General features: G+C 43.6%; 5 protein-coding genes across 8 annotated transcripts; 4 read left to right on the top strand and 1 right to left on the bottom strand.

Moving 5' to 3' along the window:
• The first annotated feature begins 1387 nt into the window (after positions 1-1387).
• Positions 1388-13700, top strand: LOC125550569 (Vps51/Vps67 family (components of vesicular transport) protein). The gene is made up of 20 exons (XM_048713591.2): positions 1388-1734; positions 2463-2602; positions 2725-2779; positions 2855-2962; positions 3918-4016; positions 4095-4172; positions 5037-5114; positions 7119-7193; positions 7412-7512; positions 8322-8389; positions 9025-9098; positions 9894-9960; positions 10135-10247; positions 10419-10685; positions 10780-10896; positions 11554-11625; positions 11725-11775; positions 12080-12307; positions 12969-13145; positions 13401-13700. The coding sequence occupies exons 1-20, from the start codon at positions 1522-1524 to the stop codon at positions 13515-13517; spliced, it is 2298 nt and encodes a 765-aa protein (XP_048569548.1). The 5' UTR covers positions 1388-1521; the 3' UTR covers positions 13518-13700.
• Positions 13701-14590: 890 nt separating this feature from the next.
• Positions 14591-17967, bottom strand: LOC125550570 (BAT2 domain protein). The gene is made up of 9 exons (XM_048713592.2): positions 17761-17967; positions 17473-17652; positions 17267-17364; positions 16564-16654; positions 16273-16476; positions 15925-16181; positions 15430-15520; positions 15149-15359; positions 14591-15066 (listed from the first exon to the last, which is right to left on the bottom strand). Exons 1-9 carry the CDS (start codon positions 17884-17886, stop codon positions 14855-14857), a joined length of 1470 nt encoding a protein of 489 aa, XP_048569549.2. The 5' UTR covers positions 17887-17967; the 3' UTR covers positions 14591-14854.
• A 142-nt stretch (positions 17968-18109) lies between these two features.
• On the top strand, positions 18110-21610 carry LOC125550571 (Transducin/WD40 repeat-like superfamily protein). Of its 2 annotated transcripts, XM_048713593.2 has the most exons (13): positions 18110-18513; positions 18595-18656; positions 18756-18836; positions 18929-19002; positions 19088-19170; positions 19318-19421; positions 20059-20198; positions 20269-20316; positions 20420-20472; positions 20660-20744; positions 20828-20894; positions 20996-21106; positions 21203-21610. In XM_048713593.2, exons 1-13 carry the CDS (start codon positions 18194-18196, stop codon positions 21253-21255), a joined length of 1281 nt encoding a protein of 426 aa, XP_048569550.1. In that variant the 5' UTR covers positions 18110-18193; the 3' UTR covers positions 21256-21610. The 2 variants fall into 2 exon arrangements, with proteins under 2 accessions (XP_048569550.1, XP_087373855.1); XM_087517729.1 differs by having other exon boundaries at positions 18110-18656.
• A 15740-nt stretch (positions 21611-37350) lies between these two features.
• LOC125550565 (uncharacterized) lies at positions 37351-55877 on the top strand. Of its 2 annotated transcripts, none has more exons than XM_048713588.2 (17): positions 37351-37640; positions 37727-42560; positions 42638-42826; positions 42933-43047; positions 43787-44846; positions 45939-46386; positions 46553-46606; positions 46701-49533; positions 49731-49844; positions 49933-50063; positions 50392-50484; positions 50786-51058; positions 51196-51742; positions 52618-52693; positions 52791-52934; positions 55177-55269; positions 55366-55877. In XM_048713588.2, the coding sequence occupies exons 1-15, from the start codon at positions 37414-37416 to the stop codon at positions 52888-52890; spliced, it is 11094 nt and encodes a 3697-aa protein (XP_048569545.2). In that variant the 5' UTR covers positions 37351-37413; the 3' UTR covers positions 52891-52934; positions 55177-55269; positions 55366-55877. The 2 variants fall into 2 exon arrangements, with proteins under 2 accessions (XP_048569545.2, XP_048569546.2); XM_048713589.2 differs by having other exon boundaries at positions 52791-52921.
• A 1172-nt stretch (positions 55878-57049) lies between these two features.
• Positions 57050-61766, top strand: LOC125550567 (serine hydroxymethyltransferase 1, mitochondrial). 2 transcript variants are annotated; one of them, XM_048713590.2, is made up of 16 exons: positions 57050-57306; positions 57462-57500; positions 57585-57671; positions 57764-57885; positions 58008-58084; positions 58628-58752; positions 59013-59105; positions 59346-59438; positions 59526-59723; positions 59855-59959; positions 60061-60126; positions 60446-60523; positions 60707-60818; positions 60906-61016; positions 61149-61321; positions 61559-61766. In XM_048713590.2, the coding sequence occupies exons 1-15, from the start codon at positions 57229-57231 to the stop codon at positions 61295-61297; spliced, it is 1533 nt and encodes a 510-aa protein (XP_048569547.1). In that variant the 5' UTR covers positions 57050-57228; the 3' UTR covers positions 61298-61321; positions 61559-61766. The 2 variants fall into 2 exon arrangements, with proteins under 2 accessions (XP_048569547.1, XP_087373856.1); XM_087517730.1 differs by having other exon boundaries at positions 57131-57306; positions 57462-57671.
• Positions 61767-70169: the final 8403 nt, after the last annotated feature.

Raw genomic sequence — 70169 nt, forward strand, 5'->3', positions numbered from 1 at the left:
TCACCGCCATAGAAGCTGAGAAATTGGAGAAGAAGAATGAAGCCAAGGCCATATGAGTCCCATATGTAAGAAAGTTATGAAGACTCGGATATGGCGACTCCGGATTTGCTCGTCGACAGTCCAATCTCCAAAACATTAGAGCGTGCTTCATATGCAAGATAGTTGCGAATATGATGACTCCACCGGAGTTGTCCTTGGACGTGGGTTTAGAAATAGAAGGACCAATTGTCAAACAAAAAGAATGGAATCTGGGATGGTGCTTTGAGATTGAAATTAAGGGTGTGTTTGGTTTATGCCCAAGGTTGCCCCACCAAAGCATTGGCTAGACAAAAATTTGGTTAAGGTTTTGGTTGCCCATGATTTGGCCAACGTTGGGAAGAAAAATGACCTAAAGTTGGCAAGATTTCACTGGCATGCCAAAAAGTTGGCAACCATTCAAACAAAGAACAATCTTTGGGTCATGACCAAAATTTTAATAGGGCACACTTTGGCCATAATGCAAACACACCCTAACACGCATTACAAATTGGAGTGTGTCCTACCTGGTGAAACATACGACTTTGGTCATATAAGAATTTCCCACATACACAGGGCCTTGTGTGTGGAATCGTCTCTTCTTGGAATATCAAAGTCATCTCTCCCCATCTTAAATTTCGTCTTCATATTTTTTTTCTGATCTATATGGCATGGCTGATAAATGAGTCAAAGAGACCTTTTTCACAGGCGTTTTCTCTCCTTTCCCAAACGACTAGCATGCTTTCCCCTCCAAGCTTTGTTGGCGAGCCTGTGAATTCGTCTTCCATATGCATGTCACTTCGATAGCCGCTGGCAGGAAGGGGCATCTCGGTGCCTTCGCTCCGGCTAGTTATTTAGGTTAGTATTTTTATCTTCGCAGGTGCAACACTCGGGCGGATGGTGCTTCTTCTTCTTCGAGTTTGTTTTCTAGGCTCCGACCCTCTTTGAGTTCGTCCATCTGGACGTACCGTATAGGTTCATGTCGTACCATTGGGGCAGCGAGGTTTGGGTTTCTAATTGTATGTGAACGATGGCGAGATTAGGTGTCGGTTGCTTCAAATCTATTCAAGCTTTCAATAACAACGACCGCGGCTCTTCGTTAGGGTTACACGCCCGAAGATTTTCTGACAGTCGTCGGCAAGGTCAAGCCGGCTCCAGTAGGAGAGTGTCGACAACGACTCGTTCCGACGGCGGTAATGATCATTCAATGATCTAGAGACCTTGATGTACTAATAAATTTTATATGTGTGATTGATGTGCTTTGTCTTTTGATGATCCTTACAATGGATCTTTAGTTTTTGAGAAGACATGGCCGATCCAAATTTGCAATTGAGACCCTAACGGTTTCATTTGCTCAGCTCGTGCACTGCAGGGCCAGGGCCATGGCCGTAAAATTATAGACGAGCAAAACTTCCCAAAAGAACCCCTCGTCTTTCCCCTCTCCGATCCACTCCTACAACCTCCGATCTCCCCGGCGTCCAAGCTCCTCTCCAACCTCGGCGCGAAATGACCACCACCGTCGGCGCCGCGCCGACGGCAATGGACGAGAAGGCCCGGCGCACGCGCGATCTCCTGGCCAGTTTCTACAACACCGACCCCGCGGCCGCCGGCGCGGTTGCCGCGTCCCCGGCGCGGCCCTCCCCCACCGCGGCCACCGCGTCGCCGCTCGAGTCCATCAACTCCACCTCCTTCAACCCTGATGTCTACATGGACGTCCTGGTTCGCCCACATGCTCCCTGCTCCCTCTATACGTGGTCTCCCAGATCCAGCTCTCCGTGTCTCGGTCGGATCTTATGGCTGGGCATGCTTTGGATAGACTAGCAACTAATGTCATTACCTGTAATAATTTCTAATTGATAGCCTCTGGTCACAATTTACCTGATCGATGCACATTGCAGCATTGCGTTGCCTGGCTATAATTTAAAGTATGGGCTCCTTAAACAGAGTTCTGTTTTCATAATTATTTTGTTGAATGATGCATGTGGATGTAAAATGTGTCTCCCTTTCACTGTAAAACCTCAGTTGAAGTTATGTAGAAGCTTAATCTGGAGCATGGTATCTAGGTACATGTGATGGTGTTCAGCACTACTATCATTTTCTGCCCTGTAGCTTAGATTGACCGCCATTCTGATCAGTGGAGTTCCTGTACGAGTTACAATGAACTATATTTGAACTGGTGAACAGTATCCCATTTCCGTATCAGTACCGCATAACTTGCAATATTCAGTTGAATTGCTCGAGTTATCTACACTATTTCCTTGCGGTGTTGGCTTGCTGTGAATAGTTTTATACGAAAGGCGAAATGGTTTTGTTTTTTCCGAGACAAACTTTGTCTGTTATGGCTAGTGGTTATTGATTATTAAGACAGCGCAGTAGGACACATGGAACCAGAGTTTAGCTTGGCAGTTCGAAATTTCAGAGAACTCTGACTTCCTTGTGTTCTGTAGGTGCAACAATCAAATCTGGAAGCCCTTCTACAGAGGCATGTGAAGATGGCTGCCGAGATCAAGAACCTGGACACAGACTTACAGATGCTAGTATATGAGAATTATAACAAATTTATAAGTGCAACTGACACTATAAAAAGGTGATGGTATTTCCTTCACTGTGATAGCTCTCTGCTCTTCCTTCTATTAGTGAGTTTGAGACACTAGTGCTATTACGTGCTATAGTGGTAATGTTCTTTATGTACCTATGTTTCTCCTGCAGGATGAAGACTAACATTGCTGGTATGGAGACAAACATGGAACAACTACTTTCAAAGGTTTGCCGTTTGCATCGATGTTGTTGATGTACTTCTTGGGACATAGTTGAACCAATCTGCCTTTATTTTTGCCAGATAACATCAGTGCAGTCAAGAAGTGACACAGTGAACACATCTCTGTTCAACAAAAGAGAAAACATAGAGAAATTACACCGAACACGCAATCTCCTCCGGAAAGTTCAAGTAAATCCTGTTCTATTTTTGCTATTCTTCTCAAGAACTAATAATATATGCAGAACCGTTTGTGTTGTTGTCCTTGACAAACAATGATTTATACATACAAGTTAGGCTATGTGGATCCCAGCAATTGCAATTTGTTAAAGCTAGTGATCTTCCATTGTTTTCCGTATTTAGTCTTAACCTGGCCCATGTTATAGTGGTCCAATGGACCTATGTATGTTGTGGATTTTGTCCTATGTCTAGAATTGAATGTGACAGTTGGCATAAAACCCAGGGTACTGTATAGTTATTTTAAGTTTTAACTTCTGTGTGAAGCAAGTACAACATAACACATAAGTTGTTGTGCATGTTGTAGTTTTTTTTTGAGGGGAGTGCATGTTGTAGCTTATTTCATTTGGAAGTTGGGTTATGATCATTACATTACTTGTATATCTGTGTGGTTGTGTCTCTTATTTCATAAAAAATGGACCATCCACAACTTTTCCGAAATCAAGTTACTTTATATTACATAGAAACTATGTTGTGCTTGACCACCATGAGTTTTTGTCTTAGTTGAAGACATGCTATGTACTACCTCCGTCCTGGTTTATTGGCCCCCTTCGTGTTTTGTGCCAATTTTTGACCATAAATTTAACTAACAAAATGTTAATGCATGTCGCTAAAAATTATATCATTGGATTCGTATTTGAATATAGTTTCTGATGATATTATTTTTGCTATGTAAAAAATATATTTTATTGGTTCAAATCATGGTCAAAATATGACCCGAATTATGAGGGGACTAATAAACCAGGACGGAGGTAGATGCTTGTTCAGGACTGCTCTTTCACATATTTGCTCCATGTGCTCTTTAATATTCTATTCAGAGTATTAGCACTACCCGTGAGTTCTGAGTGCTGAAGATATGCAGATGCCAGCAAACTTAAGATGATGCCAATTTTCAATATTTTGTTTGCAGTTCATATACGATCTGCCAACTCGGCTCAACAAATGCATCAAGGCAGGAGCATATGTGGACGCTGTTAGATTTTTTACTGGAGCAAAACCTATTTTTGAGGTTCAGTTCAGCTATTTCCCCATCTTAGAAACTTTCCTGACACATTTTTAGCATTATCTATATAATTTTTCTTTATAGGCCTATGGTGATACATCCTTTCAAGACTGTAAAAAAGCATCTGAGGAGGCAATGGATTTGGTTATACAACAGCTTCAGGTAATTGTCTACATTTTGGCTCAGATTTGAGATTTGTATGGAAGAGCTTAATGTTAATCCTCTATTCCTAATTAGTTGGAACCCACAATCTATTTTTCCTTTACATGCAGCCATGCCACATCAGCAAGTTATGCATGTCTGCCATGTCATCAGCCCCACTAGCAAGCATTAATAGCTATAATTTTGTGTTCTTGCAATGAGCACATCATCAACGTTGATGTAGCCATTGGATCTGCTATCTTGATCTATCAACATCCGTGTGATCTAGGCATAGAAAGAGCCTCTCTACCATATAGCACGCATTAGTGCAGTCTCAGTGGGTTTTATAATCTTTTATCTTAAGCTTTTTATTTTTATTTGTTTTGCTAAAATTTCCCACATGCTTTGAATCTTAATGAATGGATTTACATTCTATACGTTATTGAGTAATCTTTAATTCCGTGGTAATGCGTGGGGTATCATCTAGTTTGACAGCAATGATGTAAGATTTCAGTCTTCAGGGGTGTTTTCCCCTTGCTACAAGGCTAGTGCAGTCTCAGTGGGTTTTATAATCTTTTATCTTAAGCTTTTTATTTTTATTTGTTTTGCTAAAATTTCCCACATGCTTTGAATCTTAATGAATGGATTTACATTCTATACGTTATTGAGTAATCTTTAATTCCGTGGTAATGCGTGGGGTATCATCTAGTTTGACAGCAATGATGTAAGATTTCAGTCTTCAGGGGTGTTTTCCCCTTGCTACAAGGCATATAATGAGGCATATAATGTGATTCCTTCTATTGCTTTGTTAAATAATTGTGTTATCCTAATCGTATCATCATGTTTACTGATGTTACTCTTTACTTATTTTAAATAAATTTGCAGGCAAAGTTGTATACAGATTCTGAACCTATTGAAGCAAGAGCAGAAGCTGTGGTGCTTCTTAAGCAACTTAATTTTCCTGTATGTATTTTTGCTATCTCTTCATTATTTACATGCCAATTTTGTTCCAATAAGGATGGCAATGGATATTTGCGGGTAGCTGGGCAGGGTTTGGATATTTTTTGCCCCCATAGGCAGCACCCGAACCCGAACCAACTAGTCTTCGGTAGGGCATGGGCATAATTCTATACATGTGGGTATGCCCGAACCAGACCCAGTAGTCTGACTTGTTGGGCAATATTCTCTGATCCCTACCATACTATCGTTTTCTCCATAGTAAATTTTTTATCTAAAAAACAAAGAAAAATTCACCATCGTAACTTACTCCGCTGACTTTTCAAGTTGTGCTATGTCATTTTGTGAGAATCTTTGATGTTGTGCTATGCCATTTCATGTGCAACTTAGATTGAGAACGGATGCATTGTACACTTGTGCTTATTTGATATTGTCGGAAGTGCTGATCTGAAAATTGGTAAGCGTTTTTGTTGTTTCCTGAGGTATCGCGTATACATGTTGAGAGGAGAAGACCCAATGGATATCCATACCCGATTGTTATCCATCCCATTGGGGTTTCACACGGGCATGATTTTCTGTATGTGGTTTTTTTTTGGGCAGACAGAGTGTTAAGGAGTATTAGTATTAGGTCTAAGAGTCTTATTAGGCTATGTTTGCTTTCCTTGTACCCCAAGTCTTGTGTAATATATATATATATGCCCTTTGGGTCTTGCAATACAATCAAGTTGCATCCATAACATGGTATTAGAGCCTAGGTTTAGATCTCCTTCGGGCGCCACAACTCGTCCCCTCTCCTGATCGGATTTTTTTCCGGTCTGTCTCGATCCAATCTTGCATTGGCCGTTGCTGCTCCTTTCTCCGGCCGGCTGCTGCTGCCTCCCCCTCCCCCCCCCCCCCCCCCCCTCCCTTTCGGCTACCGCTTCTCTGCCTGCGCCGAGCCAGATTGAGTGGCCACAACCTCCCGCCCGCCGCGTTGATCAGCTCAGCGTGTGCCTCTCCAGATCGAGCAGCTCACCTGCCTTTCCACCTATGCGCCAGAACCTTCCCGTGTGTGTGCCATGTCCAGCCCGCCGCGTTGACGAGCTTAACACAGAGAATGCCTTCATGGGTTTGGGTATGGATTTGATATTGGTTCAACCCGAGCCGAACCCGACCCATTGCCATCCTTTCCAAGTAGTTCTCGGTTTGGTCTTTTTATTAACAAAAACTTAATAACTTTGCTCTTCTTTCCAACTCTCCTCACCTGTCCACACTCCTGACTTGAAGGATGAGTACTGGATGGTGAGAGAAGCATCTGCAAATTGCATAAAATACAGACACATGTATCATAGCCACTGGTCACTACTCTTTTCGCAATTGACACACAATTTGTTCCTAACAGTGTGTGCTCTCGTAATTATCACTATTTGACCGTCAGGCACTAACTGGCTAGTGGTCATAATGTCTAGTGCTTTTACAGTTTGCACACATAAGAATCCTATCAGATAGCCTGGTGGAATTTCCAAACTTAATGATTGTTGAATCGGAAGCTTCCGGGCTTCCTTCTTGTATCTCTAGGCAGCGGATGTGATTTATTTGGAGCACAGGTAAAGCAATCTGTTAGTCAAAGTCCAATTTAGTATGACGACTGAGCCATTTCATAAAACATTTCTCTGATGCAAATAATGTTGGCTTGTCATGTTAAACAACTATCATTTTCTCTGTCCATCACTTTCAATCACTCAAACGAGGCATTGCAAATACATTGAATCACTGTTTATAGAACATCCTGGAACTATGTGTATGATATGGGCATGTGGCTTCACAGTGAATTACTGAAAATAATATGGTACAGCCTCACGATCTTTTTATGCAAATAATATTCGTGACTAGTCGTGTTATTATGATGTGCATATTGAAGTCAGAGTTTGTGCTCATATTGCGCTGATAAATAGTTATCACACTGTTTGCATATGTTGTCATTTGCTCTGTAAATCTTTTCATATTATTTTATGCTGTATCTGTGAACAGGTCGACAACCTTAAGTCAAACCTACTTGAGAAGCTTGAAGATTGCCTTTTAAATTTGCAGACCGAGCCCACACAGGTATATATCAGAAATATTAGAACAAATAAACAACTTGCATTTTATTTTGGGTGGAAATTCTGTAATCCACCTAGCTTGTGTTGCCTATGTTGTGATTTCGACATGCATTAAATCATCTAATATAGTACCCTACAGATCTAGTCTATTTGCAGCACTTTACTTCCGTTTTTGTTAACTCCTATATATATCATAATGCTATTTTGTATGTTCTGTCGCAGGCTTCAGTTGGTGATATTTCAAAGACATTCCGTGCTTATCTCATAATATTTCCTGATTCAGAAAGTCGTCTCATTGAACTTGCACATGCTTTGTTCACAAAGTAAGCATCACATACTTTATGCAATTTTACAAGTGGACCATTAGCTGTTTTTAAATCATGAATGACTACGTCCTGTCCATGGTACTTGCCATTATGGAACCAAGAATACTGACCAAGGCAATTACCATTGTAAAAAAATGAAGTCGTACACTAAATCCTGTGTGCTAAAACAAGTAATTTGCCTTTGAACAGTTGAACCTGAAGTAGTGTGTCATAACATATTATATCTCCAGTTCTCAATGCACTTTTAGCATGTGTTTTTTTGTGTGCTGATTGATGCGCAAAGCCTCTGTTTCTCTGAATGTTGCAGTGAATTTGTGTTCATTTTTCTTGGAAGATGTCTTCCTTTGCTACCAAATCCAACAATTGGCTTGAACATTCTACTTGAGTCACTTAACTTTATTTTTTGCTTAAGTATTCTCTAAGCTCACACATTCAGAAACAAAATTGATATCTCAAAGTACTATGGCACATCGCCAAACTAAAATCATGCAACCGACAGAACTTTGAAGGTTTTCTTTTACTACCAATTACAACACAGAAGGAAATGCAAGTGGAATATTTTCCTATCTCTTGGGCATCATGTTACCTGTACATATGTTCGATTAGTAGTGTGCTAATACATATTTTATGCGGCGGAACTTGGACACAAAAATTGCTTCAATCTGAGGCAGCCTCAGATGAACTGAAACTAGTCTTTCTATTAAGCTCCCCTTTTGGCTTTTGCTTCTTGTTTATTTTAAATATATACTATTAGAAGTTCAACCCATATGTTTGTCTTATTTCTATTTGTGCTATTTTGCATGAAGCCGTTATGAAACAGTCAGAGGGGCTCTGAAGGAAAGAATTCCATCAACAGATCTGCTGGCAATGCTACGTAAGAGCTTTATCTATGATACAGTGCTATCGTAAATGTGTTTCCATTATATCAAGAATAATAGTGTAAAGCTCTACATGTTCCTTTTTTTGACATGAAAATGCCGTGTTCCATTTAGATCTTTTAGTCATTAGTCATGATACGAACTTACAAAGGACATTTTGACAAATACCTTGGTGATTTGCCTTATGAATGATGATGCTAATTGCTAAGTAAGTTTTATCCAATCATTTTATAATGTTTTACTTTGTTTCCGTGTTATGCTGTACTATGTATAATGGAAGAACTACTATGCTGTTACTATAATGGAAGGATTGTTATGCTGTACTATGTATAATGGAGGAATGACTGCAAAGCAGTGGTCTTCAAATTCAGGATGAACTTTGGTTGAGTTTTGAAGAAACTAACTATTAAATTTGAATTGGTATCAACTCAGTTCAGTAGTGGATATTTAACTCCTACCTTGAGAAAATTCTTATCTTGAGAGTGTTGGCGGTGCTTTTACCATTAATAGCCATGCATGTTAAGTTTTTTTAACCTTCAATGTCCATGTATCTTAATACGATTTTACTGTGGGTTTTGAAAGACCATTGTATTTCTCTTGACTTAATCCTTCTATGATACGATGATCGCAGGAGGTTTATGGGAGGATGCAACTGCCATCGACGAAGTTATATCAGAGGCTGCACTGCCAGCTTTTTCATTGGAGGTTTAGTCTTCACCCTGCAACAGTCGCATTCATGTTTCAAATTATAATATGCTCCACCTTTTAAGACGCAAATGATATATTTTTCTCTGTTTTTATAAATCCGATACTAACAGATTTCATATTGTGTCACCCAGTTGATTTGTTTTGCCTAGAATCAAGTAGAAACTACATTCCAAATATGCATAATTTTCTCCATGCGTTAGCGTTATGTGATCCTTTCTGGTCGTTTCTTACTTTAGAATATTGGTTGAAACAATAGTGCCTTTTCCGCTTACCACAAAGCGATTAAAGTATTGGAACGAGGGACACTGTTGGTGGAGGAAAGCATATTAGCTGCTAATTCCGTCCCATTTTTGAAGGCAAGACGGCATGGGAGTGCACCTTACAATTGATAGCCCTAATTATCCACATTTAGTTATGATGGACTGGAAAACAGAAGCTTGCCCAGTATACGCTGGTTTCCTTTCTCAGTTGTATTGTTGTCGGTAGTGTTGAGTACTATTTGAGCACTGGTTGCTAGGGGTGAACTTATGAGATATCTTATCTTGACAACCCATGTGAATTCACAAAAGAACCAATTTCTTTTTGTAAGATATAAGCTAAATTTCTCAAGTTTTTTTATTTAGATCTGCTAATTTCCTTTCCTCCCTCATATGTTCTTATTCAGGGATATAATGAATGTTATTCAATCCCCTTCTGTAGTTGCTTATTTGGGACATCCATGTCTAAAGAGCTGTGTATTTTTCTCGATGCTGATTTAATATGTAATAAGCAACAATTTCTTTGCTGTGTCAGACTACTCGAGACATTATTAAGCAACACATAGCAACTGCCTTTCTTCATCTTCAAACTGAAATATCAGGTTGCTCCCCTCCCACTCAGTTTGCTTTCATTTGCAGTTTTTGCACAGAACTGATTGTACCTCTCGATTATGGATTTCATTTGACAGTAACTTAATTTTTATTTATCTTGTAATAGTACAAGTATATTTGGAAATAAGAAAGTAAACTTACATCTATTGGGCATGGCTGAGCAGATGTACTGGTCACACATTCAACATCAAATGAGAAGTTAGAAGAGTCACAGCTGCAAACTGCCATGGAAAAAAGCAAAATTAAAGTATCCCAAGGGTGCATAGATCTCCTGCAGGTAAATATCTGGAAGCCCTAAAAATCATGTGACCATTCATTTCCATTGTTACTATGTTGAATAATGTAAAATAGTTCTGCCCAAGTACTGGATTGCTCATGCTTGTGTTAGAGAAACCTTATACAGTTGTAGTATATTTCAATGGTCTCATTTTGACTATGTTGCTTTTAGGAATTCCGTCATCTTATAGATGGGAATACAGAGTTGCTAGTAAAGCTGAAAGATTTGATTATTGATTGGGTACAAGAAGGTTTTCAAGATTTCTTTCAGAAACTTGATGGGCATTTTCATCTGCTTTCTGGGAGAAGCACGGGTTTCTCTCAAGAGTCAAGTACTGTGGATTTTGTGCAAATTGACAAGGTTCCAACAGTGTTGGTACTCATGCTTGCGCAGCTTTGTGTTTTCATAGAACAGACAACGATTCCTAAAGTTACAGAGGTATATTTCTTCACTTGCTGACAGCCTTTCTTACATTTGAGAAACTGGACAGGTGAATGTGTGCTGAATGATTCTGAACTTTGTTATTTTCTAGGATCTGGCTGATTCTTTCTCTGGAGGGGGAGCACGTAGCTCTGAATATGGACCACCTTTTGTACCTGGGGAGATATGTCGTCTATATCGTTCATCTGGGGAGAAATTCTTACAACATGTAGGCACAGACATTTTCTGTACCTTTCTTTCCCTTCCATTCTATTAATTTGAATTCCTAGTTGATATTTTTTCTGTATGGTGGTATGCTCCCTGTGTGCCATACAGTGAAACTGTTCATATTGAAAAGAAAGAAGGTTTATATGACTTGGTCGGCTAGGGCTTTCTACTATTCTTCTGGATCATTACGGCATAGTAGCATGCACTATTATAACTGACAATCATGTAATGGGTGTACACAAATCTATTCTGAATTTTCCGAGAACTTTTTGACCTTTTTTTGCAGCTCTGAGAGTAATGTAACTGCATGCAGATTGTTGAGCATGCCAAGTTAGGTCCAAAAATAGCATCACGAGAATTAGGTGCTAAAGGAACTTAGAATAACCGTGTGTCATGAAAAGCTGTCAGTCATAATATTGTTATTGGTCTAGAATGTTGAACTAATAAACATCTTCAGTAATAATGACATACTCAATCCGTTCCATATTAAGTGTCGCTGATTTAATACAAGTTGTACTAAATCATGTGGTGAACATGTGGTGAACTGTCGCTTTTGCCGAGAGATAGTTGGGAACATTTTTTTAATTCAAGTTTTCACTTTGGAAGTACATTTTCTTATCATCTGGCTGTAGCTGAATATTGTTTTTTCTGGAATCAGTACATAAATATAAAGACTCAGAAGATTTCCAAACTTCTTAATAAGCGATTTTCGACACCGGTCTGGCTAAAGGTTAGCTATCCTATCCAACATGAACTATTTTTCGTTCATTGATCATTCTGCTATTTCTAGTTTGCTCACGTTTGTGTTCTGTATATTCAACCAAAACAGCACAAGGAACCACGGGAAGTTAACATGTTTGTTGATCTACTTCTCCTAGAGGTTTGTTCAGTTTCTTATCCTATTATATACTCCCTCCGTCCCGAATTACTCGTCTTAGATTTGTCTAGATACGGATGTATCTAGACATGTTTTGGTGTTGGATGCATCCGTGTCTAAGATGAGTAATTTGGGACGGAGGTAATATTGAACAATAGGATACCATGCGACTCTACTTCATCTTAAAACTGATGCTTACATTTCACTCACTACTGCATATTACTGCCATCTGCTTTTCAAGAACATGAAGCTCATGCTGGAAGGGTTTCTCTTACTAATACAGTAATAAATGTTTCTTACCCTGCAGTTCAATGGCGTAGTATCTGAAGTCAAGCAGATCTTACCTGGTTTAATCCGGCGACATCGGCATTCTGATAGCACTGGCAGCACCACTTCCTCTAGAAGCAATCCGATGCGAGAAGACATGTTGAACCGATCAAACACAAACCGGAGTAGAAGTCAATTTCTAGAAAATCATCTAGCAAAATTATTCGAACAGAAAATGGAAATATTCACCAAACTTGAATACACACAGGTGGAGATCTGCTTCACTTTCCTCTCATATAACTTTTGAAACTGCCTGTTTCCCTTTTTGTTTTACAAAATGCGTAATACCCTTAGGATGTTTTTCATCCCTTGTTGATTAAAAGTCTTTCCCCTTGCTAGTATAAACATATTGAGTGGAAACCATCGATCTTTTAATCTATCCAGTATTTGGATTGGGGATACATAATGCAACTGTCAACCAGAGTTAGGGCAGAAGTTAGTGACTGCTCCTTCTAGTCACATGAGCTTGTCACAGTAGGAGTGTAATGGTCAGTTTCTAGCAATGGGCCAGCGGTTATCTTTTTGACTACCTAGAATGGTCACAAGAAAAAATGAGCACATAGTGCGGCATAAATTGATGGACAAATTTTCACTTTAGAACACAAAAATACATCAAGAATATTTCAAAAGAATATAATAATTGTTTTTTAGAAAGCCACCGCAGTCCAAATGCAGCACAAGTCAGAGTGTGTCTTCTGAAAGAGGTCATGCGTCTTACTGATTGAATTTACTGGGCTTGTTGCAGCAGTAATTTTATAGTTCAAATTTAGGATTAACTTGCTAGGTGATCATGTAGAATTTCCTTTTATTTACATCTACACCATATATCCATTCTGACAGTAATTTCTTGTGTGACAAATAAATTTCAGGAATCTGTAATTTCTACCGTCCTCAAGCTTTGCCTGAAAAGTTTGCAAGAATTTGTCCGGCTTCAGACCTTCAACAGAAGTGGATTTCAGCAGATTCAGTTGGATATGGAATTTCTAAAGAGCTCCCTCAAGGAGTTTATTGATGATGAAGCAGCCATAAGCTTTTTACTTAAAGAGGTTAGACATTACCTAACATTGAAATTTGAATCACAACCCAAAAAGATTTAGTAGTTTTATTGAGTTTTCCCATACTATGCCTGCTTGTATCTAGGGGTCTTTACATAAACACTAAGCGCAAGCATTTGCATACATCACATGTCAATAAGAGTTGGGATCTTTTGTGTGAAAGGGAACTGTTGCATATTTAGTTTTCTCTTGAGAACCTGTCTCTGGAAGATGTTTGAACATTGTTTATTTCCCCCTCCTTTTCAGGTGAACAATGCTGCACACGAGAGATGTCTTGACCCGATACCTCTTGAGGCCCCAATATTAGATAAACTCATAAATGCAAAACTGGCAAAAATCAAAGAGCAAAGCGCGAATATGTAGTAGCTACCCACACATTGTACCTCTCAGCAGCATTCAGTTTTATTCAATTTAATACACAGTATTCAAGCTATGTGCATATAGTTGTGGGCTTGTGGCATGCCACCATCTGTAATATGTAAATCTGAGGTCAAAACACTCGAACTGAATCAACAATGCCTGAAATGTATACTTCTTGAGCTCTCAGTTTCCCATTCTGTCATTGTATTGTCATGAGTCTTGACTCCAGAGTTGAGGTAAATTGTGAGCAACCTAGGGCCGGAAGGCGGAAGAAGAACTGTGTTATGCATTTAATTGAGTGGACATTTAGGAGCTGTTGAATGCAGAAAAAAGATGCAATACTTTGAGGGCGCAGCTCGTGGAGAAATTATGAGGTAAATATTCCACAAATTGTATCCCATTCCAATATGCTATTGACTTGATAGTACACGTGGGAGCTTAATGACATACACTTTTTCTTTATTGGCAGCCTGATTGCTACGATTACGGAAGTCCATCCACTCGACTACCCTCTTCTTTTTGGAAAGAACTAGTATCTGGATTCAGACTGGAATTTTGCATGTCTTGATTGTGATTTTCGCTGCACGTTACCGTTGGTTGCTTAGACTTGTACCATTTGCGTTTCCCAACTATGGTGATCTGAAAGATATATTTCTTTACAGAGGGAGTATTTTAACAATCTTGGCCTGCAATATGTACATGTACCCAGGAAGATGATACAGCCGGAGTAATTTTTGGTTTTGAGATGCAGTAATGTGGGGAAGTATAAGCGTAAACAAGGCATCAACATTCGGTACCACCTGCAAAGAAATGTCTTGGAAAAAGAGATGATTGGACTGATTCTGCTCAACTTATTTTGGTCATCGGCTCTTAATAACACATAGTTGCTTCGCTTGCAAACTGCCCACTTACAAGAAATCATCATTCCAGGTCAATGTAACGAGTTTTGATCAAAGAACACAGCAAATCGCAATAATATGTTCTCCTTTCTCAATAGTATCTCACGTGCAAGAAAATAAATGAATAAGAAACAACTAATATTGTGTATATACTATATGTCTACTAAATGATGGCGCTTAGGTAAACTTCTATCCCAATTGCATATATCAGTAATTCTCATTGTTCTCAGGAAAAAGTAGAGAGCAACAATCTGCCATGTGCCAAGAAATACAAACGAGACACAGCCAATTACTGATTTCACGACGCTTGAACAAACACACCACAAGCCAACCAGTGTAGCTTTCATAACTAGCTAGAGGCCCTAACTCTGCCTACCCGCGCACACAAAATGTACAGGAAGAGGTTAACAATAACAACAGTGGGGAGGAGGCACTCCAGGACTAAACACTTGGCATCGAGGTGCAGACAACGACGTATGCGAGGTACTGGAGGGCGTCTTGTAACTTGCTGACGGCACTCGTCTGGTCGGATTTCAGATGGCTGGATATATCCTTGGCTTTCTCCTGCACCGACTGATGCGGGACATCGCCCTGCTTGTCTGCCAGAGCATTCTGTATCGCTGCTGCATAAGCTTCCGCAACATCTGAGATGCCTATGGATTTTAAAAGAACAAAATTAAGTTTTTGCGTCCAACATTCAAGTGCACGAGGGGAAATAGATTGTTTTCGTGGTACCTGTAGCAAAACTTGTGGCGACCTTCTCGATATCCACAGCGATGGATTGTGCCCTCCATCTGATGATTTCTGCCTTCGAGATGAGATCTTCAGGCCAATCGATTTTCACATCACTTTCATCTTCGTCGTTTGATTTGTTGGCAGCAGAGATAACTGATTTCCCAAGCACCAGAAGCTGAGAAACTGCAAGGCAGCACATCTCTGACAATCTCTGCAGGACGAAGTGTATCACAGACATATTACAGTTTTAGGAGAAACAACATTATATAACGTGGACGTACATGAACGCCCTCCGAGTGAATGGTCTCTAGCCTATCTGTAGTTCGTTTGATGATATCACTCGGAGAAAGTCCACCCAAGCCACTTGCGAACCTGCAAAGCCGATTAGTGAAACCATGTAAGATGTTTAAAGAAATGAGTGCCAAAATATGAAGCTCGAATGCTCTAAGAAACTCCACAGGAGTAAAACTGGGACGAGCTTATTGATGAACTGAAAATGTGGGGTAATTTCACTTAGTCTTGTCAGTTACTAGACATTTTAAGCAGTCCCTAGTAGTTTTATATCACTGTCAGGTCACCCAAAATGCGAGTTTCTGCAGTGGATAATGGATGATGTGCAATAGTGTTCATTGCCTTTTTAAAGTTTCTGTAACACATGCTAACATGGGTTTTTCTGCATGAACAATATCCCATTAATTGCATCATAACCTGACAAAACCAGACAACAATATTAACATACTAATTTTGAATTTACAGGGTGAACGAGTTATGCCTACCCCGCAGCCATTTTAGCAGCCTTGCTCACACTCGAGTCACATAACTTCTTCATTTCTGCATCACCATCAGTATCAGCTGCTTCAATCTTCTTCCCTTTGTCAGAGTCTGGTCCATCTTCCTCAATCTTGGTACTAAGAGTAAATAGCTGCTGTATTTCTTTGATCTTTCCATCATAATACGTTTTCTGCTCAGCAACAAGTTTTGTTTTCTTCCTATTAAATAGCAGCGCATAGTGGCTTGACAGTGCTTCCAGTTCCTAGTATAGAAAAGACCACAAATTAAGAAGGGCAGACAGCCAGAGACTGATAATCCAGCACATGAAGAAAATGTGAAAACAGAAGCCGCACCTCCAACTGATCAGGTCCTCCATAAATGTAGAAACATCTGTCGAATGATACTTCTTCAGACTGTTCCTCTTCTGTTTGCTCGTCACCTTCACCAGTACCACCCTTTTCAATTTCCATACCAGTCTCTTCAATGATCAACTCCATCGTCTCTTTTCCAACACGCTCAAGCATTTCCATTCCTTTGGCTGTAAATGACTTCCCTGTCTGTGGTAATCAAGGTTTTAATATAAAGATACTTTTACAAATGGGTAGAACAGTAGAAGAAATATCAGTACTAAATTCTAGGTTTACCTCTAAAATGGTTGGTGCTATTTCAGATGCTTTGGCAGGTAGTTCTCCTTGTTGAATGGTTTCAGCAAGGCTTGAAGCAGAAGTTTCCAATCTAAGAAAGCAACCCATATTATAGATAGAAGGATAGGTACAAACACATTAAATTGAAGAGTTCCTTTTTCAAGCAAAGGAGTCTTTTTTTTTTTGCAGGTTTGTTGGCACTCAAAACATTATTAAACTACTAACACAAAAGTGAACATGACATGTTGACACTGCAAAATGATTCATTAACAGAATTATCATTTATAAAGAACAATAAAGCAACGTTTTGATGAAAGTGTTGCTTTTAGAATCCCATCTATGCTAAAATAGGAAAGCTAGTTAATGGCGTGTCATTCATATTGACAATAAGCCCAATACAAGGATTAACCTGTCAACGGGCAAGAAATCCATGTACTCATTCTTGAACCAACAAAGCGAAATGAATAGATCAGCTTTCTCTCATTTTAAATTTTAATTCGGGAAACTTGTAACCATAATCAGCATTCTGAGTGGACAGCTAATCATTCATATCATCGGAGGATTTGATCATAGGTGCTTCCACTGTTCCATGTACTGTAGGTTCAGCAATTCAGTATACACATGCAATATACTAAAACCAAACACTAAGCAACTCAGGGAATCAAAGAAGAAAGAGAAAATGTAAATCAAAAGGGGGCTATACTTCTGAACAATTAGCGAGCCACTCCTCCACGCACTTCCAAGCGCCTGCCACGTTCCGGTCGTGATGCTCTCCACCGAGGTATCAAACACCTTGAGCCCCTGCAGAATCCCAAGACACAGATTACAAACACCATTTCACCAATCCATCGACCACATTCACTGGCATTGCCGAAAACAGCGAGAGGGGGCGGCGAGGCAGGTGCTAGCCTGGCCCAGGAGCGAGTCCTCGCTGGCGTCCTCCAGCTTATCCAGCGCCGCCTTGCGGCGCTCGTCCCCCTCCTCCCCCTCCGGCTCGTTATTCCCCTTGTCTCCCCCCTCTCCGGGCCCCGCCTCCTGCTCCGGCGGCTGCTGGATGTCGGCGATGGCGCTCTTGGCGACCTCCACCGCCTGCGCAGACGCACCGCATCACATCATCAGAACCCTAACCGTCCCGCCGACAAACAAACAAAAAAAAAAGTGCAAACGCGCGGAAAGGGGGCCGGAGAGAGCTCGCACGCCGCGGGAGATCTCGGAGAACACGGAGAGGCCCCAGCCTCCCCACCCTCCTCCGGCCTGCTCGTCTTGCTGGGTCTTCCCGGCCTCCGCGGCCGTCGCCGCCGGCGCCGGCGATTCGTCGGACATGGCGTTTGCCGTGGGGGTTACTGCTGCTCTCGCCTCGCCGGATCTACCACTGCAATGCAACCACCGGTGGGAAGTGGTGGGTTAGAGTTTTTTTTTCCTTTGAGGGGCGCGTGCGTGCCGTGCACGTGGGGTTGCGGAGCGTGCCCGACGCGTCACGGCCCACGGGCTAACACCGGGCCAGGCCCACGAGGGCACGAGCCGCTCCAAAATCCTCGAGAAACCCCAGGCCCGGCCCGGCCAAGCAGTCTGGTCGCTCTGCCGGAGAGGAGAGAGAGAGCGGAGGGGGGAGGGAGAGTTCCTTCCAGCGATGGAAGAAGCGGCGGAGGAGCGAGCGGCCGCGCCGGTCGCCGCCGAGTTCGAGGATGCGGCGGAGAACGGGACGGAGGGGGAGGAGGGAGGCTCTGCTCCCGCGGCAGAGGAGGACGCTGCTGCTGCGGCGGCAGCGTACTCGTGGCCTGAGCTCCGCTTCGATCTCCCGCCGCGCCGCCGGTACCACTTCGCCGACCAGTTCCGCTCCCCTTGCTCCTCCTCCTCCGCCGGTAACTTCCTCAAGGGCGTCAAGTGGTCGCCCGACGGCTCCTCCTTCCTCACCAGCTCCGACGACAACTCCCTCCGCATGTTCTACCTGTACGCGCGCGCGCCTCTCCTTATTCCTTCCCGTACCTTCTTATGCCCTCGACTAACGCTCCTTGTTCCTTTCTCGGCCAGGCCGGAGGACGCGTACAGTGCTGCGGCGGAGCACACCGCAGAGGCCGCCGTCGGAGGCCAAGGTGCGCCGCGTCGCCTGTTTTATAGCCCTTGTTTGCTGAATGGCTGCCGTTGTTCAGTTATTTCTCGTGTGTTTGACTTTTGATGAATTTTAACTGCAGACTCCTATGGCGCAAGCCTCCAGGTGAACGAGGGCGAGCCCGTGTACGACTTCTGCTGGTACCCCTACATGTCCGTGTCTGGTGAGTGGATTGCTTCCTTTGTCATGTCACGGCGGGTTGCATTGCAAGCTGTACAGCTTTGGTGAATGCAAATATGTCGTGTTGTTTTGCAGATCCAGCCACCTGTGTGTTTGCTAGCACCAGTCGCGATCATCCGATACACCTCTGGGACGCCACCACCGGCGAGGTAGAGTTGGCTGCTTACGCTTTGTTGCATTTGGTGTATGGATAATGAAAGGTCCATTTCTGATGGTTCATTGGGGTAACTGCAGCTTCGATGCACTTACAGAGCATACGACGCCATGGATGAGATAACGGCTGCACTTTCGATATCGTTTAATTCTACAGGATCCAAGTATGTGCACTGGACTCTACCATGTGATCTGCATTTGTGTTACAAATAGAAAAATGCTGAAATTGTGATGGCCATGCAAGTTTGCAACCACACTGAAGCACAATCTTTTTTTACTGCTTAACTCAACATGGATATGGTGGTATGTAGGCTTTTTGCTGGATACAACAAAGCAATCAGAGTGTTTGATGTTCATCGGCCTGGTAGAGATTTTGAGCAATACTCTTTGCTTAAAGGGGGTGAAGGGCCAACTGGTAAGTGGAAGTTCCACTGGTTTACTTCGTAGTTATACTATGCTTCAAGACAGCATATGATTTCAGTTGGGGTTTGAAACAGAGAAATGCGCTAATGTTGATTTAATCTGCATGCAACTTTGGTTGTCTCTTTAAGGATTCACCAAGAAAGAAAGAAATTACTTTCCATCACATGAATTAAATGTTAATATTCATGACTCGTTAAGTTTACCGATGACTTTTTGTATGATGAAACTGTGAGTAACAATGTCAGTTTATTACCACAATACTGATGAATGCAATCTTGAGATAGTATTAATTTTCATTATTATTTTTGCATAATCGAACTCCGAAGTAACTTTGTGCCAGGACCTTGTTTTTCCTCTTATATTGTTTTTCTACAGAACTTTGCATTAGAACTTTGGAAGGACTTTCACTATTAAAAATCAGGCTATAAATTGTGACTAGGACCAGTAGTTTGAACATAAATACATTTTTCATGGAGACTGAAAGATTCTGCACGGTTGCTTATTGTAGATATCTCTTGACGGGTTTTTATCAGTTCAAGTTTTAGCTAATATTGATGAATATGCTTTATTATCATGTTCCCATGACTTAAAACAGTCGTGAATGCTTTTGACCTCCTTGTTTCCAACAGGTATAATATCTTCAATCTCGTTCTCTCCTCAAAATGGGATGCTCGCAGTTGGCTCGTATAGCCAGACAACAGCTGTTTATGCGGAGGGTAACATGGAGCCATTATATGTTCTACATGGCCAGCTTGGGGGTGTTACACAGGTTTGTGAAGCAACACTACTTGCTTAGCTTTTGCTGTATGGATAGCAGATAACAGTGATGCAAATCTCAGGTGCTTTTTTCGAAAGATGGAAATTATTTATATACTGGAGGGCGGAAGGTAACTAAAACTCCTCGTATTTTCAATAATTGATCTCAAGGTTCTTCATCACATATATTTTGGGACGATACAAACAACTGACGTGGCCATGATTTTTTGTTAGGATCCATACATATTATGTTGGGATATTCGGAACACCGTGGACATTGTTTACAAGTAAGTATTTAAACACATTCTAGATTACTCCCAAAATTCAACATATTGCTTAGAATAAGTACAATTCGTTTGTTGGATTTGGGAAGTGGAATTGATAGGTTAATCTGTCTTATTTTATAGGAATCATATTCTTCTGACTTTTGTCAAACTCTTCCCATTTTTTTTCTGTGTGGAATCCCTTCATTAGGTTGTACAGATCGTGTGATACTACCAATCAAAGAGTACAATTTGATATTGAGCCCTGTGGCAAGCATCTTGCCACTGGTGGGCAGGTTTGCTTCTCATGTTTTCCGTTCATTCTTGTTCTTATTCCAAACCATTGAACCTTTGAAACATGATTTTTGTGTTTCGACAGGACGGCATGGTCCATATTTACGACCTTCAAGGTGGCCAATGGGTGACAGGCTTCCAAGCAGCTGCTGGTATGTGTTTCTAAATTTTTGTCTATAGAGAAGTTTACATAACATATATGCAATTCTTTTATGGTACAGCCCATGTGATCTCTTTATCTCCTTGATCTTAGATACTGTCAACGGTTTCTCCTTCCATCCATACCTTCCTCTTGCTACAACATCGTCTGGGCACAGAAGATTTGGTATGGAAGATGAATTTGAAGAGGAATCGAGTTTGGCAGGTGTGTGTCAATGTTCTAGACTTCAAGCATTTGTAATGCGTTTATGTTGCTTGAATGGCAGGTTCTCACACTTTATTATTTATTTTGCACATTTAGGTGATGAGAACTGCTGCTCTGTCTGGAAGTTTTCTTGCTCACAAGAATCTTGAAACATCAAACTCTGAGCTGTGGAGGGACAGTTGAACATTTTGGACAGCAGATGCTGGAAGTACATGGTGTAATGCGATCAGGCTATAGCTGTGGGTGGGCAAGAACTGGATGCAGACCGCTAAAACGCACACTGTACCAATGAGTTATTAGAGAGTTCACCGGCTTATCCTGTTCCAGGCAGACAACTTGCTGTGCTGGGTAACAAGCTGGTAAACCATGATAGTCCGATTGTTTTTTGGGGAATATGAGCTGATTTTTTTTTTATCATGGCATGTATCGATGGGATTTGCGTGTATAAACACCTTGTATGCTGGTCGATTAGGCCCCCATTCAATTCAAAGTCTTATTTACTGATGTCTCGTCATTTGCAAGTTTTCGATGGGGGCTTTGTTCGCTCTAACTTTCCATATGTCCATGGCCACCTATGATCTTGTGTACATCTTGAATTTGCTTTTTAATTCAAGTTCCATGGTTGCAATACTTGTACCTTGTGTTTACTAGAACACCCATGACTCGAGCATAACGCAACACATTTGCTTGTCTTTTTTGGCCCTGTTTGGTTCGGCTGTGGATTTCTAAAAGCAGTTGTGAAAAATCTGCTGTGGAAAAACAGCTGTGGAAAATCTGATGTGAAAAAGATGTAGGTCATTTGGCAAACCAGCTGATACAGCCTTTTCAGATTTTGGCTCGCAGCGGAATCAGATTTTGAAAAGCATGTCCTGGGCTACTTCCGCTTTTGATTCAGATTTTGGCAGCGGATTTCTGGAATTGGATTCTGCTAGGTTCGCCCTTTGGTTCAGATTCTGCTGCGCGGCAGCGGAATCCGTCGATAAAATCTGAACCAAACAGGGCCTTTAAAGGTCACTTTTGGAAGTTCTTGATCAACACCCAGCCTTCATGTTCTCAACCCCAACTCTCTGCATAACTTGTACCAAACAGGGCCTTTAAAGGTCACTTTTGGAAGTTCTTGATCAACACCCAGCCTTCATGTTCTCAACCCCAACTCTCTGCATAACTTGTAGAGCAAAAATAACATTAACATTTTGCTAAAATGGCACACCTTCAAACATCACATTTCAGGCTTCGTCGAGTGCAATTCTAGGAATGAATATTTCAAAATTATCAGGCAACTAAAAATTAGCAAAATCGTATTTTAAATAGCTGGACAGTGAAGTAGAAAGCTTCCTAAAGGTAGAGTCAATCGTTGAATTGTGGACATCTTGATGCCAATCCATAGTCAATAAAACAATGCAGAAAATCAAATAGTATTGTATAAGCTAACTCCATATAGAAGTTATCTGCAAAAGGTAACCTTCATGTAAAATTTATCATTCAATGCGATGGCAATGCAACATCGACTTTTGACCTTTGAGATTTCAGTCTTTTTTGTTCTTGTTTAGCGGTTCTACTCTTCTTTTTCCGAAAAAATGAAGGTCTGGCCTCCTAGGCTCCTAGCATCCCCATCTTCGGATGCACACGTCCATGCCTTAATTGCTCCGAAAAATGAAGACATAATTAATAGGTTGGAAAAACACACGACCAACATATGATCTCATGACAACCGACATCTCGAAATGCTACCACAAACCTATTAGTGGAAAAAAACCATCGACGGAATTCCGAAGCCTAACAAAGGTAGCACTAAAGGACAACAACTTAAAGTTGTAATCATGTTTGTACGCCGATGTAAACAGTGGTTGGTGTTCCACTAGCTAGACATTTCACCTAGCCTTCACTATCTTGCTTAAATCACAACAAAAATGATCATCAATAGAGATTTGACATGAATATCAATAGAAACCAATAGCTAGACAATAAACAATTTGACATATATCTTTGCTGGATCTCTCAATTCTGATAGCAATTAAAAAAGAATGTGTTCATCTAGTTGGTCAGATAAAACCAAATCTTAAACTCAAAAGAGAATCAATGCAATTTCTGAAATGTAGTGCAGTATTGGTGATAGTGCAAAATGGTCTTCAGACCAAACATAACCGATGCATGTAACGCTCCATAAAAGAGATGGTTTGTTGATTATAAGGTAAAACCTTATAATCAATGTATGATGTGATTTGTTTTCCTTGAGAAAGCATGTACTGGCCTGCTGTGAAAAATACTCCAACATGTGAGTAGCAGATACTTCCTCCTACGCAGTTCACTAAATTGGCATCAGAATTTAATTTTATGGCTACAACCAATCAGAAGAGATGGTTTCACAATTAAAAGAACTTGAACTATTTCTAGTTCCACAGCATTAGCAGCTGATTGACAATAAGTTTGTTAGATATCCCTAGGAAAACCCCTTCTGCTAGAATTGAACCCTTGGCAAGATAACAATTCATCAGAACACCTAGAGTTTTGTTTTTTTTTGCAGAAAAGAACACTTAGAGTCTATTGCGCAGCAGTAAGAAATCGGGAGCGGAGTGAGCAAGGCGAGAAGATTTAAAATTTGTGCAAACAAAAGGTAACATTTGTCATGTGGGGCGCTGCGTACAGGCGCGGGTCACGCGCTCAGGAGCAGCAGCCGACGGCCACAGCTGGCCAGGCATGATCGGGGCAAGGAGTCCTGATCCTACGTTGGTTCCTAGAGTCCAGGAGTAGTTAGTTTCCTAATTTGTTAGAAGCCCATAAGGCCTTTATATATCCTGTAATCTGCACCCTTTGACGCAAGCAATAAATCATTATCTCCTACCTCTCCCTCTGCTTCTAATCTCATCTCCCGCACCATTGAGCAGTTAGGCAAAAACCCTAGCGCTCCTATCTACCGAGACTACGAGCTACGTAGTCGAGGTCCTGCTGTCTTGGGCACCGAGGTCCTTGACAACTTGGTATCAGGTTCCAGGCGATCCTCTTCCCCGTCCACGCTCCATCCGCAGCCCGCCGCCACCCTTGCGCCCGCGCCAAGCACACCTCCATCGCTACCATCCGCCGCCGCCTCGGTCACTTCCGGCATGGCAGAACCAACCACCGCTGATCTGGCCAAGATGATCGAGGCCTTGACTGCAACGGTGGCGTCCCTGCAGACGTCCGTCGCCGCACTCCAGAAGGACAAGTCCGCCTCCTCGTCGAGCGCTGACGGCGCCCACGATGGGCAGCACCACAATGATCGACCGCCCTGGTTTCAGAAGATGGACTTCCCCAAGTTCGACGGCAAGTCAGATCCTCTCACATTCATCAACAGATGCGAGTCCTTCTTCCATCAACAACGGATCGCCGAGGAGGAGAAAGTGTGGATGGCGTCATACAATCTCGAGGGTACTACCCAACTATGGTATATGCAGGTTCAGCGCGACGAGGGCACGCCTCCATGGCGCCGCTTCACCGAGCTGCTCAATCTCCGCTTCGGGCCACCTCTGCGCGCTAACCCCCTGGGCGAACTAATGGCGTGCAAGCGCACAACGTCCGTCGCCGACTTCCAGGAGCGGTTTGAGGCGCTCCTCCCCCGGGCAGGCATCTTATCAGAGACACAGAAGGTTCAGATCTTCACTGCGGGACTCCAGCCACCCCTCAGCCTCGACGTGGAAATCCACAACCCGCAGTCCCTCGCCGTCGCCATGAGCCTCGCCCGCAAATTGGAGCTGCGCGACCAGTGCGCGCTCGCCTCCGCGCCACCGGTGCGTTTTCAGCAGAAGGGCATCCTGCCGGCGCCCGTACCACGCCTCGCGCCCCCCGCACCGGCTCCACCAGCCGCACCCCAGCAGCCCCCCAGTCTGCCGGACGGGCGCCAAATCAAACGCCTGTCACAGGCAAAGATGGAGGAATGCCGTCGCCTGGGCCTATGCTTCAATTGTAATGAGAAGTTTGGCAGGGGCCACAACTGCGTGTGCCAGCGCATCTTTCTCCTCGACCTGGCGCCGGACGACGACGACGACACGGCCTCCGCCACCGCTGATGCCTCGCCGGCCGACCCTCGGATCTCGCTCCACGTGATCTCCGGCGTGCGCACGAGCGAGACCATGCAGATGCATATCACCCTCGGGGGTGTCTCCCTCCTCGCCCTGATCGACTCAGGCTCCACCCACAACTTCATCGCCGAGGAGGCGGCCGCTCGGGCTACACTGCCATCCCCCACCACCGAGAAGATGCGTGTCACGGTGGCCAACGGCAAGTGCGTTCCGTGCCAGGGCGCATACCGCGCCGTGTCCTTCCGCATCGACCAAGAGGCGTTCTCGGAGGATTTCCTCGCCTTGCCGCTCGCGGGCTATGACGTCGTCCTGGGCACGCAGTGGCTGGCGACGCTTGGACCGATCCTGTGGGATTTTCGCGCCCTCTCCATGACGTTCTGGCGGAGGGGCCATCGGGTCTGCTAGCGCGGCATTGCAGGACCGGACGGGCCAGCCCTGAAATCATGCAATGGCCGCGATTTCCTCGACGCCATCATCACCGAGTTCGACGGCATCTTCGCCGAACCCTCCGGCGTGCCACCACCCCGCAGTCGCGACCACAGCATCACCCTGCTGCCCGGTTCCGCCCCGGTGTCCGTCCGTCCGTATCGCTACCCGGCCGCGCACAAGGACGAGCTGGAGCGTCAGTGCGCCGCCATGCTCGCCCAGGGCATCATCCGAGCGAGTTGTTCCGCATTCTCATCGCCGGTACTGCTGGTCCGCAAGCCCAACGGGTCCTGGCACTTCTGCATCGACTACCGCGCCCTGAACGCCATCACCGTCAAGGATGCGTTTCCGATCCCGGTGGTGGACGAACTCCTCGACGAGCTCCGGTGCACTCGTTTCTTCACCAAGCTCGACTTGCGCTCCGGCTACCACCAAGTGCGGGTGCGTGCGGAGGACATCCCAAAGACCGCCTTCCGTACCCACGACGGCCTCTGCGAGTTCCTGGTGATGTCGTTCGGCCTCTGCAACGCGCCGGCGATGTTCCAGGCACTCATGAACGATCTGTTGCGGCCGTACCTGCGCTGCTTCGTTCTCGTCTTCTTTGATGACATCCTCATTTTCAGCGAGACGTGGGCAGACCATCTCCGACATGTGCGCACCGTCTTCACCGTCCTGCACCAGCACCGGCTCTTCGTCAAGCGATCCAAATGCGCGTTCGTCGTCGAGTCAATCTCCTACCTGGGTCACACCGTCTCCGCTGCAGGAGTGGCCATGGATCCGGAAAAGGTGCAGGCCATGGCCGATTGGCCGCAGCCACGCTCGGCGCGCGCGGTCCGGGGGTTCCTCGGCCTTGCGGGGTACTACCGCAAGTTTGTCAAGGAGTTTGGCGTGGTTGTCGCGCCACTGACAGCCCTCCTTCGCAAGGATGGTTTCTCCTGGTCGCCGGAGGCGGCAACAGCTTTTACCGCCCTCAAGACGGCGGTCACCATGGCTCCCGTCCTCGCGTTGCCGGACTTCACGCGGCCGTTCATCGTCGAGTGTGACGCCTCTACGTACGGCTTCGGGGCCGTCCTTCTTCAGGACCAGCACCCGGTGGCTTTCTTTAGCCGGCCGGCCGCACCAGGCCACCGTTCCCTGGCAGCATATGAACGGGAACTCATCGGCCTGGTGCTCGCTATTCGTCATTGGAGACCATACCTCTGGGGGCGCCAATTTGTGATAAAAACTGATCACTACAGTCTTAAATTCCTACTTGACCAGCGTTTGGCAACCATTCCGTAGCATCATTGGGTCGGCAAACTACTGGGGTTCGACTTCACCGTGGACTACAAGGCCGGTAGTACAAACACGGTGGCGGACGCCCTTTCCCGCCGCGACACGGAGGAGACGTCGGTCATGGCGATATCGGGTCCTCGCTTCGACTTCATTGATCGCCTCCGGCAAGCTACGTCAACCGACCCGGCGCTCGTCCCGCTGCGTGAGGATATCACGGCGGGTACGCGGCAGTAGCTGTGGTCGCTCTCCGACGGCCTCGTCACTTTTAACGGCCGCCTCTACATTCCGCCGTCGTCCCCGCTACTCCAGGAGCTCCTCACCGCAGTGCACGACGACGGGCACGAAGGCGTCCTGCGCACCCTGCATCGTCTCTGCCGTGACTTCCACGCACCTAACCTTCGCAAGACGGTGCAAGAGTACGTCCGCGCCCGCGGTACTTGCCAGAGGTACAAGTCCGAGCACTTGCACCCCGCCTGTCTGCTGCTGCCGCTGCCGGTGTCCACGGGCGTGTGGACTGACGTCGGCATCGACTTCGTGGAAGCGCTCCCTCGCATGGGCGGGAAGTCCGTCATACTCACCGTGGTGGATCGCTTCAGCAAGTACTGCCACTTCGTGGCGATGGCCCACCCGTACACGGCAGAGTCGGTGGCATAGGTGTTCTTCGCCGAGATCGTGCGCCTCCATGGCGTTCCGCAGTCCATGGTTTCGGACCGCGACCCCGTCTTCACCTCGGCGTTTTGGCGGGAGCTCCTGCGCCTCACCAGGACGAAGCTGCACATGACGTCGGCATTTCATCCTCAGTCGGATGGCCAAACGGAGGCTGCTAACAAGATCATTGTTATGTACCTGCGTTGCCTCACAGGGGATCGTTCGCGACAGTGGCTACGGTGGCTTCCCTGGGCCGAGTACATCTACAACACCGCCTACCAGACGGCGACCCAAGAAACTCCGTTCAAGCTCGTGTATGGACGCGACCCTCCCACTATTCGCTCTTACGAGCCAGGCGACACGCGGGTGGCGGCCGTGGCAAAGAGCATGGCGGAGCGAGACGAGCTACTCGCTGATGTCCGCTATCGACTACAGCAGGCGCAGGCGGTCTACAAGTCCTACTACGACAGACGCCATCGCGACGTCAGGCATGTAGTGGGCGATTGGGTGTGGCTTCGTCTTCGCCAGCGGGCCGCATCTTCTCTCAACTTGCCGACCAGGGGCAAGCTCAAGCCACGCTTCTACGGGCCGTACCGCATTTCCGAGGTTGTCAACGACGTCGCCTACCGCCTTGAGCTACCGGTGCGCTCGCGCCTCCATTATGTGTTCCACGTGGGCCTCCTCAAGAAGTTCTTCGGCACGCCTCCAACTGCACCGCCGGGTTTGCCTCCAATCCACAACGGTGCGGCTGTCCCGGAACCAGAACGTGTGACTCGTTCACGCCTCGCACGCGGCGTTCGCCAGCTCCTTGTCCACTGGAAGGGTGAGGCTGCGTCGTCGGCAACATGGGAGGATCTTGACAGTTTCATCGAGCGCTACCCCACTTTTCAGCTCGAGGACGAGCTGCTCGTCGAGGGGGGGAGAGATGTCATGTGGGGCGCTGCGTACAGGCGCGGGTCACGCGCCCAGGAGCAGCAGCCGACGGCCACAGCTGGCCAGGCATGATCGGGGCAAGGAGTCCTGATCCTACGTTGGTTCCTAGAGTCCAGGAGTAGTTAGTTTCCTAGTTTATTAGAAGCCCATAAGGCCTTTATATATCCTGTAATCTGCACCCTTTGACGCAAGCAATAAATCATTATCTCCTACCTCTCCCTCTGCTCCTAATCTCATCTCCCGCACCATTGAGCAGTTAGGCAAAAACCCTAGCGCTCCTATCTACCAAGACTACGAGCTACGTAGTCGAGATCCTGCTGTCTTGGGCACCGAGGTCCTTGACAACATTGGTGCATATCTTGCCGCAGGAAGGACATAGTAGGCAAAGAAAATGAGGATGGTTTCTCTTAGGATATTGTTTTTACTGTTGGAACCTAAATAGCTGGCATGAACCATTTTCAGGGCAAAAAAAATAATAAAAAATTCAAAGGCGGGAATTTAACAAGCAATCATGAGGCCATTAAAGTTATTATGACTATACTATGTACATGTTCTGATCCTTGATGACTTCTTATTTGATCCAGCAGTGACTTCTGAGAGTTTAATTTTCCCCGTGAATTTGATCAATTGAACTTGCACTACAACTTATTTCCAAAATCAGAGAACTCAAAATTGAGCAGTCTATTTTCAAGTCATTTCTTCTGACCTACTGTAATTATGTAGAGCAATTTTTTTTTGTGAAACTAATTATGTAGAGCATTGCGGTTTCTAAGTTTTCACATGCAGAACTCTGAGATGCAGGATGCCTATCAACTTGACCTGAGAGGCGTATATGCGCGCATGAAGTAAGCGCTTATGTGGAAGAAAAGTTAAACTGGTCGAGATAGAACATTAAAAATAATCAGGGGCCATTAGAATTATTATGACTTCACTATGTACAGAAAAGGAACATCGAAAAAATATCAAGAAAAACCGCAGCCCAAGATATCACTTAAACTTGCATCCCAACCAAAAAAGAGATGAACTATAGCATGCCAAACCTCCACACCACATCACTAATTTGTTCAGATGGCGGTGCTTCAAAAAGGGGAGGGGAATATATCCTTGTTTTGTTTAGTTCACAAAACTTGGCACCATATTGCTAGATTATTCTGTGTCCAGATTCCGCCGCACACAATTTGAAATCAACATTCATTGTGTGCCTTTGAGTACTGCAGAGATTGATCTAATGAAAGTGATCACCTTAAGTCTGATCTAAAGCTAATAAATATCACAATAGCATAACATAACATAAGTTGAGTGTCTCTCATTAACTTACAAACAAACCTCAATGACCAGATCCAATTTTCTATTTGCAGTACAGTAATAGTCACAGCACAAACACCAAAAAGATTAGTTCTGGAAAGGCCTTCCAAGAATCAGAATTGTTTTGGAAACACCAAAATCTTCTTTTTGGCTGAAAAAAATATCTCAAACCTTAATGGATGTGTACTTTTCATCTCTTTAAGGATTCATATTTGTAGTACAGCAGTAGTCAATGCCAAACACCAAAAGAGCCAATCGTTATCAAAATATTCAGTCTCACACTACTTTGTCGCAGCAAAATTTCATCATATGCTGAACCCGTAAATCACCAATTACCTGAAACTATTGCAACCTTTTATGTTGTGAAGAACTACATCATATGCTGTCAAACCATTGAGCTGGAAGACACCTATAATCACAACACAAAACAGTAGACCGACGTAAGTACACTTCGCAACTCAGCTTATATCATGTTCAATTTATTTATCAAACAAGCCGATTACATTCTAACTTATCGACTTTAATACATGAATTGGACTCTGCCCTACAAGAACAGGGCCCGTCACTTGGCATAAACACATCGAAATAGTCTTGGGCTGATTCGACTCGAACTGGAAGACAAACAGAGGAGAGGAGGAGCTCTTTCTACAAGACTTGGAAGATTCGAGTATATTACAGCAAGGTAGAAGAACTCCTGGCCATCAACATCAATCAGCACCTCGTCTTCCCTGCCTTTGCCTTCCATGTGTGATTTACAAAGAATGGCACAAACACCAAATTTGTATTTGTAGTACAGTAATAGCCACAGCACAAACACCAAAAAGAGTAGTTCCAGAAAGGCTTTCTAAGAATCAAAATTGTTTTGGAAACACCAAAATCATTTTTTTGGCTGGAAAAAAAATCTCAAATTTGTGTACTTTTCGCTTTTTTAAGGATTTCATATTTGTAGTACAGCAGTAGTCACAACCAAACCCCAAAAGAGCCAACTATTATCATAATACAGTCTTGCACTACTTTGTGGAAGCAAAAATTCACCCATTTGGTAAATCACCATTAACCTGAACGGCTGAACCTCTGGCAACCTTTTATGTTGTGAAGAAATACATCATATGCTGTCAAACCATTGAGCTGCAAGACGCTTATAGTCACACCACAAAACAGTAGACCGTTGTGAGTACACTTCACAACTCAGCTTAGATTATATTCGATTTATTTATCAAACAAGCCAATTACATTCTAACTTATCGACTTTAATACATGAATTGGACTCTGTCCTACAAGAACATGGCCAGTCACTTGGCATAAACACATCGGAATAGTTCTGGGCTGATTCAACTCGAACCGGAAGATAAACAGAGGAGAGGATGAATTCTTTCTACAAGACTTGGAAGATTCAAGTAGCTGACAGCGAGGTAGAAGAGCTCCTGGCCATCAGCACCTCATGTTCAGCTCCTGGCTTTGCCTTCCATGTGTGATTTAGCAAGAGTCGAGCGAAGGATCTGGTGTTTACAGAGCGAACAAGGCGAAAGGAGAGGTTTTTCGGTCTGCCGATGAACTGTTCATATCATGCCAAGGCGCAAAGATGAGAGCAGAAAACATAAAGCTAAGGAAACAATGCAAGATAGGGAAATTTATAGTTTTATTCATATCGTGCCGCCCTCCACCCACTCTCCGGCGTACATACTGCCGTGAGCCACGATATTACAGGAAACAGCTAGTACTAAGTACTCCCTTTGTAAACTTCTATAAGATAGTTTAGATCATTAACTTAACTTCTACTCCCTCCGTTCCAAAATAGATGACTCAACCTTGTACTAAAGTTAGTACAAGGTTGAGTCATCTATTTTGGAACGGAGGAAGTATAAGATAGTTTAGATCATTAACTATCAAAGGGAGTACTAACTGACATGACCATGCTAGCTAAACTGACATTCCAGCACATCCTAGCTAAACTGACATTCCAGCACTTGACTTGTAATTTGATTACTTCATATGACGCCTCCTCAACTTCTTGTAGCGTCGCCTCCTCGAAACCCCAAGGTGCTCCGACATTGACATAAAAAAGAAGAGAAAAGAGGTTATTCATATGGTCTAGAAAGAAAGGACTCTACAATAGATGGACACAACGGGAGCAGAAACATCGAACCTTTTTCAGACATTTGCACAAGCAGGCCTGGCGATTTTGGATGGTTGGATTGTTGTACTAGAGTACTGTCCAGCAGACCAGCTCCTCAACAGAGGAAGCCTTGCTCTCCGGTGCAGCTAGTTGGGCGCCTTCGACCGCCTCCTCGGCACGGCAGTCCGGCGCCTCCGTCACCACTATGCAGCCGCGGCGGCAGGAAGAGGAAGCCGGACCTCGCCCGCGGCGCAGGGCGAGCCTGCGGTCCGAGACCGCCGAGGACCATCCACGGGCCTCGGACTCGTCGGCGAGGACGAGATCCTCGTCGGCGGATCTCTTCTTCCCGGCGTGCGACAGCTGGTCGGGCATCGTGAGCGTCACGCTCATGCCATGGACGTCGATGCACGCCATATCCGGCACCGGCGGATGAATCGGCGAAATCGAAATCAAAAGTGGATCTTTGGAGCAGCAAAGGGCGCGGGAGGAAGAAAGAGCGAGGGAAAGGGGATTAGGGCAGGGATTTGGGATTTATCGATCTGAAATACGCCTCTTGCGTACAATACAAGCTAAATACGACTTCCTTATGCCGTATAAATTACGCGTCGAATATGACTTCGTTATACGGTACGCGCGTCAGGCTTATCCGCGGCCAATCCTATTTGCCGCCCGTACTTGGGCCGGCCCATGTCTGATTGGCTGTTTGATCGGTTTCTCTTTTTTTATCGTTTCCTTTTCCTTTCATTTTTTATTTTATTTTATTTTTTCTATTATACAAAAAGTTCACCATGTGTTACGAAAATGTTTACCGTATATTAACAAAACGTACAGTGTATATTAAAAAAAATCATGTGCACCATAAAATGTTCATCGTGTGCGAAAAAATCCTTCAACATATTCTACAAAAAAGTTCAATATGCATTTTGAAAATGCTCAGCGTACACCTAAAAATTCTTCTGTGTATTTTACAAAAAGGTTCAAAGCATATTTTCAAAGTGTTCACCGTACATTACAAAAACGTTCACTGTATTGAAAACCATTCACCATATATTTAAACATGTGCTTGCTGGTTCGGTCACTGTAGGGTGGCTGGACCTGGACTAGTCCGGTTTTCCTTGTTATTTTTCATTTTATTACATGTTTTCCCTGGTGTTCTTTGGTTTTCTTGTTTTTCTTTGTTTTTTCAGCGGTTTTTGTGCTTTTTTTCTTTGTTTCTTCATCGATTTCTCTGGTTTTGGATTTTTGTTAGTTTTTTGTTTTCTGATCGATTTTAACAGTTTTCTTTTTTTTGCATGGTCGATTTTAACTGTTTTCTTCGTTTTTTTGTTTCCTTCATTTTCTAGGTGTTTCTTTGTTCAGTTTCTTCGGTTTTCACCTTTTTTTTGTTTTCCCTTTTTCTTTTGACACATGGCTAAACTTTTAATACATATTGTAGGTATACATCATGGACATTTATTTATACATGTTTAATTTTTTTTAAATACTCATTAATATTTTTTTAAATATATGTTTGATGTCTACTAACACATGTATACATTTTTTACACATTATATATTTTATGTATACCTAAGAAAAAATTATAAAAAATTATCCTTTTAAAAATACATGTACCAAACATATTATATTGTTTCTACTTTTGAATACATTTTTGTACATTTTTTAAGTAAATATCAACCATTTTTTATGTAATTTTAACATTTTTCAAATGCATGTTTAACTGGTCTTTGGAACGTACGTTCTGATTTCTAGTTTTTTCATATACATTTTACATGTTCCATATACACCGGAAACATTTTTATGCACATTAAATATTTTTCAATACATGATTAACATTTTTCTTCAAACAAATGTTTTCCCTGGTGTTCTTTGGTTCTTTTGTTTTTTTATTTCTTCATCATTTTTTTCTGTTTATCTTTGTTTCTTCACCGATTTCTCTGATTTAAAGTTTTTCTAATGGATTTTAACAGTTTTCTTCGTATTTTTTTCTTCATTTTTTTAGGTGTTTCTTTTTTCAGTTTCTTCAGTTTTCACCGGCTTACTTTGTTTTCCCCTTTTTTTTTCTTTGACACATGGCTACATTTTTAATACATATTGTACAGTTTTGGTATACATCATGGACATTTATTTATACATGTTTAACATTTTTAAAATACATGATTAATATCTTTTAAAAAATTATGTTTTGATGTCTATTATTTTTAACACATGTTTACATTTTTTTACACATCATACATTTTTTGTATACATAAGAAAAATATATAAAAGTTTTAGCATTTTTATAATACACGTTTCAAATATATGTTATGGTTTCTACTTTTTCATACATATTTTGTACATTTTTGTATACATATCAACCCATTTTTATACAATTTTAACATTTTTTCGAATGCATGTTTAACAGGGCTTTGAATGTATGATCTGATGTCTACTTTCTTCATATACATTGTACATGTTTCATATACACCTGAAACATTTTTTATGCATATTAAATATTTACAAATACATGATTAACACTTTTTTCAAACACATATTTTTGAAGTTTGGTTTGAATATGTGTATACATTCTTTTTCTAATTCATGTTCGAATATATTTTTGAATGACATTAAGATTTGTTAAATTATCCTAACATTTTTTTACATTGCATTAAAAAAATTAATATACATGATAATTTTTCCCAAATATATTTTTTGAAGTCTACTATTTTTAACACATGTATACATTTTTTGTATACATAAGAAAAAAATTATACAAGTTTTATTATTTTTAAAATACATGTTTCAAATATATGTCATGGTTTCTACTTTTTCATACATATTTTGTACATATCAACTATTTTTTATACAATTTTAACATTTTTCAAATGCATGTTTAACATGTCTTTGAACGTATGATTTATGTCTACTTTTTTCATATACATTGTACATGTTTCATATACACCTGAAACATTTTTTATGCATATTAAATATTTTCAAATACATGATTAACATTTGTTTCAAACAAATATCTTTGAAGTTTGGTTTGAATATGTTTATACATTTTTTCAAATTCATGCTGGAATATATTTTTGAATGACATTAAGATTTGTTAAACTATCCTAACATTTTTTTACATTGCATTAACATTTTTAAATACATGATATGTTTTTCCAAATATATTTTTTGATGTCTACTTTTTCATATATGCTATACATTTTTCGTATACATCAGAAACATTTTTATATACATGTTTAACATTTTTCCAAATGAATGATTAACATTTGTTTCCAAAATATATATATTTGAACTTTTTGAATCTGTGTTAATTTTTTATTCAAATTCACGTTTTTATTTATTTTAATTAATTTTAAAATCTTAAAAATATGACAAAAGAAAAAAAAACACTATCATGTAGTTGCACACCTGGTGTATACATGTGTTGACTTGGATTTAGCTACGCCTTTGAGGTGGGCGAGTCACGAGTGTGGGAGCTGCTGGCGTTTTTGGACTGGGCCTATGTGATGTACGGTTCAGGTGAGCGCCTCTTCCAACTCGCATGGAGCGATATATAAGCATGCGCATACCTGTGCCGCTCTACGATTCCACAACCAAGAGAGACGGGCTAGCAAGATGGGCCGTCACTGGACCAAGATGCAACACGAGCAAAAAAAAGGAGAAAAACAAATCGGGCATCCACTCGTCATGGACCTTTCAGCCGGATCGCCCGGGTCAAGCCGCTCGGGCAGATCGAACGACCCGAAGCCGCCCCAGGAGGCTCCCGCAGCTAGCCATCTGGCAACGGACGGCCAGGAGGCTTTGCTTCCGCGTGCAGAGTCCAGGGAGGCAGGTACTCCACCATCCTTTATAAGAGTAATGCCTTTCCGTTGTGAGGTTCGTAAGTTGAATAGAACATGATACTACATGATCCTGAAGTACAAGAGATACGGCACGAGGCTAATCTTGATTTTAGTGCCCAACCCCGTCTAAAGTTCTTTCTTTTGCTTGGCATGCTGCGACGAATTCTTTAGCAACATGAAAAAAAAATCAGAGAACTTTGGAGACTCGGGGTACATGCCCAGTTTGTGGGAGAGAAGATGAAGACATTTTTCATGTCTTCTGTGCTTGTGATAATGCATGTTAGCTGTGGCGAGCTATGTCTCAACTTTGGGCCCTTCCTGATGTTACCACAATTATGCACCGTGATGATTGGTTACTGCAGCTTTTTTGTGATGTAGGCTATGTGAGTTCGCGTACTGATACTTTTTTGGAGACTATGCCATATTAGAAATGAGTTAGTGCATGGCAAGCCGGCACGACCTACTGATGTTTTAGTCAGATTTTATCAAGTTATCTTGATTCACTAACTTCACCTAAGATGGATCCAAATGCAAATTTTGTGAAAGGAAAGATGGTGGCCAACCCTTGTTACCCATTGATGCAACACACATGCAATAATAATGTAGTTATGCCTAAAACATCCTGGATCCCTCCCGTCCTTGGGCGTGTTAAGCTTAATATGGATGGTTCGGTCCTCAATGGAATTGCGGGATGTGTATGCTTCTTCGGGGTCACCTTGGTGTTATTATTTTTAGCTCATGCAGATTTTTTGGGAGAAAGTGAGGATATTTTGGAAACAGAAATTTTTGCACTGCAGGAAGGGATTTCACTGGCTTTGCAGTGAAGTAATTTACCCATTGATATTGAATCAGGCTTGTTTGGAGGCGGTGGCTATGGTGAAGAGTAGTGAAACAAATCTATCAAAGTATTCTTTTATTACCAGAGAGATCAAGCAAAGTACGGAAGAACGTGACTCTTCTGTTACTCATATACGTCGTAGTGGCAATAGTGTTAGTCATTCTATGGCAAACTTTGGTAGGGCTAATGGTCGAACTATGGTTTGGCTAAGGTCTGACCCAGATGAAGTCCTTAATGTTGCTCTACGAGATTGTACTCTCTAATTTTTGAGTAATAAAGAGTTATTTCGCAAAAAAAGAGATACACTTGCAGAAGGAAAATTCGATGGAAGATAGGACTATCATCTCTATCGCGTCTGGCTTGCCGTACCACCATCCTATCGATTCCTGACACTGGCAAAAAAAATAAAAGACGCAAAGCAATAAGTTGGACAGGGACACCTAGTGTTGTCTATGCTTATATCCATTTGCCATCATCCCGAAGCCTAGCCGAGAACTGCTGCCTAAACCAATCCAGAGAGGGATTTCTCAAGGTACATACGTAGAATCTCATACATACGCGCATACATTCATTTCTATGAATGCATATACAGACATCCTATCTCATAGACGTTTTCATAGTCGACGAAAACATCTCTTTCAAGTGAACGCATATCCCTCAAAGAGCCGAAACAAATAAACTAAAAAAACACGAGATCCGGGTGTCTAACGCTTTTTCCCTAAAAGAGGAGATCGGACGGCTCAAAAGAGAAGACGGCCAAAGGAGGGCTCCGCTCCGCTGTTTCGTCCCCGTCCCGTCCGTCCGTCCCCCCCCCCTCCCTTTGCCTTCGCCGGGCACTGGGGTAGCGAGCGGAGCGCCGCGCGGCGGACAGCCTGACAATGCAAAACCCTCGCCCCTCCTACGCCCACCACCAGCTCCAGCAGCACCTCGCCTCCCTCCTCTCCGCCGCGGCCGGCGACCCCCCGCACCCCTCCGATGACGCCTCCCGCGCCGGCGCCCTCTCCAGCCTCCGCCTCTCCCTCCTCCACCCGCCCAACCGCCCGCTCCTCCCCTCCCTCGCCCCCTTCCTCGCCCCGCCGCTCTCCGTGCTCCTCGCCGACGACGCGTAAGCGCCCCCTCCCCCCTCCCCTCGCGCATCTGTATGTAGGTAACGCGATTCTACTCACCTCTTCGTTCGTGTCTGTTGCGCAGGTCCTACGCCGTGCGGCGCGCCGCCGTGGCGGCCTACGCGGCGCTCAGCGCGGTGCTGTGCGCGCACGAGGCGCCCGGGGGCCTCCCTGACGGGTTCGTCGCCTGGGCGCTGCCGCTCCTGGGGGAGCCCGCCTCGGCCGCCCTCGTCGCCGAGGGGCTCAGGGAGCTCCTGGCCACCGGGGATGCGCACGCCGTCGAGCGTTTCGTGCCACCACTCCTCGCCGCCTGCCGTGACGTGCTCGAGGATGAGCGGACCTCGCTCGCTGTGCTCAGGTGCCTGCTCGGCCTGCTCACGCTCGTCGCCGCCAAGTTCCCCCACTGCTTCCGGCCGCAATTCGTCGATATGGTTGACTTGCTCCTTGGGTGGGTGTTCGTCCCAGACCTTGCCGAAACCGATTGCCGCACCATCGTGGATAGTTTCTCGCAGTTCCAGTGGCACTGGCTCGGTAATCTGCAGTTCTCCCTTGGACTGTTGCCCAAGTTCTTGGCTGATATGGAGGTCCTTGTGCATGATCCCAACCTTGCGGCCAGCCATAACTCTGGCCGGCTTCGTCCGCTCTTTGCTTGCTTCTCGACGGTGTTGCAGATCATGGCATCTGGTGTGGCAGAGAGAAATAATCTGAGAGAACTTGTAGTAGGGCCACTTGAGGCGTTGGCTCCTCAGCTTTTAAGGTGTGCATCAGTGATAGCTTCCAAGATTGGCTGGTCTGAGAGGATGGAAGAAGCATCCAGATGTTTGGTCTTGCTCGCAGAGATTCTGCAGGAAAGGTTCGCTGAGTTCTATGCTATGTTTGTGGATGTGTTGACACAGAGTTTGGATAATGCGTCGTCACAACAGTTGGTGGTAGCACTTAAGACTAACCTGCAAGTGTTGTCACTTCAAAATTTGGGGCTCCATTCGGCTGCTGTGGAGCACTTGCTTGAATTCAGCTCACTTTTATCTCGGCTGCGTCTTCACCCAAGCCACAACGTGGTTGTAAATTCAGCATCCACTTATCTTTTTTGTCTGCAGCATGGATTGGAAGATGTAGCTGAGCAAGCAATTGCATCATTGATGAAAGAGTTGGAACTATTGAAATTTCTGCTTGAGAACATGCAAGTAAGCTGCACTGGTATCCAGAGTCACTCCTTAGAGAACAACACTCCAGTAGGGTATTCAGAGCATCAGTTGCTTTCTTTAATGAAATTCGATTTGAAGATTCTACTGGCCACTGTTTCAGCTGATTCTGAAAAGATCAACAGGAGAGTACCTAGGCTGACATCATTCATTTCAGAGAAGCTTGACCCATTTGGCACCCCGTTTCATAATTTCCTTGAGATGCAGTTTCAGATTTTCTCTACACTTCACAGACTGAGCAGTGTGGAACTGTCAATTAATATTGAAACATCTGAAGAATTTGAAAGAGGCTCTGGTGATTCAGGCAGTCAAACTCAGATAAATACTGAATCAAGGAAGTCTTTTTGTGACTGTAAAATGAAGTTCATGCATAAATATGGAAAACACATAATGCGTGGCCTTAGTGCATCATCATCCATGACACTGAAATTAGACGCTTTAGATTGGATAGATTCTTTCGCGAAACTGGTTCTTGCCATGGAAAGGGATCTGAACAAGACCAGTCTCTCTTATGAGTTTGGGGATGCTACCCTTCCGAATACTATTCTCTTCACTATCTTGGATTGCGCTTATGATAGGGAGACTAAAGTAAGATGCCATGTTGCGTTATCCTTGGAAGCACTCTTTCTTGGTAGGCTCATCAATCCCATGAGCTTCTCAGTTGTCTCACAGGTTCTTCTTGACAAGCTCAGTGATCCAGACAATGCTGTAAAAAATGGATTTCTGAGGTTATTTTCAATTGCTTTGCCTATTACAACATACACATTTGGCTTCCTTGAGGATGGATATAGTTATCAGAATTGCCTAGGTATTTCTAACATTACCAAGCACTGCATGAGTTTGAGGCATGTGCTTGCTGTGAAACAACAGCCTAGGAAACTTCACTGGCAGCAGCTTGTTTCTATTCTGAGTTACCTTTCCCTCAGATTGAAGTTGCCTCTTTCTTCTTGGGTTCAACGACTGGTCTTTAGTTACCGTGGCAAGAAAGATATGTTTTCTGGTCAAATTGATGTCTCTGGAGATACTGATTGGAATGAATTATTCAAAGGGCCCGATGTGGACATAACTATTATTGACAGGATATATTCAGTGAACAATCTTGCTGCAGTTTGGTGGGGCATCCATGAAGCTGCTCGGCACTGCATAAACCTTCGGCTTCGAACTCATCTCGGTGGCCCCACACAGACATTTGCTGCTTTAGAACGCATGCTTTTGGATGTACCAAATTTATTGGCACTGGAAACTAACGAAGGTGAAGGCAGGTATATAGGACCATCTGACATATCCCTATTGCCTATGCGCCTGCTATTGGATTTTGTTGAGGCATTAAAGAAATATGTTTATAATGCGTATGAAGGTTCCTTTGTTCTACCAGCCCCTCCAAAGGCAAGTTCCTTGTTTTTCCGAGCGAACAAACGAGTCTGTGAAGAGTGGTTTTCTCGAATCTGTGATCCAATGCTGAAGGCAGGACTAGCTTTGCAGTGCAGCGATGCAGTCATTCAGTACTGCTCATCTCGGTTACTAGATCTCAGAAACATTGCTGCATCATCCCTCAAGGACAACAGCCGCATGGGAGGAGCTACTGAAAGTAATCATGCTTTTAGAGAGAGGTTAGAAATGGATATTCTGAAGGTTTTGCGACATGCTTCTCTGGCATTGTGCAGGTGTCATGAAACAGATGCCTTAGTTGGACTCCAGAGGTGGGCTGTGTCAACATTCTACACATACTTTGAGCAGGAAAAGCAACTAACACGGGGTGCATCTGATACCCACAAGCACTTTTCCTGGATGTCAGGACTCATCTATCAATCCCAGGGGCAGTATGAAAAGGCTGCTGCACATTATTCTCATCTCTTGCAGTCTGAGGAAGCCCTTACCTCCATGGATTCTGATGTCATCCAGTACATCATAGCACGTGTTATTGAGTGCTACACAGCTCTGTCTGACTGGAAATGCTTGGAGGGTTGGCTTGCAGAGTTACAAGAGCTCCGTGCTGTACATGCTGGCAAACCTTATTCAGGTGCTTTAACGAGTGCTGGCAATGAGCTTAATGCTATTCATGCAATGGCATGCTTTGATGAGGGTGACTTCCATTCAGCTTGGAGTTATCTTGATTTGACTCCTAAAAGCAGCAGCGAGCTTACCCTCGATCCCAAGGTTGCAGTTGAGAGAAGTGAATTAATGCTCCTGCGTGGAATGCTTCAATCTGACAGCAAGCCTGACAAGGCAAGAGAGGATCTTGATAAGGCTAAATTGATGTTGGATGAAGCACTCTCTGTGGCCCCTCTCAATGGATTGACTGATGCTGCAGCATGTGCTGGCCAGCTTCATTGCATCTTTGCATTTGAAGAGGCCACTGGGTTGACGTGCCAAGATGGACCTAATCAACCACCAGCGCTCATGGATTATTTACTGAGACTATTGCAGGATCCTATTGACAGGATCCATCAAGATTGCAGCATGTGGCTGAAGGTCTTTAAAGTGTATCGTACTGCACATCCATCTTCATTACCCACTCTTCTTCTATGTCGCAAGCTTGCTAGTCTTGCTAGAAAGCAGACCAACTTTATGTTAGCTGGCCGCTTAAACCAGTACCTCATAAACCATCCTTTGGAATCATCTGATGAGACGGACAAGGGAATGCTTACTTTGAACATTAAGTATGAAGGTGCCTTGCTGAAGCATTGCGAAGGAAACAATGAGGAGGCTTTAACTGATCTGTGGTCACTGGTTCGTGCTAATATTCTTTCTTCAGTTAGTGATTCATCTGGTATTGGCGATTCACTTATTGCTAAGGCGTGTCTGAAACTCTCGACCTGGATGGAGGAGAGTTCAACTTCCACTCTGAATATGATCGTTCCAAAGGTGGTAAAAGATTTTAGTGATTTTGATGGCTTTCAAAATGGGTCAGAGAAACTTTTGTCTGGTGACAGTGGGTTAGTTTGTACTGCAAACTGTCATGTGCTTGCCCAAGAAATCATAGGCAGTGCTCGAAAGATATCCTGGCAACTTTGTCCCAGTATGGGCAAGGCGTGGCTTTCTTATGCATCTTGGTGCTTTACTCATGCCAATCACTCTCTGTCTGGATCCGATTCAAATGTGCAGAACAGTTTGTCCTCCATTCTCCAATCTGAACTTTCTCCAGACAGATTTCACTTGACAGATAATGAGAAGTCTGAGGTGGAGCAAACAATAAGAAGTTTCTATGCTGATAAATCTGCAAATTGTGTCGATCACAATTCCTTAGCGACAACAGGGTCTAGCAACAATTCTGAGCAGGAGTATCCCATGACCATGATAATTGAACAGGCAACTCAACTGTTAGAAACTGCAGCCGGAGCACCAGGTTTTGAGGCCAGTGATGGTGAAGGTGCCTATGCACTGCTATCATCAGGGCTTAACGTTCTCTTTGGTAAATGCGATTCTACAATGGACAGTGCTATGCCTTTGATTAATAATCTCACTGAAATTTGGTGGTCTTTAAGGAAAAGGAGGGTATCACTCTTTGGGCATGCTGCAACTGCTTATTTTCAGTACCTTTCTCATTCATCAAGTGAGCTTCAACCTTCATATCAGCGTGATGCCTTAAAAGGGAAAACTAGGGGCTACACTTTGAGAGCATTGTTGTATCTCCTCCATATAATTTTGAACTATGGGGTGGAGCTGAAGGAAACACTTGAAAGTGGGCTTTCAACAGTTCCTTTGTTGCCATGGCAGGTAAATGATGATAGTGGCGCATCTATTCTATAATTATGATAAGGTTAGTGTATAATTATATGTTTGGATCCATGCAGGAGATTATACCACAACTTTTTGCTCGCTTGAGTTCCCACCCAGAGAAGATAGTAAGGAAACAGTTGGAGAGCATATTGGTGAAGCTAGGGAAACTTTCTCCTTATTCTATAGTATATCCTACATTAGTTGATATCAATGCCTGTGAAGGAGAACCTTCTGAGGAGCTTCAGCGAATATTGAACTTTCTGGTATGATGTTTCGTTTGGTACTTATACTATGATTATCTGCTTTAGGCTATGATGATATATGCATGCTACTTCTATATTTTGAACACTTTCTGTTTTTCTTTCATAGGTTAAGCTGTACCCCAAATTAATTAAGGATGTTAAGCTTGTAATTGATGAGCTAGGAATGATAACCGTTCTGTGGGAGGAACAATGGCTGAGTACCTTACAAGATCTCCATTCAGGTAAGCCTCCCCTCGACTTCTGCAGTTCTGTGAAATCAGACCAGAGGCAGGCTTCCATGGAAAATGGACACACCTACATAAGAATTAGCTTATGCTCCAGCTTGACATTGTTGTGCTTACTACAGAATCTAGTTAGTTAAAGGGAGCCTTTACCGAACCAAGTAAAATACTTCCGTGCCGTAAGAAAGATGTTGGTTATATAAGAAGTAAAACACAGTTTTCTTTTCTTCAAAGCCGCTGCAATTCCAAATGCACTGTAAGGTCTAAGCCCCAGTTAGTAACAATTATTTTTTCTTGCTCTGATTTTTGAATTAAGTGTTCCTGTAGAGTTAATTACAAAATCCTCTCGTTAACTAGATTGCAATACAAATCCTGAAAAATATTGTTGCATAGGATCTCTAGAATGGTGCCTCTCTTGAGTTTTTATGAGATCCTTTAGCTTACTAAGTTTCAATACTGTAAGAATGCTTGCTTGCACGGCAAATGACATTTCCTCCTCACTTGCAATGTACCATTCTAGAAGTTAGGTTGGAGGTAGTCTACTCTGACTGTTGCATTAAATTTAATCTGTCTGTACAATGGTTCATGTCTGGTATATGCTTTTGTTTACTTGTTTGTACAAACCTGCATTTAGAAACTTTATGACCAAATAACCAGTAACCACATATTTTATATCTAATATACTTTGAGCATTAGTTTGTTGAGTTATTGATGGTACATTTTTTATGTTGCTATGTAGATGTCTTAAGGAGAATCAATATACTTAAGGAGGAAGCTGCAAGGGTTGCTGCAAATTCTACACTGACTTCAGCTGAAAAGAACAAGATCAATGCTGCAAAATATTCTGCTATTATGACTCCAATTGTTGTAGCCTTGGAACGTCGTTTAGCGTCCACATCTCGTGAACCAAGAACACCCCATGAGACGTGGTTCCATAAGGAATATAACGCTCAGCTGAGATCTGCAATCACAAGCCTTAAGGTGCCCCCTGGATCTCCAGCAGCATTAGGAGAGATTTGGCGGCCTTTTGATTCAATTGCAGCTTCTTTAGTCAGTCATCAAAGAAAGTCATGCGTATTGTTAAGTGAAATTGCTCCACAGCTAGCAACTTTGTCAACCTCTGACATTCCAATGCCTGGTTTTGAGAAGCAGATACTTGATTCCTCAGAATCTTTTTTTGCTGGAAATCATGGCACGGTTACAGTCTCTTCTTTCTGCAAAGAAGTTACAATACTTTCTACAAAGACAAGACCTAAGAAGCTCGCCTTGCAAGGATCAGACGGACAGAAGTATATTTATCTTCTCAAGGGACGGGAGGATCTACGTCTTGATTCTCGGATCATGCAGCTTCTGGAGGCGATAAATAGCTTCTTGCATTCATCTTCTGATACTCGAAGTCGAAATATTGCAATTCGATTTTATTCTGTTACACCAATTAGTGGACGAGCTGGGCTAATCCAGTGGGTAGAAAATGTAAGCAGCATGTACAATGTGTACAAGTCATGGCAAAAACGTACTCAGGTGGCACAGGCACAGGCACAGCTTTCTTCAGTTAGCACTGGTAACATTCACAACTCAGTACCTCATGTTCCCCGTCCGAGTGATATGTTCTATGGAAAAATAATACCAGCACTGAAAGAAAAAGGGATCAAAAGAGTAATCTCACGAAGAGATTGGCCACTAGACGTTAAGAAAAAAGTTCTGTTGGAGCTTATGAAGGAGACTCCAAAGCAGATTTTGTGGCAAGAAATGTGGTGTTCAAGTGAGGGCTTCAAAAACTTCAACTCCAAAGTAAAGAGGTATGTATGGTGCATGGTACTTCTGCATTGAGCACTCTATTTACATTTACCAAGTGTCCTTTGTTTCCATTGCTAGGCAAAATAAAAGTATGAATTTGAGAGTTTTTACTTTTATTGTACTACTAAAAGTCTGTCCAAGCTTTTCTGCTGGTTGTCATTCTCATGAAGAATATGCCCACTTTGAGCATAGATGGCATATTTGAAACTGAAAATTGTGTTGTCAGTTAAGTCATTGCTCTTAAGCCCTAATGACTCCTTCCTTACAAAAAGATGAAAGAAGAGGGAAACCACTACTCTTTTCCAGAGGGAACCACATAAAAGTTATGCCGAGTTAAATAATTGTGCAAGTCCCTAGTGAATTGGGATCTGGGGAGGCTGAGACAAGCTCTTCAAGGTGCCATCGCTGTTGACAAGCTTCCCTATGAGTTTAATAATGTACATGCTACATAGTTTCCATGATGTAGATTCTAGCGGTGGGGTTAGACAGGGCTTGAGTCCAACCTCCATCGCCGGGGTAAACACCCAGCAGCAAGCAGGCAGTGGCATATGCAGAGATTAGAGGAAGATTTTTTAGCCTAGCGACTCAATCCGTCAAGTTGAGCCCCACCTCAGTTTTATTCCTGGAATCACCTCTGATGTGTCATTCATGTAACTTTGTTCTTGTATGTTAATTATGGATTTTCAGATTGTCATTTTGGCGGGAACTAAGATACATATGTTTTGTACTAGTATAAGTAGTGATTTGTGAAGCAACACGTGCACCACAAATTATTTATCAAATATACATAAATGGCAACTGAAACATCAGGAAACCAAGAGTGCCTTGAGGCTATTTTAGTAACTACTCCCTCCGTCCCATAATATAAGAGCGTTTTTGACACTACACTAGTGTCAAAAACGCTCTTATATTATGGGACGGAGGGAGTAGTTTGTTCACCATAACACATTCATCAAGATATCTTAGTTTTGCAAATAGAGCTCTACATTACATCTTATAAGAGTAGTAACTGAAGATTCCTTTCGTCTATTATTTTCGACAGAAGTTTTTATTATCCGTGAAGTGCTTAGCTATCAATCTTTTTCCTGTTGCAGATTCTCTAGCAGTCTAGCGGCTATGAGCATGGTTGGCCATATCCTGGGCCTTGGAGATAGGCATTTAGACAATATCCTTATGGACTTTAGCAATGGTGATGTGGTTCACATAGATTACAATATATGCTTTGATAAAGGGAAAAGGTTGAAGATTCCAGAAATTGTTCCATTCCGTCTTACTCAAACTATTGAATCAGCCTTGGGATTGTCTGGAGTTGAAGGTGTCTTTAGAGCTACCTGTGAGGCAGTTATGGGTGCCCTCTTGAAGAACAAAGATATCATCTTAATGTTAATGGAAGTATTTGTTTGGGACCCATTGATTGAGTGGACACGCGGAAATATGCAAGATGAAGCTGGAATAGCTGGTGAAGAGAAGAAAGGAATGGAATTAGCAGTTAGTTTAAGCTTGTTCTCTTCTAGGATTCAAGAAAGTCGTGTTCCGTTGCAGGTAATTGTCTCTTGGAGTTGGAAATTTTCTTTTGCCTCTTGGCAGCAATATTTTAGAATGATGCGTCAGGCATATTTGCAGTTCTAGCCTCTGTTAAATCAATGAGTTCCGAGTTTGTACGGATATAATTTATTCCCGGTCTAATTGAACTGTTTGTGATGTTCAGGAGCATCAGGATCTTTTCGTGACTAACTTGCCAGCTACAGTATCTGTTCTAAAGGTAATTCTTTTTTAACTTTGTAACCACAAAGTGGAAATATCTCATATAACATATTTGAACCACCTGATTTTTGTTTTATTCTCACTATATGCAGACATTCTTGGATACTCTAGATCAGTATGAGGTTAAGTCTGCTATATTTTATCATGCTGAGAAAGAGAGGTCCAGTGCTTTACATAATGAAACGTCAGCAAAGTCAATCCTTGCCGAGGCCACTTCAGTTGCTGAAAAATCCCGCACTTCTTTTGAGCTTCATGCTCATGAATTAGCAGAAGCGAAAACATCGACAGTTGACGAAGCTAACACGCTTGCAATATGGGTGGAAAAACATGGAAGGGTTCTTGAGGCCATACGGGACAATTCGATTACAGGTTCGGAACTATTAATGAAACTAGACAGCAAGGATGAGGCCTTGAGCCTTATTTCAGCTGTCCTTGTATCTGGGGTCCCCCTTACGGTTGTACCAGAGCCAACTAGAGAACATTGCTATGAGTTGGATAGGGAGGTCTCTGAACTAATTACTGAGTTGCATGATGGGCGGTCCTCTGCTTTACAGGCACTTGGTGAGTATGCTTTAATCTTGCAGCAAGTTCTTCCAGTTAACTACATCACAACCAGTCCAATTACTGGTTGGGCACAAGCTTTGCAGCTATCTGTAACCAGTGCATCACAAGACATGCTTGCTCTTGCCAAAAGGCAGGCTGCAGAAGTCATTGCTAAGGTTCAGGGCGAAGGTAGTAATCTAGTACAGCAAAGATACCGGGATCTCTTAAATCAAATGGAAAGTTATGTTGCATGTGTGGAAAGAATTATGAGGGAATGTTCTGAATTGATGAGTTCTGTTGGATCGGATAACGAAGCACAGTCTAAAGATCGGATACTTTCTGCATTCATAAACTCTGTTCAATTGTCATCACAAAAGAATGATGAGGATACCGTTCCTTCTTCGCTGGCAGATAATTTGGAGGTCAAACCTCCAGCCCAGGAGGATGTAAAAGAGAAAGCAAGTAAGGTTCTATCTGTTCTTGGGATCGCTGCGAGTCAGTTATACAGTGGCATTAGAGTCAGAGTGTCTGAACTCTCAACTAAAGCTGTTGGGATAACTAAGTTTAGGACAGATGAAGCTGGTCTTCAAGCTGATGCTGGAATGAGTCTGCAATTGTTTGATCAGCAGATCGAAAAATGTGCATTACTTTCTGGATTTGTGAAGGAAGTGCATGAAGTGATGGGGACAAAATTAGGTGAAATAAACGCTGATTATCTGAAGCATCGGCCTGGACAATGGGCTTATACGTTTCAGGCCATTTTGCACTCAAGTACCAACATGATTGAGCAAATGACCGAAGTTTTTCTTCCAGAAATTATTAGATCGTTTGTCTCGTACAATTCGGAGGTAATGGAAGCCTTTGGTTCAATTTCTCGGATACGTGGTTCTGTTGACACAGCTCTAGAGAAGTTGGCTGAGGTAGAACTTGAGAGAACATCACTGACTGAACTGGAACAGAGCTACTTTGTGGAAGTTGGCCGAATCACTGAGCAGCAAGTAGCTCTTGAAGAAGCTGCCATGAGGGGTAGAGACCATCTATCCTGGGAAGAAGCAGAGGAACTAGCTTCACAGGAGGAAGCCTGTAGAGCACAGTTGGAACAACTTCAGAAAACTTGGAGCCAGAAAGATATGAGAATTTCATCAGTTTTGAAAGTAGAAGCCAGTGTCATGAATTCTTTACATTCTTCTGAAAAGTACTTCTCATCTTTGGTGAGTGCTGATCAGGAAAATGAATTTCATTTCAGAAGCAAGGCTCTGCTTTCAATCTTGACAAAGCCCTTCGCTGACCTGGAATCTCTTGATCATATGCTATCATCTCGTGGCGCCTTCCCTTCCCACATGAGCGGACCAGTTTCTAATCTAAGAGAAGTTTTGGCTGCCAGTTCTTCATTATCTGATGTTGTGTGGCCTTTATCTGGCTTATTGAAGGATCATGCTTTTTTTGTTTGGAAGCTCGGTTTGCTTGATTCAATTCTTGACTTGTGCATGCATGAGATTTCATCTTCTGTTGAGCACAGTTGTACTACCAACCAGCTTTACATTACTCTCAAGAAGAAGCTTGCGATCCATGTGGAAAATCAAGTTGGTCAATATATTCTGAAAAGGATTGCTCCTGCACTGATCCTACATTTAGACAAAGAAATTTGTGATTTGCTAGAAACGAGTCAAGGAAGAAGAGAATCAGGTCAACCTACTGCGGCTGCAGGAAGGGTTGCATTAATGCTTGAGGAGTACTGTAATGCTCATGAGACAGCTAGAGCTGCCCGGACTGCAGTTTCTCTAAAGCAAAGGCAATTAAATGACCTCACTGAGGCTTTACGCAAAATAATTTTGGAAATAGTTCAGGTTGAATGGCTGCATGATTTTTCATCGCCTCATGCACAGAAGGCCAAGATTTTCTCACAAAATATTCTTGGTGATGATAAGTTCATGTCCGTGCTTTTAAATCTGAGCAGAAGGAACTTGTTAGATAAGATCCAGTCTTCGATGTCATTGATAACAAGATCAATTGAGTGTCTGCAAGCTTGTGAAAGCACTTCTGTTTCAGCTGAAGGCCAACTTGAGAGAGCAATGGGATGGGCCTGCGCCGGTCCAAATACTTCTGGAGCAGGCAGTTCAACTGCAAAGGGTTCAGGAATCCCCCCCGAGTTTCATGATCATCTATCGAAAAGGAGGAAATTGCTTGGGGGCATTCAAGAACAGGCATCTGACCTTGTTAAGTCTTGCACATCCGTTTTAGAGTTTGAAGCATCTAGAGATGGGCTTTACTTTGTTTCTGAGGATAAATCTTCTGGACAATCTACTGATAAGGGCAGGGCCTGGCAGCAAACTTTCGTGAATCTACTGACACGTTTAGATGCAGCATACAATTCCTTTACATGTAAGTCGATTACTTTCTGTTTGTACTTCCATTACATACATGCTCAGAACTGTGAACGTGTTTACTTGTCATGAGGTCACCAATGCCTAGTCAGAAGTTCTACATAATTTTGAATTTCTGATGCAATAGTCCCCCCTGCCTGATAGTATGAGTTCTTCTGTTTAATTGTTTTTCCATTTGTTCTTTGTTGCAAGCAGGTGCAGAACAAGACTGGAAACGTGGCCAGCTCAACATGGAAACTGCTGGAAAAGGCTTGTATTCAGCTACCAATCAACTTTCTGTAGTCTCTGTCAAGGCAAAATCTGCTTTAGGTCCGTCCTCTCCCACTTCTGGAATTGTTGTGTAAGATTCCTTTTATTTTAATTCTTGTAGAATAATGCCATGTATATCTTGTCCCAGTTGATCTGCAGGATACTCTGGTAGACATGTATGAACGTGCTTGCGAAGTCAGTGTATCATTATCTGGATTCAAACATATTTCACAGGAACGCACTGCCTTGACTGCTGAATGTGGCTCCTTGCTCGAGGAGGTAAATCCGTACATGATTTAATCTCATTTTGTTGACATATCTCTACTTTGACTGCATGGGAACTCCTAGCTGTGAATTCGGTTGTATGCTTTAAGGTTTGCAAGTTTAAACGGTCAAGAACTTTTAAGAGATTTAGTCTGCAGTTGAGGAACTAATATTATTCAGCTTCATATCTGAAATGCTTTGATGATAAAAAGAAATATATTCTTCAGTTAAGTAAAACTTGGCAGTTAGATAGATATCTCATCTACAGTATGCATATCCTTTCTAGTTATTGGCAATTATTATTCGAAAACTTGCTCTTGATTTCCTGACAAATTATTTACAGGTTTTGGCTATAGCAGAGGGGTTGCATGATGTCTACACTTTGGGAAAGGAAGCTGCTGCATTGCACAGTTCCCTTACGGCAAATATTTCCAAGGTTTGTCATGAATTTTTTCTATTAAATTTCCTCCCTTCAAGATCAATATAAATACTTGCACCTGGTTACTCATGGTAATATTTATCTTGTACATCACACCTGCATGCTGTTTGATGACTTTGATTGAGATTTTAATAATTCGGTACTGACATGGTGATGATATTTTTGGCTCTTAGAAGCAGTCCAGAGAAATGCTAGGCTTTATGCCTAGGACTCAGGAATACATGGCACCTTTAGTGTATTTGGTAGAATATGACATTTTTTCTCTCTAATGAAAAAGCTTTGTTTTGATACTTTGCAGGCAAATACGATCTTACTTCCACTTGAAGCTTTGTTGTCTGCTGATGTGGCTGTTATGTCTGAAGCGATCTCAAAGGAAAGAGAGAAGAATAACACCAGTATGCCTCTTAGTCATGGAAAGGCATTATACCAATCTTACATCACTAGAGTAAGGGAAGCTTGCAAAAACATAGAGCCTGTGGTGCCCCTATTAACTGAATACGTGAAGGAGCTGCACTCCATGGTGATTAAGCTTGGACGCCTTTCAAGTCTTCATGCAGGGAATCTTCATAAGGTACTTAGCTAGGACATGTATTCTTGTGTCACAGATGCTTAATCTTTTTATTTATTTTTATGTTTTGATGCTTGACCTGAAATTTTCACATGTCTCTTGGTACATGTAATTTCACTCCGCGTTTCTCTTATTCATAGGCTTTAGAAGTTCTTGAAGAAAGTGAAACTGGGAGATCACAGGATATGCCCTCTGCACGTCCAGATCTTCTGCAAAGTGATTCGTCAGTTGAGAAGGATAAAAGCTCTTCTGGGAGCAGGGAAGGTGTCTCTCAGGATTTGATTATTGATACTGATGGTTCTCTACAAGATGAATGTTGGATTTCTCCACCAGAGCACTCATATACTAGCAGTTCAGGATGTACAACATTGTTGACCCAGCTTACTCCTGAGAATTTGGAGAAAATAGATGCCCTTTTGGACAGCGGGCCTGGAATAGAGGGTCCTGCTGCTAATAGTCAGCAATCAAGAGATGGTAGAACTGATTCAGAATCAGACTCAAGTAGCAATAGGCAGGTGTTTTCAAACAATGTCACACAAGCTAGCAATATTCATGTGGCTGGAACTTCTTTTGCGGAGGAGGGAAGAATTGAAACTGAGGATAACACTGGAACCTTCAAACAGGTTAGAGGACAAGAATGTGACAGCAGTGACAATAAATCCTATTCAGATACTCGAATGACCAGAGGTAAGATATCGTCGTTGCCATTTATATTTTATTATTTCTATTTGAGGTCAAGTAGGTTCAAGGTTGCTCTTCAACTTCTTGTAGCAGTGTACTCCCTCCGTTCCTAAATATAAGTCTTTTTAGAGATTTCAATATGAACTACATACGGATGTATATAGATGTATTTTAGAGTGTAGATTCACTCATTTTGTTCCGTATTTAGTCCATATTGGAATCTGTAAAAAGACTTATACTCCCTCCGTCCCAAAATTCTTGTCTTAGATTTGTCTAGATACGGATGTATCAAGTCATGTTTTAGTATTAGATACATCCGCATCTAGACAAATCTAAGACAAGAATTTTGGGAGGGAGGGAGTATTTAGGAACGGAGGGAGTATATAGCATCCAACACCCCTCAGAGCATTGAACTTTGATTAAATTGTAAGTGCTCTGTCAGAACCATTTTAACACTGCATATAATTTTTCTTCGAATTATACACACTGCAGAAAATATTTTCAGCACAACTTTTACTTTCTCAACGTTTCTGTTTAATACCCCCTCCGTCCCAAAATTCTTGTCTTAGATTTGTCTAGATACGGATGTATCAAGTCACGTTTTAGTATTAGATACTTCCGTATCTACACAAATCTAAGACAAGAATTTTGGGACGGAGGGAGTACTTAATCTTACTTCTCATCTGTACAAAAAATACTGATGCACGAAATGGATAAATTTAATATTTTCAAATTGCACCATTGCTACGTTAGATTGAATATTACAGATCATCATAAGCCTTCCTATTTTCCTAGCTCTGTGTGAAATTTTCATGAAATATTAGGCCTTTAAGAATTCTGAAGCTGAGACAGATTTATATTGATATGTTTCTGCTCCACAGGTAAAAATCCTTTTGCTCTGTCTATCCTGAAGCAAGTGGAACATAAGTTACATGGACGAGATATAGATGGTACCAGGTGAGCAAATAAGAGGGAAGAGTTTTAGTAGCCATCCAGATCTATTGCTGTATGTTATCCAGTTTTATTGATCTCATTCTCATATCATTCTCTTTAGGTCCTTGAAAATTTCAGAGCAAGTAGACTATCTTCTTAAGCAGGCAACAAGCATCGACAATTTGTGTAATATGTACGAGGGTTGGACACCTTGGATATGATTCAAATTTCACCGATACAACTTTCATCAATGTATGCTGTCCAGGTACTAGCTGAATATTCTGCTGAAGCCCTGTAGTAGCAACTCTTTTGTTCATCTGTATGTTTTTAAAATGCAAGATCTCCATGTAGGTGAGTGTAGATGTTACAAGCTAAGAATTGTCTTCATTTCTCCGCAATCCGTTTGGTGACCTTCTTGAGATAGAAAGGAGCTGTTCAAACAGTGAAATCTTTGACAAAACCTGAGTAGTGACCTTGAGATAGAAAGAGGGCTGTTCAAACAGTAGCAATTTCTAATGAAACCTAAATTGACGTGCTCAGCACTGGCTCGGCCTTTTAGTTTTTAACCTGGATCAGTCAGTGCCTAATGGGCTGACTAGTAATGAAACTTGCCAGTAAGCCTAGTGTACACTACAGGTTCCTAAACATGTAATGTTGCACCAGTCATGTCCGGAAACTTGTCCATTAAGTACTGATATGGTGGTGGAACAAACATGTGGTCATCTTACTTATCCAATAAGGGGACAACAACAGGGGTCTTATTTATTCCAACGAGGGGACAAAAACAGGGTTTCAATAACTGCTCAGGATGATGTAAAACATTTATATTGTATCTTAGAAAACCAGAATGAGTTGGTAGATCGAAAACCAGAAAGTACTATTTCCGCAGTTTTTCTCACCATGAAGGATCAGCTGAAGTCGAGGCCTCAATTGACATGTCTTCTGATATATTTTTTCTGTTTTGCTCTCAGTATCCAACCATCTAAGTTGATATCTCTGATTCCATTTTTAGTTCAGTGGCCATTTTAGCATAGGAACAGGTCTCTACTTTTGGTCCCTCAGCTATTGCCAACTTTAATTTTAACCGTGAACCTTTTACTCCAACTCTCAGAAACAGACAAATCTTATCCGAAGCTGGTTCGGTGGGTGGTTTTGCCATGTTAGTTAACAGTTATCAACCCTTCCACATAGGCTACCACATCATCAAGCTGACCCCATGTGTCAGCCTCTCTGTCTTCTCATCTTTGCATCTCTCCTTGCTGCATCCATCCAAGCAGGTGGCTATTCAGAAGGAGGCGGCGGCAGCGCTGCATGGGAATGTCCGAGTCAGCGTTGAAACTGGGACCTGGTATTCAGAAGGACCTGGTCTTATAACTCTACATGTCTGAGTCAGCGTTGGCAAGGTAGAAGGATGATGGTGAACAGACTGAAAAAGATCAATTTTGGAGAAGAGTCGATGGATCAAATGAATTTCATAGTGTTGCTAAAAAGAAGCTCACCAAGCTTGAGGAAGAAGGTGGCAGTCCCCTGCCTCTTCATATGAACGTGAAAGAGGATGGAGATAGGGGCACCAGTGGGGTGGCTTGCAGCTTCCTACCTTAAACTACGTACAGGTGCTTGCCACCAATTGATTGGGGCTGCACACCAATGCCCGCGTTTGGTACATTGCGGCAGCCTGCACAAGGCTGCCAGCCATCACAACTGCCAAATAGAGGCATAGAGCTACAACAAAACTGCTGAAAACCATTTCCCAGATTTTGTCTCAGTCAGCAGAAAACCAGTTGGGAGAGGGCCAAGGGAGTAAAGTAAACTGATCCAAGAGTTCAAGGTTAAAAACAACTGGTTTCAGAGTTCAAGGTTGAAAAGTGAACTTCTGCAATAGTTAAGGGTTGAAAACTATAATGACACATAATCAAGAAAACACTTACATAAACAGTTTCAGGACAAGCTATGTACAGTTCTGAAGTTGATTGACATAAAATAAACGGCGTTGAAGTTTAGGGTGAAATTAAACTCAGCCGATCGTTGAGGGACCAAAAGCAGGGGCTCAAGGGCGCAGGGTTGTTTTGCCCACATCCTGGGATGTCCACTGATCGGGCTTGTGGCCTTGTAAAACTCACCTCCTAGCAGGATTGTACTCTCACCCACCTTTTCAATGCAATGAAGCTCCTTTGCATTTTCTCAAAAAAGAAGGTTTTGCCATTTTTAGATAATTTAGTTTACTTTTTTTAGATAATGTATAGTTTTGCTTGGCTATAGTTTTTGTTAGTACCAATCAGTTTTACTACTTTTTTTTTGCAAGGGACCTATGTGTTTTACGTAGCTACATTTTAATTGTTACATGGTATGCTTGACTTGCAACTGAATCACTCTCCTTGTTATGTTTTCACCTCTGTTTACCCATGGGGAAATTCCCTTTCATGCTCATTTTCAATTTTGACTTCTGTTTTTTAGAACTAGCTCTAAAACACAGGTGATTTACCCAAATCATGTTACCCCTTTTTCAGAGTTTCGGGCAGAAGACATTTCATGGCAAAAGCAGGATAGCATGTCAAGCAATTGTATGGTTGCTATGAATGATGGCGAGCCAAGTTAAAGAGGTTTGGCCCCACCTACTATTTTCACTGTTTCTGAAGCAAGGCTATGGTCATCTGTTTAACCATTTTTTTAAATATGGCTGCTTGCATTTGATCCAGCTCTACAGGTGTCATTTATAAGACAGTGTGGCTCAACTTCCCTGCAGCATGTGGCATGAACGGCTACGGATGCTTCCAATCAGAGGAGGGGCACCACTTCGGTACTGTTGGCCTCTGCATCTACAATGTTACGTTGCCATTCACATGCATTCTGGGATCCAGACAATGACATTGTGGAATGCTGAAGCTTAGCATGATATGAACGGAAATACCCAAAGCATTCGCAATTTGCATGGACACGCGGCGCGCTCACCCATGGGGATTCGAAATTGGTAAAGCTGTCAAATGTACATAATATGTTCCCTGTACATCTGATATTTTGGAAGCTCCTTTCCATGATCCAACTAGCATATTGGAAAGCGTAGGCGCTGGATATGCAACTGTGAAAATGCCGTTTGTATTCCACGACTCCTCGTGGATCATCAGGTGTAAATAGAAATGTTCAGTGTAGATCCATGATCACAGTATATTGATCGGAGTTAAATGCGAGTGCAGAGCTATTCCACATGCTAGTAATGGGAACGTATCCGTTATCTCCCAGATGAGATCCTTGCAGTAACTTATGTCCACTCTTGTTGCTTTCTGTTTTTTTTTGTTTTTGTTTTTTTGTGCAGGTGCAGATTGATTGGAAATCCTAAGCATAGCCTTGCAAAGTGACACGTTACTGGCGAGTTCGTGACAGGAGGAAAAAAGGAAGCTGCTTATCATGATCACTCAATTCCTGTTCTCTTATTATTGTTATTATTTGAGTCGGAGATTGATGGCTTTATCTACATCCGAGTACGAACGCACGGCTTGTGGTCATGGGAAAGATAGGGCTCGGGTGGCCTGTATGCACGTAAGCGATGCAGCAACACCCTGGCCTTGCCCTCCATTTTTTTTTTCTGGCGTGCTGTTATTTTACGCAGTTATTTTTCTCGTGCTTTTTGTATGGCAATAAAAGTATGCGCTCGGTAAATATCTAGTATATAGGCGTGTGCATCATTTTGAAAAAATATAGTAAATTTCCATGAGAACAAAATTCAGTTGTGGTTACATTTCCTTCTTTTTGAAGAAGAAATTGGGTGTCGCTTTCCATTTGTTAGGTGATGGATGACAATGCTGGTGCTATTTCCTTTGCGATTTGGTGTCCTGCTCTCTGATTAGCAGTTAGCCACATCACTTTTATATGTGCAACCTCTGGGCCTCTGGACACAAGATTTTGTTTGGTTCAATACAATTTTCTCAGTGAAGAATCTTGCCTGCTGTGGTTGGTGGTGATGGGGAAAGCTTAAGAATACTTTAAGCTAACACACTCGCATAAACTAGTGTGAAATTGTAGGGATGCCCGGCTTATGGGATCAACGTCCCTAGTCCGTTAACAGCATCTGAATGCCTCCGATTCGAAACATGTTTTCTGTTTGCATGGAGTAGTTCACTTCAATTATAATCTAGCAAAAAGGCAAAACGCAAAATGAAGAGCATCTTGCTAGTGCAGGCTAAGTTCCAACGATAACCAGCTAAATTAATCTCTTGCAAAGAAAAAAGGAAAACGAGGTAACCAGATAAAATCCTATAGAAATCCCTGAAAGAACTTTTTTAAAAACTCATAAATTAACAACCCCAAAAAATAACAAGAAAACGAAATCTCCCATTTTTCTCTTTTCTGAAACCGAGGGAAAATGAATGAAGGAATGCGTTTGGATTGAGGGGTTGGTGAGGGCGATGCGTCTGGTGGATGCTGATCACTCAGCCCACATCTGCTGCCTCCAGTTAAAATAAAGGACGCTCGGCCATGCGATCCACTACCTCCCAAACCCGACACTCCAACCCCTACCGAGAGGAGGAGCACCACCAGGAGGCCGCCCACCACCACCACCCACCATGGCCATGGCGACGGCGCTCCGCAAGCTCTCCGCCCGCGGCCAGCCCCTCTCCCGCCTCACGCCGCTCTACTCCATGGTACGCTACGCCGCCCTCCGCTCTTCCCCTTTCCTTCTTCTTCTTATAAATCATTCTTGGCGGCGGTCCTCTGCTTTATCGGCGCCCGCTCCTGCTCTTGCCGAAACAATCACGGTCATCCATTTTTTTTTTCCTTTTTTGATTTGGCTTCGCAGGCGTCCCTGCCGGCGACGGAGGAGAGATCCGCAGTCACCGTATGTTCGATGCGCCCATTGCTCCCTGTCCGTTTGTCTGTCTGTTTGTTTGTTGCCCGTGCTTATCTTGTTTGTTTGGTGCAGTGGCCGAAGCAGTTGAACGCGCCGCTGGAGGAGGTCGACCCCGAGATTGCCGACATCATCGAGCTCGAGAAGGCCCGCCAATGGAAGGTCATCACTGCCACCATGATTCGCTGTATTGTGCTCGGGTGCTTTCTCCAGGACATTTGCTGAATCGCGTCATTCTGTCTGGTGGTTTGCAGGGGCTGGAGCTCATCCCGTCGGAGAACTTCACCTCCCTCTCGGTGATGCAGGCGGTGGGATCCGTCATGACAAACAAGTACAGCGAGGGGTACCCCGGCGCGAGATACTACGGTGGAAACGAGTAAGGCCCTGTTCCTTCCTCCTCTGTGTTTATATCTGAAGAATGCTTGGAGCAGAAATTAAATGGATGTGGGGGTCAATAATTTGAACTGGTGTGGTCGTTTTGGCCTTGCTTGCCCGCAGATACATTGATATGGCCGAGACGCTGTGTCAGAAACGTGCTTTGGAGGCCTTCAATTTGGACCCGGAGAAGTGGGGAGGTAAAATCTTGCTGATGGTTTTATTCTTGATTTTCTTATCAGGTTCTCTCGTGTCCGGTATAACTAATGACTCTGCAGGATGTTTTTCTATAAATTCTACGGTATCCTTTATGTGGACATAGGGTCATTAGTCTTTTTTTTTCCTAGTGCTTTTGGTGATGCAAATGAGAGAGCAGAATGAAAATAAATAAGATGCTCTGATTCGAGCCAATCTTATTATGCTCCACAGTTGGCAAAGTTTTACTTGATGGGAAATAGGGTAATCTTCTAAAGTAGTCTAGTCGTAAAGTAAACGGGTCAAGTCAACAGTAGGTTCTTAATTTGCTTAAGAAATTTCTGTTGGCATATGTGCATACACTATTTACAAAACAAAATATGCTGGTTAATTCCAAAGCTTACATATGGTACACAGCTGGGATTAGACACTATTTTTATATTTTAATATTTAGGTTGCATTGCTAACCCCTATGTTCTTGGAGTGATAATTGTCCTTCCACCAAATTGGGGGCGAGTTAACTGGATGACCGATTTCTGCCTCTGCAGTGAATGTGCAACCTCTATCGGGTTCACCTGCCAACTTCCATGTATACACTGCTCTGCTGAAGCCACATGACAGAATTATGGCTCTGGATCTTCCTCACGGTGGACATCTTTCCCATGGTTACCAGGTACATCTATCTGCTTCTTTATTATCAACCTATTGTTTTTTATTTCTCTGATGGGATGCAAGCATGATCAGCCATTGCTTGCTTGTTGCCATCTTTCTGTGTAGTTTGCTGTTTCTTTTGTTTTTTATGTCTAGTATTAGATAAGCACTTCATACTGTAATGTAAAATACATACTAATAAGCTCATAATTCTCAATTATGTTTACATATGATGCTCGAGAAACTTCTATGGCTCAATGGTTCTTTTCTTGTTGTTTGCAGACTGACACAAAGAAAATCTCAGCAGTTTCAATATTCTTTGAGACAATGCCTTACAGACTGGATGAAAGCACTGGCTTGATTGATTATGACCAGGTGAACTCATTATTTATTCATTTCATGTCATGGAAGTTTTGGATCTACCGATCAATTTTAACATTACTTATGCATGTTTCGTGAAGTGGTTTCTTACTTCAGCTAAAAGAAATGGTTTCTTACTGCATTGTCTAGGATATTTTCATTGTTATATGTCTCCCTCAGTAGTCAAATTATTTCAAGATGAATTATCTTAACTCCTTCATATGTTGCTAAGCTTCATTTGCTACTTCTGAACAGTTGGAGAAAAGTGCCGTTCTGTTTAGGCCAAAGTTGATTGTTGCTGGTGCTAGTGCATATGCCCGCCTTTATGATTATAACCGCATGCGGAAGGCAAGTTCATTTTCTTCAGTGATGAACAATGAATCCCCCCCCCCTCCTAATCAGTGATTAACTTCAATTTCTATCGTGCAATGGCAGATCTGTGACAAGCAGAAGGCAGTTCTTCTCGCAGACATGGCACATATCAGTGGGCTAGTTGCTGCTGGTGTCATTCCGTCTCCTTTTGAGTATGCAGATGTGGTGACTACCACTACCCACAAGTCACTCCGTGGTCCACGTGGAGCCATGATCTTTTTCCGGAAGGGGGTGAAAGAAATAAACAAACAAGGGAAGGAGGTATTGCCAGAGAAATACAATAAAATGATAGTAGCATAGAGTGTTGAAGATGTTTGTTCTCTACTGAGCTTAACCTGCAGTACTCATATTACCTGCAGAATGCAAAGGCCTAACAATCTATTTTGATATAGGTTAAGTATGATTTTGAGGACAAAATCAATGCAGCTGTCTTCCCAGGTCTGCAAGGTGGACCCCATAACCATACTATTACTGGCCTGGCCGTTGCGCTTAAGCAGGTCTGCAGCACTTCTGTTCCTTAATATTCTACATTATTTTATATTTTATACAGTTTGCCGTTCTGTGTAATTAATGCCCTAATGTGCCGTTTAAATTTCAGGCAACTACTCAGGAGTACAGAGCTTATCAAGAGCAAGTTATGAGTAACTCTGCTAGATTTGCTGAGGTATTTTGTGGTTAGAATTTGCTAGAAACATTTACCCATGAAAACTGGACCTATGATACCTGTCAGTCAGTATGAAGAGTAACCTCTTTATGGTTATGTTAGTAGCAGCTTGTAGAAAATCTAATTAGGTTATATTTACCGTATATTTTGTCTCATGCCAGCATTAAGTGGCAGCTTGTATAACTTACTTCAAATTGCTTTGTTGGAATATGAGTGCTGAGTATCAACATTAATTAATTGCAAACAGGATGTCTGGAAATGCAAATATCTATTACACTAGCATGATGTCCTTATTTGATGGCAATATTCTCATTTCCAGAGCTTAACTTCAAAAGGCTACGACATTGTCTCTGGTGGGACTGATAACCATTTAGTTTTGGTGAACCTCAAGAAAAAGGTAAGATAGTAGTTATTTTTGTGATTCTTTTGACCGGAATGTTGCTTGATATCCATCTGACCTGAAACTTACTGTTTCTTTATACACCATAGCTAGATGTACTAATTACAGCAAAACTTAGTTATTTTCAGAATATTATGTCATGTCAGGACACTTATCATCCCTTTCAAATTTCATGTCTAGGGAATAGATGGTTCACGAGTGGAGAAGGTTTTAGAAAATGTGCATATTGCAGCAAACAAGAACACAGTTCCTGGTGATGTTTCAGCTATGGTACCCGGAGGCATCAGGATGGGTAAAGCATGCACTCATATAATGGTTGTTCTTAATTTTCTTTAGATTAAGTTAGCAAAATCTGATTGCCTGTTCCGTGATCTTGCAGGAACCCCCGCGCTTACATCAAGAGGATTTGTTGAGGAGGACTTCGCCAAGGTTGCCGACTTCTTCGATTCGGCAGTGAACTTGGCTTTGAAGGTTAAAGCTGCAGCAGCTGGTATTAGAAGTGATAGAACTTATTCGAACTTTTTTCTGTTGCTCTCCAGAGTCCAGAACCACATTCCTTGTGTATGCCCTTACCTACCACAGGGATCATATTATTGATACTGTTGTTTCTCTTTCAATTTAGGTACCAAACTGAAGGACTTCGTTGCCACTTTGCAATCCGACAGCAACATCCAAGCTGAAATTGCAAAGCTTCGCCACGATGTGGAGGAATATGCGAAACAATTCCCAACAATTGGATTCGAGAAAGAGACCATGAAGTACAAGAACTAAGAACTGCTATGTTTCAACAGCAAGGTGTGCCCTCAGAAACAAATTATCTCCTTCAGTCCTTAAGAAACACATACGATATATCAATTCAGTTGTTATCAGGAGAAGGAATCCCCTTGACTGTCTTGTTTGCTCCAGTCCTGGGTTGTTTGCTGTTTTAGATCTTGCACCAAGCTTACATCTGGAATAGTTTTTTTTTTTGCCCATCACCCGTACCTCTTTGCTTAATCACAGACATTCTGCTTTCGATTTTTTTTCTTGCAGGAAGCAACCAGGAAGCACAACTGAGTACAAGTCCATGTAAACAATAGATGCATGATGAAGCGCCACCATATGTAAAAGGAATCCAAGCATTTTACAGAATATGGGAACTTTGTCAATAGTTTCTTATTGCAGGCACATACTGTAAGATGCTTCGCTGATATGCTATATGAACCGCCATCCTTCTTGGATAAACATTTACTTACACGCATTTCTCCATGTGCTCCGTTGGATAACACATATGATTCGGCTTTGAGATCTTGAGCGGTTCGTGAGCTCATGTAGGGACATTATCTTTCTGATGAAGTTCCTGCCAAATTGTGTCCCAACCACGACTCCACAAGCGCTGTTCCCTGCTGTCCAGCCCCGTTGAGCAGGCGGTGTTCAATGCGCCGTTGACAATGCAGCTATGTAATCATAGGTGCGTAAAAGCATCTACAACCGGACCTCTCAAACCCGCTTCATACGCCGACCGGTCACTACCCGGTCACGATTCTTTGACCTAGACGGGCCTCTCAAACGGCCTCCAAACGCCCGGGCTGACCGGCACCTTTCATATCCAATCCAAATATGGGGCGCCTGGACATGCCCGCCACGTCGGCCTGATGGCGTGGCCCCACATGCCCGCCATGTTGGCCTGATGGCGTGGCCCCACATAGAAACGTCCGAAAACCCGGCGGCCCGACTGATGTCGCGTCCGTCGCCGCAGTGTGAACGCTGCGTGGCGCCGCTTCGGCTCGCCGCCCAAGACAAAATCCGGCTATTTAAGCCGGCCGGCGTCCCGCAACCCTAACCCAACCCCCTCCCCCCTCTCGGTGCCGCCAGTCCGAGCCCATCCACCTCCTCTCTCTCCCACTCCGGCGCTCTGTCCACACTCGGGCACTCCACCATGGTCCGAAGCAAGATCACGTACTATGCCATGCTGACGCCGGAGCGCCGCTACGAGATCCAGCAGCAGATCCGGGCGAGGGAAGCCGCGCGCGCCGCCCGCACCGTTGCCGGCTGTCTCCGGGCTCGCCGGAGCCGGAGTAGGAGGAGGAGCAACCGGGGGAAGAGGAGGAGGAGGAGATGGCTCCGATGGAGGTGGAGGAGGCCGGAGACGGAGTTTGCCGTCGCCCAGTCCGACACCCATCCTAGAGTCCATCCAGGATGAGGCCTATGTGGAGGCCAACCGGGTGTTCCTCCGGCGGCAACAGGCAGAGACCGACGCGCTCTTCGACGAGCTCGACACGGAGATAGAGACGGAGGAGGCCAGAGCGGAGCAGCTGGAGGCGCCATAGGAGCCGGAGCTGCAGCTGCCGCCCATGCTGCCGGAGCTAGGCACGAAGATCGTGGTGATCTCCGACGAGGAGTAGCTATAATCGACGTAGTACGTAGGCTCTTTTCTTTTGCATGTCTTTGTATGGACATAAAAATCGAGTATGAGATGACCGGATGCAACAAATGAAATTTGAGGTGTGTCCAGACACGTCCGCGGACGTTTGAGGGGCCGGATTTGCCATATGTGATTGTAGATGCTCTAAGGGCAACATTTCCAACTTATCCGAAATTTTGGTGATACCCAAGGGGATGCACCAAATGTCTGGACCTTCATCCAAACTCAAGCAAACAAAAGCATCAAAATTCATTCAAATCCAAGCATCCAAAAGCATCCTTGGTTAATTGTACCTACCACATTCATCAAAGCCCCACAATATTTTAATTATACATAACATAGAAGTAACTAAACATAGTACTTCATTAAACCTAGCTTAAAAACAAGCGCTAAATGGGCGACAAAAGTTGAGGTGGAGCTTGAAGGCGGTCGGGCGGCCTCCGGCATCAACGGAGGAACCGCCCGGTATCTCCTTGGCCAGCGGTGGCTCGGATGCGGGCTTCGCGCTCGGACTTCACGATGCATTGACTCACATATTACTCCTATAAAGGAGCTGAAGTACCCGCTTTCCGGAGCATCGATATTTGTGAGTCCGCGCCATCTATTTCTCGCACACCTCATGCTGGTGCCTCCTGATGCACGCCCGACCGTCCGATCTTTGCAGGCACCCCACAACCAATCCGTTTCCTTGGGGGTCCATGACATGTGGGCTGTAGGCGCGCTCAGGGGCACCTTTTTGGGATGATTTTTGTTGCACCTGCCCGCATGCGCCATTGCGCACGTTGCCCCTCATGCACCGCGTCCACGGTTATGGACGACTAAGAGCTTAGTGCTTGCCCTTATTCGAATAGATTTATCCCTGGAATGTTAGTGCTTGCCCTAAACCACATCCCCCTTCTTTGACAATGTTGCATAAGTAGTATAGATCCGCTGAAGTCTTACTAAGTATGTCATGTGCTCATCTTTGCTGTAAACAATAATCCACTACAGAGGATTATTTCCACGCTGATGCTTCTTTTTTTTGGAACGAAGACGCCAAAGGCGTCCGGCTTTAAATTAATAAAGCCAACAGGGCAGCGTTCACAAAGTCCGGAAAGACGACAGTCAAGCTTAAGCATTACAGAGAACAGCGAAAATAAAAACGAGGTTCACCAACATCAGCACGCAGGCTGGCATAACATCAGCACGCAGGCTGGCATATCATCGACAGACAACATAAGTAACTTGATGCAAAAGATGTCAATCTTGGGCAGTAACTTGGCGCGCTTCCATCTGAATGCTATGGATCCTCACCATCGTCTCAATCATGCGCTCCTCATCACGCGGTTTCCCCAACGGTGTCCAGGTATGCAAGAATAAGTGGCATTTGAACAAGATATCAGTCGGGTGAGAAGGAAACTTCTTCTCAATGGTCATCTTATTGCGCACAGTCCATAAAGACCAAAGTAGCGCCCCTACACAACGCCAAACAATCCGTGCACTAGCCCCCTTTTGCGTGTGTATAATATCTAAAAGATCAACACTCGATGAAGGGTTCTAGTTTTGCTGGAAAGCGGCTCTAACCGCGCTTCAGGAAAACCTGGCTAAGTGACAATGGAAGAAGGTGTGGTTAGCATCTTCGATGTTTCCGCACAGCACACACGATCCGTCGGAAGGTCCATTACGTTTCGCAACGTTTTCCGCCGTCGGTAAGCGATTTTGGAACATCTGCCAGATGAAGATTTTTATCTTCAGTGGTAGGCCGGCCTTCCATAGCCCTCGGGCTATGTCCAGCACAACGCTCTCAGTTAGTTTGCTATACAACGACTTAACCGAGAACGAACCAGAAGAGGAGAGCTTCCAAGAAACCTCGTCAGCACCCGTACTGACTGTTCATTGGCCAATCAAGGCCTTCACCTCATTCCATTCATTTTCCTCGTTCGGGAGGAGGGTTCTAAGGAAGCTAACCGAAGGCGGCAAGGTCCGGAGAGCCTCGCCAACCATCAACTCCGTGTTAGAGGCAACTTGAAAAATTGTCAGGTGACTATGCCATAGAGGAGAAGAGCCAAGCCAGGAGTCCAACCAGAAACGTGATGCTTCTGGACTGAGTACTACGATGGCGATGAGTAGCTAGGACATCATGGGTGCCTGCACGAGACCTCATGGGATTGGACCGTTTGCTTTTCATTTCAGCCCATGTAGATGATAGCTCCTCTTTTTGACGCGACAATTGACGAGCGCCCAAGACAACCCTGATGGCGAACGGCGGGGCGAACGACGTGCGATGGCGAGTCTCCTACGCTGCCGACCTCGTGACGGGCAAGCTCACCTTCTCCGACGGGATTCTTCTCCTCCGACGAGAGGCTCTTCGCCTAGTGCTGGTGGATGCACGCGGCGTCACGATCGATGCACATTTCCTACGGGCTAGTGAGTCTGTTGACATCAGAGACATCGTATCCTTTCCTTGCCATTTTGTGAGGGTTCAAGATCGATTACCGCCGACGAGGCCGGTGCCGACGCCGACGAGTGCATCGGTCGTCAAGGATCTGGCACACGGGCGGTACACGGGACGACATGCGGGCGGACCGACGCGGTCTGATGCGGGCCCGAGCTCGCCCACCTACCCATCCATGGAGGATGTGCGACACGTGGGGGCGCATCCAGTCCTCCATTCCCATCCACGGATTCGAAGTGAGAGTATAAAACCCAAGCCGAGCCCAGTCCTTGACCTAGAAACTGCCTTCTCCCACTTCTGGACGGTGGAGAGAAACCCTAGATCGAGTTCCCCGATCTCCTACGGGTGGTGGAAGGGCAAGGTGAGAGGAGATCCGCGCTCGTTCACTGCGGTTGCGGTCTCCCCCCACCACCTCCCATGGACGCGGGGCGTGGATTCGATGGGGGTCGGCGCGGAGGCGCGGGAGCAGGTCGCGGAGCAGGGCGGAGCTCGGGCCGGGGAAATGGCCAAGGAGGAGAGCGGAGCAAGTACTCCTGGAAGCGCGATGACGACGGCAACCGCACCATCTCGTAGTCGTCCAACGCGGCTTCGGGCTCGGGCGACACCTCAAGGTGGGAGGCGGCGGCGATGGCACCGACATGCCGCGACTCCAAGGAGGGAGGCGTTTGGGTGGAGAAGCACCAGAGATCTTCGAGCTCAGGGGGCAATGGAGGAGGACAAGATCTGTCCCCACCACCTCGTCGTCCTCAGGGGAAAAATCCCCGTCAGGTGCCTCCTACCAAAAACCTTGAACCCTGCCCTATTTGCAAATCTCATGAACATCTTCCTGTTCGATGCCCACAAGCTTTCTGTGAGTGTTGCAATACCTTAGGCCACCTTGCTTCTGTTTGCATGACTTTTCTCCCTTGGGAATGCATTGCCTCGATGTGCGCATTTCAATCCAAAGGGCATGGGTTCTACTATATTCATGATTCCTGTATTGCCAATCAGCTCAGAGAAAGATCTAACAGTGTGGTAGTCACCATTGTTGAGGGAGAAACCTCTACTCGCCAAATGGAGATTGATCTCACTAACTATCTGGCCACTGGATGGCGCTGTTCTGCCCATGCCATTGGCCCTGGTGTCTTTGTGGTTCGTTTTCCTAACCCTCGCTCGGTTGCTCAAATCTGCTATGTGGGGAGGGTAACCCTCAAAACCACTGGGGTTGTGATTCATGCCTCCCCTTGGTCATCTGCTGTGGGATCAAAAGGGGTTATGGAAGTCGCCTGGGTTAAAATCAGTAACATTCCTTTAGATAAGAGAAGTGAGGGGAATCTTGCTTATGTGGCATCTCTAGTTGGGGTTGAAGGAAATATGCCCTAGAGGCAATAATAAAGTTATTATATATTTCCTTATATCGTGACAAATGTTTATTATTCATGCTAGAATTGTATTAACCGGAAACATAATACATGTGTGAATACATAGACAAACAGAATGTCACTAGTATGCCTCTACTTGACTAGCTCGTTTATCAAAGATGGTTATGTTTCCTAACCATAGACATGAGTTGTCATTTGATTAACGGGATCACATCATTAGGAGAATGATGTGATTGACTTGAACCATTCCGTTAGCTTAGCATTTGATCGTTTAGTATGTTGCTATTGCTTTCTTCATGGCTTATACATGTTCCTATGACTATGAGATTATGCAACTCCCGTTTACCAGAGGAACACTTTGTGTGCTACCAAACGTCACAATGTAACTGGGTGATTATAAAGGTGCTCTACAGGTGTCTCCGAAGGTACTTGTTGAGTTGGCGTATTTCGAGATTAGGATTTGTCACTCCGATCGTCGGAGAGGTATCTCTGGGCCCACTCGGTAATGCACATCACTATAAGCCTTGCAAGCATTGTAACTAATGAGTTAGTTGCGGGATGATGTATTACGGAACGAGTAAAGAGACTTGCCGGTAACGAGATTGAACTAGGTATTGAGATACCGATGATCGAATCTCGAGCAAGTAACATACTGATGACAAAGGGAACAATGTATGTTGTTATGCGGTTCAACCGATAAAGATCTTCGTAGAATATGTAGGAGCCAATATGGGCATCCAGGTTCCGCTATTGGTTATTGACCAGAGAAGTGTCTCGGTCATGTCTACATAGTTCTCGAACCCGTAGGGTTCGCATGCTTAATGTTCGTTGACGATATAGTATTTATGAGTTATGTATGTTGGTAACCAAATGTTGTTCGGAGTTCCGGATAAGATCACGGACATGACGAGGAACTCCGGAATGGTCCGGAGATAAAGTTTGATATATGGGATAATAGTGTTTGGTCTCCGGAAGGGTTCCGGAATTTACCGGAAGGGGTTCCGGATGTTTCCCGAAATGTTTGGGTACGAGAACACTTTATTTGGGCCAAAGGGGAAAGCCCACAAGGTTTTTCGAGAGCGCAAAAGGAAGTTTTGCGGAGTCGAGGGGCCAGACGCCGGGAACCCTGGCGTCTGGTCCTGGAGTCCGAGAAGGACTCTTGCCTTTTGGGTGAAACCGACTTTGTGGAGGCTTTTACTCCAAGTTTCGACCCCAAGGCTCAACATATAAATAGAGGGGTAGGGCTAGCACCCAAGACACATCAAAAAACACCAAGCCATGTGCCGGCTACCCCGTCCCCTCTAGTTTATCCTCCGTCATAGTTTTCGTAGTGCTTAGGCGAAGCCCTGCGGAGATTGTTCTTCACCAACACCGTCACCACGCCATCATGCTGCCGGAACTCATCTACCACTTCGCCCCTCTTGCTGGATCGAGAAGGCGAGGACGTCATCGAGCTGAACGTGTGTTGAACGCGGAGGTGCCATACGTTCGGTACTTGATTGAGACGGATCATGAAGGTGTACGACTACATCAACCGCGTTGATAAACGCTTCTGCTTTTGGTCTACGAGGGTACGTAGACATACTCTCCCCTCTTGTTGCTATGCATCACCATGATCTTGCATGTGCGTAGGAATTTTTTTAAAATTACTACGTTCCCCAACAGTGGCATCCAAGCCAGGTTTTATGCGCAGATGTTATATGCACGAGTAGAACACAAGTGAGTTGTGTGCGATACAAGTCATACTGCTTACCAGCATGTCATACTTTGGTTCAGCGGTATTGTTGGATGAAGCGGCCCGGACCGACATTACGCGTATGCTTACGTGAGACTGGTTCTACCGACGTGCTTTGCACACAGGTGGCTGGCGGGTGTCAGTTTCTCCAACTTTAGTTGAACCAAGTGTGGCTACGCCCGATCCTTGCGAAGGTTAAAACAGCACTAACTTGATGAACTATCATTGTGGTTTTGATGCGTAGGTAAGAACGGTTCTTGCTCAGCCCATAGCAGCCACGTAAAACTTGCAACAACAAAGTAGAGGACGTCTAACTTGTTTTTGCAGGGCATGTTGTGATGTGATATGGTCAAGACGTGATGCTATATTTTTTTGTATGAGATTATCATGTTTTGTAGCCGAGTTATCGGCATCTGGCAGGAGCCATATGGTTGTCGCTTTATTGTATGCAATGCAATCACCCTGTAATTGCTTTACTTTATCACTAAGCGGTAGCAATAGTCATAGAAGCAATAGTTGGCGAGACGACAACGATGCTACGATGGAGATCAAGGTGTCACGCCGGTGACGATGGTGATCATGACGGTGCTTCGGAGATGGAGATCACAAGCACAAGATGATGATGGCCATATCATATCACTTATATTGATTGCATGTGATGTTTATCCTTTATGCATCTTATTCTGCTTTGTTTGACGGTAGCATTATAAGATGATCTCTCACTAAATTTCAAGGTAAAAGTGTTCTCCCTGAGTATGCACCATTGCCAAAGTTCGTCGTGTCGAGACACCATGTGATGATCGGGTGTGATAAGCTCTACGTTCATCTACAACGGGTGCAAGCCAGTTTTGCACACGTAGAATACTCAGATTAAACTTGATGAGCCTAGCATATGAAGATATGGCCTCAAAACACTGAGACCGAAAGGTCGAGCGTGAATCATATAGTAGATATGATCAACATAGTGATGTTCACCATTGAAAACTACTCCATCTCACGTGATGATCGGACATGGTTTAGTTGATTTGGATCATGTGATCACTTAGATGGTCAGAGGGATGTCTATCTAAGTGGGAGTTCTTAAGTAATATGATTAATTGAACTTAAATTTATTATGAACTTAGTACCTGATAGTATTTTGCTTGTCTATGCTGATTGTAGATAGATGGCCCGTGCTGTTGTTCCGTTGAATTTTAATGCGTTCCTTGAGAAAGCAAAGTTGAAAGATGGTGGTAGCAATTACACGGACTTGGTCCGTAACTTGAGGATTATCCTCATTGCTGCACAGAAGAATTACGTCCTGGAAGCACCGCTGGGTGCCAGGCCTACTGCAGATGCCGCTAATGACGTTAAGAACGTCTGGCAGAGTAAAGCTGATGACTACTCGATAGTTCAGTGTGCCATGCTTTACGGCTTAGAACCGGGACTTCAACGGCGTTTTGAACGTCATGGAGCATATGAGATGTTCCAGGAGTTGAAGTTAATATTTCAAGCAAATGCCCGGATTGAGAGATATGAAGTCTCCAATAAGTTCTATAGCTGCAAGATGGAGGGGAATAGTTCTGTCAGTGAACATATACTCAAAATAACTGGGTATCATAATCACTTGACTCAACTGGGAGTTAATCTTCCTGTTGATAGTGTCATCAACAGAGTTCTTCAGTCACTGCCACCAAGCTACAAAAGCTTCATGATGAACTATAATATGC

This window comes from Triticum urartu, chromosome 4A (assembly GCF_056163025.1).
Source record: "Triticum urartu cultivar PI428250 chromosome 4A, HENAU_Tu73, whole genome shotgun sequence".
NCBI lineage: Eukaryota > Viridiplantae > Streptophyta > Magnoliopsida > Poales > Poaceae > Triticum > Triticum urartu.

Excerpts from the sequence above, each read along its gene's own strand:
- LOC125550567 (XM_087517730.1), top strand. The coding sequence starts at position 57,229 with ATGGCCATGGCGACGGCGCTCCGCAAGCTCTCCGCCCGCGGCCAGCCC. Across the intron at positions 57,672-57,763 it reads AGAAGGCCCGCCAATGGAAG|GGGCTGGAGCTCATCCCGTC; the intron begins GTCATCACTGCC and ends GGTGGTTTGCAG. Across the intron at positions 59,724-59,854 it reads TAAACAAACAAGGGAAGGAG|GTTAAGTATGATTTTGAGGA; the intron begins GTATTGCCAGAG and ends ATTTTGATATAG.
- LOC125550570 (XM_048713592.2), bottom strand. The coding sequence starts at position 17,886 with ATGTCCGACGAATCGCCGGCGCCGGCGGCGACGGCCGCGGAGGCCGGG. Across the intron at positions 16,477-16,563 it reads TAGCACCAACCATTTTAGAG|ACAGGGAAGTCATTTACAGC; the intron begins GTAAACCTAGAA and ends TGATTACCACAG. Across the intron at positions 15,521-15,924 it reads GCTGCTAAAATGGCTGCGGG|GTTCGCAAGTGGCTTGGGTG; the intron begins GTAGGCATAACT and ends TCGGCTTTGCAG.
- LOC125550571 (XM_087517729.1), top strand. The coding sequence starts at position 18,194 with ATGGAAGAAGCGGCGGAGGAGCGAGCGGCCGCGCCGGTCGCCGCCGAG. Across the intron at positions 19,003-19,087 it reads GGGACGCCACCACCGGCGAG|CTTCGATGCACTTACAGAGC; the intron begins GTAGAGTTGGCT and ends GGGTAACTGCAG. Across the intron at positions 21,107-21,202 it reads AGAGGAATCGAGTTTGGCAG|GTGATGAGAACTGCTGCTCT; the intron begins GTGTGTGTCAAT and ends TTGCACATTTAG.
- LOC125550569 (XM_048713591.2), top strand. The coding sequence starts at position 1,522 with ATGACCACCACCGTCGGCGCCGCGCCGACGGCAATGGACGAGAAGGCC. Across the intron at positions 7,513-8,321 it reads GCACATGCTTTGTTCACAAA|CCGTTATGAAACAGTCAGAG; the intron begins GTAAGCATCACA and ends TTTTGCATGAAG. Across the intron at positions 10,897-11,553 it reads GGGAGAAATTCTTACAACAT|TACATAAATATAAAGACTCA; the intron begins GTAGGCACAGAC and ends TTCTGGAATCAG.
- LOC125550565 (XM_048713588.2), top strand. The coding sequence starts at position 37,414 with ATGCAAAACCCTCGCCCCTCCTACGCCCACCACCAGCTCCAGCAGCAC. Across the intron at positions 46,387-46,552 it reads AAAGTCGTGTTCCGTTGCAG|GAGCATCAGGATCTTTTCGT; the intron begins GTAATTGTCTCT and ends TGTGATGTTCAG. Across the intron at positions 51,743-52,617 it reads AGATACTCGAATGACCAGAG|GTAAAAATCCTTTTGCTCTG; the intron begins GTAAGATATCGT and ends TCTGCTCCACAG.